Genomic DNA, 72,089 nt, shown 5'->3' with positions numbered 1-72,089 from the left:
GATCCAAAGAGAGTTAAGTCATACAATCAAATCAAGATATGCATATGTGTGGATATATATGGTGGCTAACCTAATTCTACTATGCTCCTTGAAAACATATCTCTCTTGAAATTTAGAAATATTTTTGCAAGAGAACAGGGGCTATCTTTATTCTCATCATTTTTTTCTTCTCTTTTTTAGGCGGGCATCTAAGTACCCATTGTTTTAGATATCTCGGACACTTTTGTGTCTATTTTTTCTCAACTCTTTTTTTTCTCTTATTTTAGATAACTTTTGCATAGCCCATGCTTCTTTTCTGTAACAGAACTTTTGAGAGATAGAAAAAAAACTTGGAGCATTTATTTGGTGGATGGAAAACCTATCAAGCATATTTTTGTGTTCACTCCCAGTGTAGGAGTAAAATATTTTTGGGTGGATCTAAATGGAAGGCATATTTTTACGCCTACACCTAGTGTAGGAGTAGTGCATATGTGGGTAGTGTATACGTGATCTTGATTTTAAGAGCATGACAAACCTATCATACACTACCCTAGGCTAACCGTGACGGTAACCGTCAGGGATACGCCATCAGGGATAGACTGACAGGGAAAGTCAACCTTCCCTGACGGAAAACCGTCATTGATTGATTCCTGACAGTGGGAACCGTCAGGGAAGGTCTTCCACGTCAGTTTTTCGTCTACCATCACGGAAACCTTCCCTGTCGGTTACCATTCGTCAGGGAAAATCTAAATATTTCCTGTCGACTTTAGACCATCAGGAAAAAACTAAATCTTTCCAGTCGGGTACCAACCGTCAGGAGAAACCTAGGACCTTTCCTATCTGTTGCTAACCATCAGGGAATGCCAGTTCTACATATCCATAAAGCATAATTTAACCATTCAAATTAGTGATTCATAGCTCTTTTAATCATGCATCCTAAATGTCACACCAGGTAGTCTTGGCACATATAATCAAATAATCATCATTTAATCATGCATCCACACAAGCGGTAAATGTTACACTGTCTTTGTACATATAATCATACCTTAAAATTGTACATACATCAGATAGTAAATGTTCAGCAAATCAATCTTAAGCTACATTCTAGTTGTCTTGCAAAATAAAGACAGAAGAGCGAAGCTGCAGTGCTACAAATTTAAGAAATAGAAGTCAAGTAACTATTGCTTCTTAACAGGCCGATGGCAATGCAACAGCTACTGCACATGTCCGGTCCCTCTCTACAACCAAAATGATAAATGGAACCATTCATGAGATCATTTTTGTAATAACACATAGCTCAGTGAGGACAAATAAACTGCACATCTGGATACACATCTAGTCGAATATGCCTTTACAACATTAGTTGCTATGAGTAACTGTTCAAGAAGGTGATTGGCACTGTTTTCTGTATGCATAATAGTAAGCTCTTTACTATTCTAACTGTAGTTCAGAAAACTTCAACAAGATAGTGCACTAGAACCTATCTTTAGAACCAAAATGTTCAGATTTAAAAGATTGTCTGTCCAGCACAAAGAATAAGAATATTCAGTCTTGTCACATGGTAGCCTGATCTTACCATGTCATTTCTTCTCCCAAAAAAAAAAACAAAACTGTGCAGAAATCACATACTAAAAATAACTATGCAGAAGTACTTGCTGAATAATGCAAAATGCAGCTGCGCAACACAAGAGGATACCAGTGTGTTTGCTTGCATTATCATCAGTGTACACTTGCAGTTGCAGGAAAGATTATTCAAATAAAATTCAGTGTACTAGCACTCTATAAGGGTAAATTGTGTCAGATGGTGTCATCTCTATTGTGTCAGCTTGTGAGTAATTAGATAATAGAGTTGTCTCCATTTGCATCAGTTGTAGTGAGTCTTGGCACTATCGATTTGAGGGTAGAGACTAGAGACTACAGAATGAATGACCTTATGATTTTATTAATTACTAAGAAGCTCATCTCATTTTGGAATTTTCCCTTGTTTGATTGGCTAGTTTGGAATATGTTGAATATCAGTAGCTACCAAGAAGCTTATCTCATTTTGGAAAATTTCCTATCCAATTGTTGTAACACATAGTTGCATTAGACAAAAATGGCTTCATGTTATTCTGCCTCACCATAATTGCTACAGATCTCTCACAACACAGGACTTGCTCCCACACCTCAACTTGACATCAACTTGACACAAAATCCTAATAAACTTGATAATAGAAAAGGCAGTCACAACATCTCATGTTCGACATTTTCAGGATTTCTCATGTTCGACATTTTCAGGATTTGAGCCACCCTTCAATTTTGATGTGGGCTGAAGGCAAAGTTTAACATAATCATTGAAGTATGTGTGCAGAATTAAAGCATGTAGATGGATTTAGTTGCAAGTTACTGAACCTCAAGAACTATGAACTGACCGAGCGAGATGACATTGTTAAAGCAGGCATGTCCATCTTCATGCTCATTCTTCCAAGTAAACTGACGGCAAAAAATATATAAATAATCAAGAAAGAATGTGCGGTCAATAGCACTAATCTTAGTATGCACAATCATATCTAGTGTTTTATATAGCATGAATCAGTACGTTAACTACAAGCAGCAGGAAACATATAGCATGAATCAACATGATTAACTAGCAATCTAATTCTAAATCTGCATAACTAACAAGATAGCTAGCTAGTAGTGACAAGCAATCAATAAGATATCTTGCTAAAACAGTTATCTCAATACGTCAGGCTATAATATGAACATTAAATATTTATTTAACTGCCAATGATGCCTCGCAAAGTCTGTACAGAATAAAATCCTTCACCATGTTCATTATTGAGCATGAATAGCTGTAGTTCAGAGAAACAAGGTAGTTCCAAGATGCATCTGCAACCTATATACATGCAATAGAATTTGTAGATGTACCATGCCCACAAAATCTCTACCCCTACTTTCATTTCAAATAAATATTTCTGTAGCAGAGTAACAAATCATTCTTACATTGGCAGATTTCATAGCTATTGCCTATTGGTGAGTTTGACAGCAAGTAACTGAATGAAAGCAATGAAAAAAAATAACAATTCAAGAATTGCAATAATCTAAAATTCTAGATTTGCAAAGGCATAATTAAAAAATCTACCAGATCGATTTATAAGGTACCAAGAACAAGTGTCTGCAACGTCTTACCATAGGGAGAGGAGAAGCAGCGTTGATAGCCTGATCTTGCTAGCAACTATGGCAGCGAAGGGTTGTTCACCTGCACCAGACTACTGACACATGGATGCCGCCTGTGCTGTGGCGCCTATGCCGCATCCACGCCACCACCCACTAGGTCCTCCACACCCACCTGCAGGTTCGCGTCGCCCATCCCGCCGCGGAGCCGGCAGCGGCCCGCGCCCTCGTACGCGGCGCCGTCCGTCGCGGAGCCGGAAGCCACGCCCGCGCTTTCCGTCGCGGCGGCGCCTACCACAGTGCCGCTCCACCCGTGCCGCCTAGAGGCCCGAGCCCAGAGCACAGAGGCCCGAGCCACCTCGGAAGGCGAGGACCAAGGAAGAGCCAGATCTGGGGGGAGGACAGGAGAAGAGAAGCTCGGGCGGCGCATGGGACTGGGGGACTGGGGAGATGATAAGGATGGGGAAATTTCCCCTTGCGCGCCTTGTGCGCTTGCCAGCCGCGCGCTTTTCTTTTCGCCTCTGTCTCTGCTGCGTGGGCCGATCCTTTTCCAGAAGCGCGCGAGTTCTATTTTTCGGCCTTGCATGCAGTGCCCCTGACGGTGCCTGGCCCTTTCCCTTCGGTATATGGCGAACGTAGGGGAAGAGTCAGCATTTCTGATGGAAGGTTGGGGACCGAGGGGAGTACTCCGTACCGACGGGAAAGAACTGAGCTGGGGTAGCGATAAGGGTCAACAAAGCTTGACTAAACTCAATGCAAAAGCAAGCAGCATATATGTGAAAGTTTTCTAGCCTAAATAACATGTATGGCTCTAGTAGGAATTCAAGCTTCGTCATATAGGAACTCATCATGTATCATTTTTGTATTTTTTGAAAAGATAAATCTCAAGAACTTTAGTATCACTTGGAACAAGATAAATAGTAGCTCAGATCTTCTCATATCATATCCGTCAATTACTTAGACTTAGATCAATCATATGCTACCCACGAGTTTCAAGTTCAGAGTAAATCCTTATATCAAAACAATGTTATCCAAAACTCGGAAGAATTGAAGACTGAAAACTAGGTACTTGAAAGGAATTATAACAAAGCAACTATTCATCATTTCCATTTTAAGAGATTATCTTCAAAGTTCTTTTTATTTTATTCAGCTCCTAAAAACAAATTAAAGCAAACTAGACATACTCTCTTTATTTTATTTTCATTTTTAGATCACACATTATAATTATATATATTTCTATAAAGATAACTTTTAATTTCATTTTTAGTTATTCATCTTTTTTAATATATATTAAAAAGCAAACTAAGAATAATAAAAAGGAAAATAAATACGTATCTGGATACACGGGGGACGCCTTCTCTCCCAAGCTGATTGTTGTTGTGGTTGCTTAACAAGGTGGCCAGATGTGGAGGTGCTGGAACAGAGCCTCCCAATTTTGATTTTGTTGTTGCTATTGTTGCTGGAGGCTGGCCATCTCTTGTCCCATTCTTACTTGCTATTGTGTATGATTGTGTAACGCATCTTGTATGGTAGCATTTGTCCCTTCAATGATTATGAGTCTATTGTCACAACGTTGGAAGGCCTCCTGAGAGTCATGATACCCTCGGCCAGTGAAGGACATACGTCCTCCCTGATGCCCACTTGAGGTTGTCTCATAATCTTGCCCTTGGTAGTTGTGGAAGTTCATCGATCGAGTACCTCGGTTCGCTCTTGAAGATGAGGATTCTTGATGTGGCACCTCCAGAGTGGCGCTTCCACAGGTGGTGCCACCTTATTTTGACAAACCCGTCGTGGTTTTGAGTTTGATTTAGGTTTGACAAGTTCATCATTTCTTGACTTGTTCCTCCTCCATGTTCAGCGTTTCGAAGTCAACCATCAGTATTAGAAACTGGCGACATCTTGTGTGCATCACTATTGCCGGTTCAGAACTTTCGCTGATAAGAGTCCCGAAGAGACTTTCCTAACAAGATATATCTAAATAAAGGAAAATACTGAGATACAATGGCTTTGCTTGGGTGCACGTCAATCTATTGGATTTTCGTCTCGTCGGCAACTACGTCAACACAAGTCCAAGCAATAAATAACCATATTTGATTTGCCTTCTTTCCTCCTTATGTGAGTAATCAATCGTGAAGCACCTAGACTCTCGGACTTGCTTGGCTTGCTTCATACCTTCTCTGATTAGCAATCAAATGATTTTCTTCAGCCATGGACTCCCCTTTTCAATTGATGAATACGCTAGACTCCTTCCCAGGTTGGCCTGTACAAAACCGATTTATTGCACAACTTAGTGTATCTCAAGTGCATGAAATCAGCAAGTATACGTCATGCTTGAATAATAATAAAATATTTCGGCCTTGATGCTAATCTTGTTGGATAATGAATATTTACGTCATCTTTTTCTTCCAATGCATCACACCGTTCCCAAGCTGGAAACACACGTGGCCGAATATAAATCTCCCCCATCATGACGCGTTCATTTTTAGTGATCTTTTGGCTTTCCTTACTTTTCCCTTGTCTGTACTCGAAGAGGTCTTAAACGTCAGGCTTCTCCCAAAAATAAATTAAATAATATTTTTTGGCCGGCTCCTAAATATCCATTAATTAGGAGACTTTCTTGTTCTTGACATCATCGACCGATCTTTTTTCCTTTCCAGGGTAGATCGACTTACCAAATTTTGGTGTCAACACATGTCCCCTGGTTCGGAGTATGAATTTTTATGCTTCGAACTATTTTGGCCCGATGGTCTTCTTTCATGAATGATGATATCTAACCGCAACACTGAAGACCGCATTGGTTTCATATCAATCATCTTCTTTCTCGGTCTTGTTAATCTCAAAATTGATCCTCCTATGCATCTTGTAATAGGCTTTCACGAGCCGATACTTCTAATGACTTGCTTGGATTCCATCTTCCTGATATCTTGACAGTTTATCTGCTTTAGCCGATTAGAAGCTGGCTCCCTGAATCCATAATTATATAATTGGCTTTCTAGAGGCAATAAACATCGGCCACTTCCTTGCTATTGACCATGCATTAAGTATCTGTATGTGACTAGCCAAAAATGTTATGCTAAATCAATGCACAAATATTCATCGGCTTAGATGCAAGTAATAAAATATTCTAGCCACCATGCTAAATACCATATAATTGGAATTCTTGTCCACCCCTTTTTTAGCATTAGCAATGATATCTCAATTGGTTGTCAGCAGCTTGATGGACTTGTTGTATTGTGGATTCGACATCAGCAGCAGCAATGTTCACTAGAATGATCGGCTCCTTAATTAATAGCCGATGGAGTTTTTCTTGGGGAAGTTACTGACTGATAGACGTTATATCAATGTAATCCAATAACTCTTACCTGATGGTCTTCTTCCAGGGAGCCGAGGAATTTGTTGGCAGCAATAATATCTTATTCCAAGTCTCACTTATAAATGTGAACTTTTATGTGTCTATCACACCATCTTGGGTGGTTGAGGAATGAAATGGATTAGAATTCAGTCATCCTCGCTTCTCCTGTTCAGAAAACTAGGGTTTTTGAAAGATTTTCAAATTAAAACATAGCTTTGCTCCTCAAAGGATTCTCTCAGATCGCTCAATATGTATAGTAGTTCCTTATCAAAGCATTGTTTTGTCTCTCTTTATCCTACTTCTAAAAAGCTTATGTGGAGTTTAGGTAGGGATAAAATATGTAGCATACTTATTTTGCATATAATGTAAAGCAATATCCCGGATCCAAGAAGAGAAGTGTCATACTCTTAGATCAAGATGTGCATGTGTGTGGAATATTTAGGGGCTAACCTAATTCTACTATGTTCTCTGAAACATATTTCTCTCTTGTGGAATATTTTTGCGAGAACATGGGCTATCTTTATTCTCCTTTTTTTCCATTTTTAACTTTGGACCTCTTTTTGTCTTTTTTTTAAATTATACTTTTGCATAACCCATGTCTCTTTCTACAACAAACTTTTGAGAGAAATATTATCATGAACTTAGAACATTCATTTTGATAAACCTAACAAACATATTTTTTTGCCTTCTCCTAGTGTAGGAGCAGAACATTTGGGTACTACCATTGTAGGAGCAGCACATATTTATGGTGTGTACGTGATCTTGATCTTGGGAGCATGATAAATCTCGCAACAAAGGTCAATAAGACTTGACAAAACTCAACACAAAATAAGCAGCTTATGTGGAAGGTTTCTGATGAAAACATATGGCCTTGATAGGAAATTCAACATCATTGAGGAGAAAAACATTTTTTTTAAATTTTTTGTAAAAAAAATCTCTCAAGTACTTTGCCAAAAGAAGTAAGGTTCCTTTCATCATACTGTATCTCATTCATCAACTACTTACATGTTATGCTTTCTCTACGATAGATTGTTCACAAGTGATAGGAAGAGCGAGGGATAAAGAATAATACGTGAACCAAGCATAAAGGAGCACATGCACGTTCCTCCTCTTCGAGCAGACGAGTGCCTCCGCTGTGACTTTCTCCGAATATGCATATATGAGCTGGACTTCGTCGACCGCCGACGGAATGTTCATCTGGCTGCCCTTCTACTGTGATGATGTTGTCCCAGCAACTATAGAAGAGCTGTTGCTGCATGCGTATACACAACGTGTCCTGGTAGCCGTTCGAAGGTGTGCTGGTAAAAGGTAAACTGATCGCTCTGCACGTTCAGTGCCACCGTCTGGTGGTTCTCAGTGCCCGCCGTGCTCTCTACCTAGACGTCCCACATGAAGAAGCCTTTGCCAGTCGCTTCCATGGTGGCCGTGTCCTTAGTGATCAGGTTCATCTCGAAGTTCTTGTTCCCCGTGATGATGGTCTTCTCAGTACCATTGCCGACGAAAGCCACATTCGTCTAGGTTCACCCCACTGAGACGTACTCCTTGTATGTGCCGGCCTTCATGTACTTCACGTATAGCGCTGCTTTCTCGGACACGGCACTTTGTCCAGCACCTCCTTGATTGTATTTATGCTCCCGCCGCTGCCTGCCGTGATGGTGACGTTGGGCCCTGATTGCCTTCTCACAACAGATGACGGCTGATGCTGAGTCCTCTTAGCGTGCTGGAGAACTGGTCCACGATGAACAGGACGTCTTCGATCCGTTAGCTTCTGTGATGTATTAAGCGCGTCCTACATCTTGGCGGAGGCCTCGGTAGTGGTGGTGTTCATAAAGCCGTCGAGGCAGGTCCTCGGCGAGCAGGAGCTTAGAGAACCTCCCTTTCACCAGCTCCTATCTTATCACCAATGGAGCGGCGGTTGATCATGTCGGCGTGGGGCTTTATGTTGAGCCGTTTGAGGGGCGCAGGGGTAGATGTCGAGAATCGGCCAATGAGCCTAGTCATGGTGGCGGCCGGCTCGAACAGCCTGCTGATGTCGACGCTGCTGCACTGCTCCGAGAAGGACGTGGACGCATAGGACATGGAGCGGCTGAGATCGCTCGCCGTGTCAACGAGACTCCGTGTGGACAACAATGAGCAGCACTCGTCGTGCTACAGCCCAAACTCTTCTACGTCCTTTGTTCGTCCATCGGCTATGTCTCATATTGAAAACGAAACTGAAAGCCGATGATCCAAGAGCCGATGAAGAAGTTCAACTCTGTTTATTTCGGGTTCACCGGCCCCATGAGAGAATACAGTCGATGTAAAGGAGAAGGTCCTTAGCTTTGTTCGCCAGCGTTACATTCTTGACATCGTCGTCAGCCACGAGTTCCTTGACCTTGCTCTACTGTAGCTTGTCATGGCTGCCACTAGCCTTACGCCGCTATACGTACATTGCACATTGCAGCCTCCACCCGGTTGGCCATCGTCAATATGTCTCGCAGAATCTGTCTACGGATGCTGCTGATCCTGCCCTTTGATTTTTACCGGGACCGATGGTAATGTTTCCTTGCCGCTTTCGAGGATTTCGCTGTGCTCCTCTGCCCAATATAATAGCTAGCCTGCGGCGTTTCACAGAGTTTCTTTTTGAGCCGATCGACTTGAACTTCTGATGATATCTTGAAATAATGAATGTAATCGGCTGTTGGACAGATACGGAAAATGCCCAAAATAGTTACCATCGGCCTTCAACCCAGATGCCTGATCTCTCCTATAAAAGGGAACTCAGCATAACAGTCTACATCAAGTCCGGCTGCCTAGACGTGCTTTTGAACATATATTATATGAGCCGATTCTTTGATGGCTTGAATTCAATCTTGAATTCGTAACTGTGCATCTACTTTGGCTGATTTTTTTTTTTTCGAAAGCGTGCGTTGCACGTGCTTCGTTAAGGGAAGTTAGAACAGAGGTACACGGCCCGGGGGGCTTGACGGCGAGTTGCCATAGGCCAACAGCAGGTGGAACACTAACAGCAGTCACCGGCTTGAACGGTGGAGCTTAGGCGGTTGTACTAAGTGAGGAACTATCGTGCGACTAAGAATAACCCAACACCGCTAAGCAGCCACCGCGAATAGCGGCGCCAGACTCCGGAAGCCAGCCGCGATCTAGGAGTCATCACGGATTAGGGCAAGCACCTGGGCCGGCGTCTTGTTGTTGCCGTCGAACGTCCTTCTGTTGCGCTCCTTCCAGACTTCCCAGGAGACGAGCAACACAAGGGTGTCGAAGCCGCGCCTGAAGGCATCCGGTACTTGTGCCCGCGTCTGCTGCCACCAATCCACCAGGGAGGAGTCGTCGCTCGGGCATAGGTGCTGGAATCCGATATGCGCGAGTAAACGATGCCAGACCTCACGTGTGAATACACAGGAGGCCAGGAGATAATCGGTGGACTCGACTGCCTGGTCGCACAGAGCACAGTCGTTGTTTTGTTGAAGTCCGTGGCGCATCCGATGCTCCGCCGTCCACAGGCGCCCGTGCAGCGCAAGCCAGAAGAAAAATTTCACCTTCAGCGGGGCCGACGCTCTCCAAACCTCCTTGGCGCCGGGCAACGACGTCATCCCAATGAAGAATGCCCCGTCCGGCAGCCAGGAATGGTCCAGAAGCGTGCCATGGCGCCGTCGCCCACCTGGACGGTGACCGATGCCCGGAACATGTGGTCCACAGCGCGCTCCGGCTTGGATGGTAGGTGCGCCCATGCCGCGTCGGGTTGAGGCCGTCGTAGCCACTCCCAGCGCAGGCGGAGCGCGAAGCCGAGGATCCTGAGGTCAGGCAATCCTAGGCCGCCGAGGTCCCTCGGCGAGCACACGACGGGCCATGCGACCCTGCACTTCCCTCCGGCGACGGAATCAGAGCCCGCCCAAAGGAACGCACGTCTTCTCTTGTCGATTTCCCCGATGGTCCATGAAGATAGAGCGCAGCATATGGCTACGTGAACCGGGATCGCCGATAGGGTTGTCTGCGTCAAGGTTGCTCTTCCCGCTTTCGTCCCTTCCAGGTAGGAATCCGTGCCGCCACCGCGTCGACAAGAGCTTGTTCGTTGGCGCGGCTCAGCCTTGAGAGCGACAGAGGCGCCCCCAGGTATTTTGTGGGAAAATCCTGGAGACGGCAGGGGATGACCTGCTGCAGGGCTGCGATGTCGTCGTTGGAGCAGCGGATCAGGGTGATCGCGCACTTGTCCAGGTTGGTGGCGAGCCCAGACGAGCCTGCGAAGAGCTCGAGGATGTGCCGGATGCAGCTGAAGTCCTGGGCGGATGGCGCGAGGAAGATGACTAGGTCGTCAGCGTAGATCGATGCACGGTATTTGATCACATTCCCAGGTAAGGGGGTTAGCAGCGCCCGGCGATCGGCCTCAGTGATCAACGCGTTCAAGACCTCCATGACGATGACGAACAGGAACGGCGACAGCGGGTCACCCTGTCGTAGGCCGCAAGCATAGCAGATGCGACGTCCGGGCCGTCCGTTGACAAGCACCTTGGTGCTAGCCGTTCCCAACATGGCAGACATCCAATCTCGCCACCGCAGGGGGAAGCCAATGTGGTCAAGCACCTCAAGCAGGAAAGGCCAGGCCACCGTGTCAAAAGCCTTAGCGAGTTCGACCTTGAGAAGCATCATCGTGGGACAGCGACGGGCTTACAGCCATCGGCAGGACAGCTGGACAGTACGGAAGTTCTCATGGATTCTTCGACCACGGATGAAAGTGGATTGGTTGATCTTGACGATCTCTGGCATTCTGGGAGCCAGACGGAGAGCCAAACCCTTGGCGAACAGCTTGCTGACGGAATGTATAAGGCTGATCGGCCTGTAGTCCTTGAGGCCCTCCGGTGCCTGAGTCTTGTGTAAGAGCACCATGATTGCTTCGTTGAGGTGGTAGAAGCTTCTGAAGTCCATATCCCAAAGCGCGTGGAACACCCGCACCACATCGGGGCCGACGACCTCCCAAGCCGCCTTATAGAAGGCGCCACTGAAGCCGTCAGGGCCAGGAGCTCTGTCAGCCGGTGTTTCCCAAACAATCCTCGCCACCTTCTCTGCCGTGAACGGGGTGACCTGATCGCTGAGGTCCAGCCTCGGTAGATCCAGCTGAGCCAGGTCGATGCGGTGTTGCCTGGAGAAGGCCATGCCGAGCAGGTCGTTGTAGTAGGAGAACACGATACCCGCCTTCGCCTCCTCCTCGGTGAAGGTCTGTCCATGGTGAGTGATGGCGAACAGAAAGTTTTTCCGCCGCCGGTGACAGGCCTGAAGGTGGAAGTACTTGGTGCAGGCGTAGCCTTCCCGTAGGTGCCTAGTCCGAGCGCGCTGTCTGGCCATGGTTCTGTCGAGCGACGCAAGCCCGAGGACGTTGGCCTTGAGCTCGCGACGCAGCTCAATCTCGCCCTGTGACAGTGGCCGTTGTAAGTATCATAAATGTGTGTACCTCTCTGTGTGTAACCCATAGATCCGGGGAAGACCTCATCTTTGTCTTCTCCGTAGATGTACCACAGCGGGTAGACGCCGGTGCCGCGGTAGCTCCGGCTCGGTGGAGTCCGTAGTGGTACTGCAGTGTTCCGGTGGTGACCTGCAGGGGGCGACGAAGTCGTCGGTGGGCACATCCCGTCGCTGGCAGCACCTCTTTAGGATCGGATTAGGGTTTTCTATGGGTGAGATGGCGGCTCCAGTGAACCTCATAGGCCGAGCCTTGATCCCCACCTTCCTTTTACGTGTGCTGTGCGACAGGGGTCCACCAACCGTATTAGGGTTGGGCTCCCCCGATCAGGGAGCAGAGACAAGGGCCCAATAGGCCGTTGGGCCTATTCGTGGAGATCAACTAACATTCTTCCCCTTTATCTCATTTCATCTTTCAATTTCATATCATTTACTTTTGTTCATTCCATTACAGATTAGCGCATAGAGCATGTCTCATCGTCACGGTCCATTGCCGATAGACTTAACAGCTACAACACACTACTCTGCTCTGAAATAGATACTTATTTTTTAGCCTTCTTTTATCCAGAAATTTTAGGCTTTCCCTTAAACCCATGCTAGCTACGTGTTCTCCTTTTGTAAGCGGATCCGCGAGCATCTTTTCTGTACTTATATACTCAAGACTTATGACTTGATTCCGGACTTTATCTTTCACAACATAATACTCTATGTCAATGTGTTTGGCAGTACCACTTGATTTATGTTGTGAGCATCCTGTACTGCCAGATTATAATCGCAGTATAACTTTAGTGGTCTATAGATGTCGTCAACCACCTTCAAACCGGGTAAGAACTTCTTTAGTCCGTTCACCTACCCGTTGCCTCATAACATGCTACAAACTATCATACATTGTGGACGTTGTAGTGACAGTTTACTTTGAGCTTTTCTATAAAATAGCTCCCCTTTGCGAGATGATAGAAAATCCACGTCTAGATATATATTCACTCTCGCAAAATCAAAATCTGAATATCCCACTATGTGGAGTCAATCAGATCTTCTATACGTCATCATGAGGTCTTTCATTCCTTGCAAATAACGCAAGACTTTCTTTATCAATTTTAGTATTCTATTCCAGAATTGCTCTAGAATCTGCCAAGTAAAAACCCGATAACTAATGCTAAGTCAGGCCGCGTACATACTTGAGCATGTTGCAAGCTTCCGACAGCTGAAGCATATGGTACCACTTTCATTTGATTGAGCTCATATTGGTTCCTGGGGCATTGAAAATCCCCATATCTGTCGCCCTTGACTATAGGAGCAGGTGAGGGACTACATTTGTGCATACTGAATTTCTTTAAGATTCTTTCTATGTATGCCTTTTGTGACAGTCCAAATACCCATTTTTCTTCTATTTCGATGAATCTTGATCCCTAGAACGAACGAGGCTTCACCAAGATCTTTCATATCAAAATTTTGAGGACAAAACTTCTTTGTCTCCAGTTGTAGACTGACATCACTACTAGCAAGTAAGATATCATCCACATACAGGACATGGAAGATAAACTTCCCATTCTTAAACTTTGTATAGACACAATTGTCCTCTACATTTTCTTTAAAACCCAAAGTGCCTTATTGTCTGATCAAACTTCAAGTACCACTATCTTGAAGCTTGTTTTAATCCATAAATGGATTTCTTTAGGCGGCATCCCATTCGTTCTTTTCCTTCCATGACTAAACCTTTCGGTTGTGCCATGTAAACATTTTCCTCTAAGTCTCTGTTGAGAAATGCCGTCTTTACATCCATATGATGTAATTCTAAATCGTAATGTGCCACTAATACCATTATGATTCTGAAGGAAACTTTACATGAGACTAGAGAAAAGGTCTGATTGTAATCAATTCCTTCTCTTTGCATAAAGCCTTTTACCATAAGTCACGCTTTATATCTCTCTATATTCCCTTGAGAGTCAAGCTTTATTTTGTAGACCCATTTATAGCCTACTGGTTTGGCTCCTTTAGGAATTATTTCCAAGTCCCAAACTCTTTGAGACCTTCTAGGGGACTTCACTTTTGGCACATCTTCTGTTTGAGGCAGTTGTTGCTCCCCCTCATGTGTGGCAATAGGTTCTATAGGATCCTGAAGAACAGGTTCCTCATTTTCATTCATTGTTGCCACAGGTGGAATAACAACAGGTGCTGACACCATAGTATCTTGCACTGTTGGTGCAGCGACAGCATGTAGTGAGAAAATTGGCTCATGAATCATTGGAGTGGGCGCATACACCCGCTTCACTTCAAGGTCAATTTCTCGAGCTACCATGCTCCACCTCATCTTTTCATCCTCTAGGAAAACAGCGTGTCTCGTTTCCATAAACTTTGTGTGTCTCTCTGGACAGTAGAAACGAAAACCTTTTGACTTTTCTATGTAGCCAAACAAATGGCAACTTACTGTTTTGGGATATAACTTCCCAATGCTTGGGTTAAATACTTTAGCCTCAGCAGGGCTCCCCCACACACACGCAATTGGTTTAGTGAGGGTACTCTTTCTGTCCATAACTCATACGGTGTTTTGGGCACCGACTTACTTGGTACTCTTTTGAGAATATGAATATGGTTTTTAACGCCTCCATCCATAGGCTCAACTATAAGGTGGAGTAACTTACCATACTGCCCACCATATCCATCAGGGTACGATTGATTCTTTTAGCTACTATATTCTGCTGAGGTTCGCCCGGTATAGAATACTGGGCTACTTTGTCATTCTCCTGTAAGAACCTTACATAAGGTCTAGGAACTTTGGCCATATGAGGTATGCCGACCGTAGTACTCCCCCACGGTCAGACCTGACTATCTTTATCTTTAAATTGCGTTGGATTTCAACTTTTGCCTTAAATATCTACATTTATCCAATGCTTCTATTCTTTCTTTGATTGGATAAATATAGACATAACGGGAGTAATCATCTGTGAATGTTATGAATGAATCATTACCATCCACACTCTTTACAGGAAACTGACCACAGATGTCTGTGTGAATAATCTATAAAATTCCTACGCTTCGTTTGTCATCTTTCTTAATCTTCTTTACATACTTTTCTTTTATGCATTCTCTGCATTGTTCTAAATCTGAGAGCTCTAATGGAGGAAGAATATCTTCTTAACTTATCTTTCTATTCTCCCCCTCGAAATATGGCCTAAATGACAATGCCATAATTTCGACAACGTATCGTGAGCTCTCTTATGCCACCACTTCCAGATTAACAATCTGTCACCAGCTGCTTCATCAGCTGAGTGGCATATGTCTTTGAAGAGCCAGTGAACTGACTCTTTATATGTCTTTGAAGAGCCAGTGAACTGACTCTTTATTCTATCAAGGTACTCGGTGACCGTGTTATATTCTGGGATTGAGCCTATAATTGCAGGTTTAATCATGTTCTTTATCACAGCCAAACATTTCTTGTTGGCAGCGACCCACTTCCTATGCACAAAAGTCATAGGACTATCTTTTGGGATTCAAAATCCCTCTTTAGTTACCTAAGTGGCATCATTCTCTTTTGTCTCCCTCACTGGTGTCACAAACTCAGTGGAACACGGTGAGGTGACTACCCAGTCCACCTTAGACAAGATGAAAACCAGGTCAAAACTTTTCTTAACATAAAATAACACTATTTGCATGCCTTGATTCCAACGTTGGTCAAAATCAAAACATACAATTATTCTTATACACTAATTCTATATCACCGTTGGGCAAAAATAGAATTAATGCATAAATCTTTAACTTTCAAAACTGTTCTTACACACTAATTCTACATCACCGTTGGGCAAAAGTAGAATTAATGCATAAATCATTAAAATTTACAACTCTTCTTATACACTAATTCTACATCACCGTTGGGCAGAAGTAGAATTAATGCATAAATCATTAAAATTACGATATTGTTATTAACAACGTTGGTCAGAAAATAACAACATCATAATCATGTCAAATCTCTTTTTCTCCAATTAAATACCACATTGGTTCAAAAATAACTGGAGAATCAATATTTTCTTTAGCAGCGGAAAAAATCTCCTTTTCTCCAATTAAATATCACATTGGTTCAAAATAACTGGAGAATCAACAACTTTTCTTTGGCTGTGGAAAAACTCTCTTTTTCTTGAATTTTACCCAGAGGGAAAATTGCTTTTTCTATTTTCTTTTGAGCCATTTTCTATTTTCCAGGGTATAAAACTTTTACTAGAAAAAGAAAAAACAAAATTGACTCAAAAAGCGTACTATTCTTCAGCCCAGCCAGTGAAAACGGCCTGGCCCACTTCCTTTTACCGCGCGCTGCCCGCACCCAGGCCGCAACCTGGGCCTGGGCCGGCGAACCCGCTCGGCCGCGTGCCCCGCCTGGACCGAAACTGGCCTGCTCTATCTCAGTCGTTCATCCAGCATCGGATGATGACCCGCACGTTTCGCTCGGTATAAAAACCGACGCCGCGGTCGGTGCCTGAAAAACCCTAGCTCATTTGCTCCTTTGCTCTCTCTCTCTTCGCTCTCTCTGTCGCCGCTCTCCTTCTTCTTTCTCTCTCAGCCGCAGCGAGGTACCGAGCGATGCAATGAGCGAGAGTGAGCGAAGGCGGTGGAGCGAGGCGGCCATGGCACCATCACCGGCCCCCTCACCGGCGCGCGTGCTCCCCAACGGGTGAGTACGCCACCGTCGAGCGGCCTGGATGCGGCGCCCCCTTGGCCGAGCCCAGCGAAACACTACCCCTGGCTCGGCCCTTCTTCTCCCACGCCGGTGAAGGGCCATCCCGACGCATGGCGAGGTAGGTCCGTCCCCTTTTCTCCCCTTTCTTCTCTGATTTGGATCTCGTTTCTCTTATCCGAACCGGTGATGGGGATTACGGTTTGGACTGTTCTTCTTTCTTTGGTTTTTGTTTCTTTTCTTCTCTGGTTCTCTTTTGGTGCTCGGATTGAACCGATTTTAATCTTCTTTCTTTTCTTTTCTTTTCGGAGTTCATCCGAATGGGGATCTAGGGTTAGGGTTTCATTTTCTTTTGATTTCTTTTTCTTTTCGGAGTTCATCCGAATCGGTTCCCTTCCCCTTCTTCCCCCTTCCCCTTCTTCTTTTGGGATTAACCCGATTTGGGATGGGGTTTAAAATTTGGGTTAGGGTTTCAGGATTTGACTCTTTTCTAGGCCGAAAACCCTCTTCTTTTCTTTTGGATCTTGTTTCTCTTTTCGGTTGAGTCCGATTTGGATTTCTTTTGATTTCTTTTCTTTTCTTTGATTTCTTTTTTGATTTAGGGTTCGGCTCTGTTCATCTTAAGGCCGAAACCTTTTCTTTTGCTCCTTTCTTTAACCCAGTTAGGGTTAGGGTTCAAGTGCCGAGGGCCCTTCTTTTTCTTCTTCCCCGAGCTGTTTGCGCGGGTTAGGGTTAGGTTCTTGAGATCCTTTCCCCTTTCTCTTCTCTGATCCGAACACGGATGTTCTCTTATTTTCTTGCCACGCGCCGATGAGGACGGCGGTGTGGCACTTTTCCCCCTACGCGGTGGCGGTGGTTACCGGTAGACAGTGACGTTCGCCACCCCGGTCTCACTTTCTCTTTGCTTTTACCCGGTTAGGGTTAGGGTTAAACACTGGCAACCTGTCTCTGGTACCATTGTAAGTATCATAAATGTGTGTACCTCTCTGTGTGTAACCCATAGATCCGGGGAAGACCTCATCCTTGTCTTCTCCATAGATGTACCACAGCGGGTAGACACCGGTGCCGCGGTAGCTCCGGCTCGGTGGAGTCCGTAGTGGTACTGCAGTGGTCCGCTGGTGACCTGCAGGGGGCGACGATGTCGTCGGTGGGCACATCCCGTCGCTGGCAGCACCTCTTTAGGATCGGATTAGGGTTTTCTATGGGTGGGATGGCGGCTCCAGTGAACCTCATAGACCGAGCCTTGACCCCCACCTTCCTTTTATGTGTGCTGTGCGACAGGGGCCCACCAACCGTATTAGGGTTGGGCTCCCCCGATAAGGGAGCAGAGACAAGGGCCCAATAGGCTGTTGGGCCTATTGGTGGAGATCAACTAACAGCCGTGTCTCCAGCGCGACGTCGAGTTCGTAGATGACCACCCCGGCCGCAGCGAGTTGCAGCCAAATGTTGCCAACACAGGTGGTGTGCCAGCTCCTCAGCGCTGCTGGCAGTGGCAGCCACACACCTGCCTCCGTGTGGTTGATTTTTTTTGAGGGGAAATTCCGTGCTGGTTGATTTTTGTCCAACGCACGCTGGATAAGGATGGGGAGAGTGAGAGAAAATGAGGAAGGGATGATGGGAAGGGATTGGATTGGGCGGGGGAGAAAGAGGATGCCCCACGGGTGATTTCGTCGTGTGATTTGGTTTCTATAGAAGTAGAAACTAACGGTCATTTTCTAGGTTGTGACTGTTCTAAGAGAGCCCACATCTTGGTTTCTATAGTTCAGGAATTGTGTTCTTCCTTTTTGCTTCAATTACAATGACTCTCTTCGTGCATTTTTAGAGAGACGTTGCTACATGGAGCCTATTGAAAATCAGGGATAAGGTTGTTCAACACCATTCAAAGACTTAACAAACCCAATCAATGGAGGTAAATAATAACATTCTCTCCAGCATGAAATCTACGCGCGATATGGAATAGTATATGAATGATTCATAATGTAATGGAAATGGTGCTAACTAATTATCTCTTTCTACCTATCTACATTGTATTGCGTAATCGCAACAAAAAAAAAATGGCCAAATCCTAAAAAAAAATTAGGTTGCCACAGTGAATCGTAATGACTTACACAAGTCATCGAAAACGGGATCCACGTGTCCATGTCGGATAAGATTTTTATTGTTTTCTTTAAATTTAACAACGTAAGCATAAAAAAACATGTTCCCGTGCTCAACAACTAAGAGAAATCATCAACAACTAACAGGGGTTTAAGGAGAAAGTAGGTAAGATGTGCAAGAGTTTGCTTCTGCTTGTTAGCACAATGTAATTATAGTACGCTGATGTATTTATGGTAGGCTACCCTTGATTGATTGTGTCTGTATTTATGGTAGGCTATCCTTGATTGATTGTGCCTGTAACCTTGCCTGTGTGGTTGGCTGCATGCCACCCCGACTATATGTACACCTGTACAAGATATGAATGACAATGTATTCTAGTCATGTTTACATGGTATAAGGGCCTCAACCCAGTAAACCGGTGGGAGGCTCGCCTGAAACAAAAGAGAATGCAGAATGTTATTGATGGTGCGAATAGAACGTTCGGCTTTTCCATTTTGTTGGGATGTATATGGACACGACATGCAGAGTGCAACACCGTGGGAGAGGAAGAACGGGCGGACCTGAGAATTGTCGAATTCTCGGCCATTGTCGCACTAGGACGCTCTTGATGGTGGTGCCGAACTGCGTGCGAATATGAGCAAAAAAATTAGAAAGAACATAAAAAGTCTCGGATTTAAGGCGAAGAGGAAGGTCCACATGTAGTGTGAGCAGTCATCAAGAATAACAAGGTAATACTTATAGCCTGACACACTAACAATAGGAGATGTCCAGAGATCACAGTGTATGAAATCAAAATTATGAACAGCTCGAGAGCTGGAGGAACTGAAAGGAAGACGCACATGACGACCAAGTTGGCACGCATGACATATGTGGTCTAGATCATGCTTATTACAAGAAATAACACTGGAACTGATAAGCTTTGGACAGTGCTTCACGCCCAAGATGCCCTGAGATGACGATGCCAAAGGGAAGTGGGAGCGGCGAGGAACGTGGTGGCGCTGGTGGAGGTGGGGTAGAACGGGTAGAGGTCGCCATAGCTATTGCACCTGACGATCACGTTCCTGGTGTGCAAGTCCTTCACTAGAAAGGCCACAAGGATCAAATTCGATGGAACATTTATTATCGGTGGTAAAACGACGGATAGAAATCAGATTCTTAATAATGTTGGGAGACACCAAAACATCGCTAAAAACAAGATTGCGACCCGGGAAAGAAAAAGTGTATGATCCTAGTGGCAGTGACAGGAAGTAGTGCACCATTTCCCACAACCATAGATGAAGGAGTAGATGAAAAAGGTGGGGAAATGGTAGAGACTTTACCAGCGTCCGCGGTCATCTGGGAACCAATCCCTGAATCGGCGTACCACTCGGGTGATGGAGCCGACTGAGTGGAGCGTCATGGTGTTGAAGGAGTGCGCCAAGGAGTCCTGATGCCATGAGCCCCCGTGGGTAGGAATTCCAGGGCACCACTAGACTGACCTGGTGGGCCGGTGAGGGCACCTGGAAGGCCAGCAGTGCCGGTGGTGGAGGCGCGGCTCCCTCAGTAGTACGAGTCGGCTGCTCCCGAAGGATGGGCCATACTGAGGAGGCGGAGGGCCGTAGGTACCACCATATGTGCCACCGAAACCACCATACTGAGGAACGGCGGTGAATGCTGGAGGTGCCGGTGGAGGGCACTCAGACCGGTCGTAGGGCCACATCTGTATGGTGCCGGCCCACGTGTGCGCGAAGGATGGGTGCATGCCACCATGCACTGCCTGGGGCCGCACCACCAGGGGTGCTGATGGGCCGCCGCGTCCACCGCGTCCCCGACGGTAGGCCGTTGCGTTGGCCACCAGTGGGTGCACCAAGAGGGCGCGCTAGGGGGAACGTCCCTGGACAGTGGAGGCGCTGGTGCCCTGGGCACCGTCTGGCACAGAGTGGCAGCAACGAGAGCGGATGGTGGTGATGGTGGTCGGGCGTCGATCTCCATCTTCTCCAGCAGGAGGTGTGTCTGGGCCTATGCAAACATCGGGAACGGGCGATGCATCTTGAGGATGGACACCATATGGCGGAACTTGCCACTCAAGCCACGGAGGAGCGTGAGCACCAGCTGTCGCTCGCCGATGGGGTCACCGAACTCGGCGAGAGAGGTGGCCATAGACTCAAGACGGTGATAGTAGTCGGTGATGCTCAGGGCGTCTTGGCGGAAGTTGCGGAACTGTGTTTCGAGGAGGAGCGCGCCGGGCTCCCGCTGGTCGAGGAACTCGTCCTCGAGGTAGCACCAGGCACTGTGAGCGGGTCGTTCGCCAGCATCATCAGGGACTGCTGCAGATCGTTGGAGACAGTGCCATAGATCGACGTCAAGATGACACAATCTGCCTGCACCCATGCCGGTCGCGAGGGGAAGGTCTCATCATCGAGAACGTGGCGAGTCAGGGCATTTTTGCCAAGGACGGTGAGGAACATGCCTCGCCACTTGCTGTAGGTGTTCGTGGCGTGATCGAGGATGACGGGGATGAGGGCCTTGACGTTGATGACAGCAGTGGCCTGTGCCCAAAGGGCCTCATGGGCGCTCTCGTACGCGTCCAGCACGGCGGCGCGGAGACAGGCCTCCTCGGCACGACGTGCTTCTTCAGCGCGGGATTCGGCCTCAGTCGCGAGGCGACGTTCTTCGGCGGCCGCGGCGAGACGGCGATCTTCGGCTTCCTTGGCGGCGGCGGTGGCCGCAGCAGCGTCGGCGTCATCCGCCATCGGGAAACCAGCGGGGCAGGCGACATATCTTGTGAACCGGCTTCCCACTAAAACCCTCGCTTTTTCGACCCCTCACACCTCTCTTTATTCCACTCGGCCCTCTTATGCCCATCTTCGGGTTTTTGGCTGTGCCTGCTATCCCAACACATCATCCACGACACCTCACAAACTCGCCCCCGTTCCTCTTTATGTATTTTCCTTGGATATTCCTCGGAACACAAGGGCTATCGGTGTCTTGAACTCCAATCCAATCGCATTCTCATCTCTCGACATGTCATTTTTTATGAATCTTTTTTTCCTTTCTCTGCCATGTCCACCACGCCCATGGCATCCCCCACCCTGGATTTTTTAGTTGATGAACATGATTTTACCGCTCCCTTCCCTAGAGCCCGTGCTGTGCTTGTAGGTCTTCCACCGTCAGCTGCTGTCGTGCCACATGCTGTGCATGGCCCTGTGCACGTGCGTGGCCCTGTAGCTGCACCTGCAGTTCATCACCATCAGTGCATGGCCCTGTGCACGTGCATGGTCCTGTAGCCGCTCCGGAGCATGCCCCTGTGCCACAGTCACCTAGGCCACTACTGCCAGTTCTATTGTGCTGCCCCAACCGACCAGCGCTGCTGCCCCTGTGCATCCCGCACAGGCTGTTGCCAGCCGCACTGGCGCCTCGTCCTCCATGGCGCCTCCGAGTGCTGCCAGTTTTGCTGCCCCTGACGCTCGTGCGCAGGTTGTTGCCAGCGGCACTGGCCGCACTGCTGCCACCAGACCGATCTCCATCACCCCGACGTGTGGCAAGGTTGGCATTGCACAGCCCGTAGATCGTCTAAACCCCCACGCTGTGCCCATGTCAAAATTGCCGCGCTCTGCTCGGGATACTCTATCAGATCCCAATTGGCGTGCTGCTATGCAAGCTGAGTATGAGGCACTTCTCGCCAATGACACCTGGAGTCTTGTTCCTCGGCCCCTGGTGTCAATCTGGTAACCGGCAAGTGGATTTATCGTCATAAGCTGCTCGTCGATGGTTCTCTTGATCGCTACAAGGCTCGCTAGGTTCTACGGGTTTTACACAGCGCCTCGGTATTGATTATTATGAAACTTTCAGTCCAGTGGTCAAGCCAACGATAGTTCGGGTGATTATGTCCTTGGCCATCTCCCAGCATTGGCCCATTCATCAGCTTGATGTCAAGAATGCGTTTTTACATGGCACTCTGACAGAGACAGTCTACTGTGTCCAACCTTCCGGTTTCATTGACTCGTCCTGTTCGGATTTTGTCTGTCGACTCAACAAATCTCTTTATGGTCTAAAGCAGGCTCCTCGTGCTTGGCATACCAGGTTTGCCACACACCTCCTGTCCCTTGGATTTGTTGAGGTCAAGACAGATACTTCGTTGTTTACATATCATTGGGGCTCCGACACCACCTATCTGCTATTATATGTTGATGACATTGTTCTCACTGGCTCCTCAGTTGGGTTTCTTCAACATATCATTGCCGCCTTACAGCGTGAGTTTGCTATGATAGACATGGGCCAGCTTCATAATTTTCTTGGTGTTTCCATCGCACACTGTGACGATGGTTTATTCCTCTCTTAGCGGCAGTATACTCTGGCTATTTTGGAGCGCACCGGGATGAGTGCTTGCAAGCCTTGCAGCACCCCCGTCGACCTGCAATCCAAATTGTCTACAGATGGTCCTCTAGTTGCTGACTCCACACACTACCGTAGTTTAGCTGGTGCTCTCCAGTATCTGACATTCACTCGTCCAGACATTGCCTATGCCGTCCAGCAGATCTGTCTCTATATGTATGATCCTCGAGAGCCACACCTTACTGCTCTCAAATGGATCTTACGCTACTTACAGGGCACTCTGTCAATTGGCTTGACTCTACGCCCCTTGTCACCTGCTGAGCTTGTTGTCTATACTGATGCTGACTGGGTCGGCTGCCCCGACACTCGCCGATCGACCTCTGGCTATGCAGTGTTCCTCGGGGATAATCTGGTGTCCTAGTCCTCCAAGCGTCAACACATAGTCTCTCGGTTGAGTGCAGAGGCCGAGTATCGCGTTGTGGCAAATGGTGTTGCTGAAGCTTCTTGGCTGCGTCAGTTACTCATGGAGCTTCGCCACCCACCTCGCCGAGCCACGTTGGTCTATTGTGATAACATTAGTGCTGTCTACCTCTCCACCAACCCAGTCCAGCATCAGCGCAGGAAGCATGTTGAGATTGATCTCCATTTTGTTCGGGAGCGAGTCGCCCTTGGCCAAGTTCGGCTTCTTCATGTCCCAACGACATCTCAGTACACCGACGTCTTCACCAAGGGTCTCCCAACCTCTGTATTTCAGGAGTTTCAGCCTGAACGTTCATTGTGCTCCCGTTCTGACTGCGGGGGAGTGTTAGCACAATGTAATTATAGTAGGCTGATGTATTTATAGTAGGCTACCCTTGATTGATCGTGCCTGTAATCTTACCTGTGTGGTTGGCTGCATGCCACCCCGGCTATATGTACACCTATACAAGATATGAATGACAATGTATTCTAATCACGCTTACACTGCTAGTGCTGTTCTGCTAGTGCAAAAGCCAAAGAACAGAACAGAGATATACAGATAAGGGAGATCACTGGGCAGCTTCAGGCCTTGTTGCTCATGGATTTGATATAATCATTTTTTTTTTACTTTCTTGAGTGCCACTACAACATCGCTCATCGATAATCTTTGGTGAGGTGCGTCACTTGTGCAGAGCAAACCCAACTCAAATATTGGTGGAAAGAAGGGCTTCAGATTGCAGTCAGATGAGGAAGGACCTTGCAGGAGCTTCTCATCCACAACATGGACAATCTCTGACAGGAATGCTTGACGAACCCACTCCCTGATGCTTAGACCTCCTATGAACATGGGATCAGTGGGTCTCTTTCCGGTGAAGACTTCAAGAAGCATGATTCCAAAGCTGAACACATCACTCTTGCGGGATGCCTTTCCAAATGATCCATACTCTGCTCAATAATCAGAAAATCAAATATTACAACAGTTGAGTAATCAGAAGGAACTACAACGATCATACACACCACTCACAGGTATAGCTATAGTATAAGCTAGCGATAGTACCTGGTGCCATGTACCCAAGTGTTCCAGGCATACTTGCAGTGACCATGGAGCTGTCGTCACCCAATAGCAATTTTGCGATGCCAAAGTCTGCCACGTGTGCTATCATGTCGCTGTCAAATAGGACTGTTGCTAGGCTTCAAGTCACAATGCAGGACAACCTGGAAATGCTGATGGTGCAGATACTCCATCGCCATTGACATATCTAGCATGATCTCCAACCTCTTCAGGAATCCCAAGTTACTTGATGTACCTTCAGAGTGTAGGAGCTTGTCTAAGCTGCCGTTGGGCATGTACTGTAGCACGAGTGCTCTGAAGTCCAGGTTGGAGCATGTGCTTAGTATTCTTATCAGGTTGCGGTGTCGAGCCATGCGAAGCACATGGCACTCAGGCATCAAAGCTTCTAATGGCCTGTTCTAGTCGCATGTCTAGAACTTTTATTGCAGCAACCAAACCGTTCCTCAGTTGGCATTTGAATACTTTTGCAAGACTTCCAGTTCCCCAGAAGGTTGTTATCACTAAAGTTATCGGTGGCAGAAATGAGCTCATGGTAGGTAACTAATATTTGTCTTCCAGCAATTCCTGGATCAATGACAATAGCTTCATCATCCCCCTTGCTCTTAGCTTTCCTTCTAATGATTAGGTAGACACAAAGAACAATGGAGAAAAATGTAGCAGTGACAACTGGAAGATGGATAATTAGAAGGTCTCTTTTATTGAAACGATGGTACGTCATGTGGCGGACACACATAGTTGCCAAATTCGCGGTTCTGTTGGAAGCTCCCTATAAGATCCAGTCTCCCGATAAGTATGCTTATCGCACATGCATCACAATTCACTACGCAAGCAAAGTGCCGGTCACCGTACCATTCACCAACATGCAAGATGGTTGACTTTCGATAGTTTTTGCACCATGAAGGACAGGAACAGGCTGTTCTTATTTGGATCCTAGCCGCCACTGCATGCATTACAGCGGTGTAGCGTGTGTGGTGCACGTGGGCGGCAGATCACTGCAGTTATATATATCACAATTCACCTAACAGGGCAGACTCGGATGCGATGGCCATTCTAATAGTACTGGCCATCTGCCTCTCTGCTGCCCTCTTGCCGGGTGCGGCCGCCTCTGCTCTAATCACCAGAGCAACAAACGCTAATGGCAGCCACAGCGACCACGATGCACTGCTGGCTTTCAAAGGCGAGCTCGCTGATCCCACCGGCGTCCTTGCCCGGAGCTGGACAACCAACGTGTCCTTCTGTCGATGGCTTGGAGTCTCGTGCAGCCGCCGCCGGCAGCGTGTCACGGCATCTGTCGCTGCTGGATGTTCCCCTGCAAGGGGAGCTCAGCCCACACCTCGGTAATCTTTCCTTCCTCTCCATGCTCAAGCTCACAAACACCAGCCTCGCTGGCTCCGTCCCTCCCGAAATTGGTATGTTGCACCGGCTTAAGGTTCTGTATCTTTCCGAAAATGGCCTCACAGGCCCTATTCCAAGTGCCATAGGAAACCTAACGAGGCTTGAGGAACTTGACCTCAGCTACAATAGCCTGTCTGGGGACATCCCGCCAGGACTACTCCAGAATATGCCTAGCCTTGGGAAATTTTCTCTTGACAAGAATGAGCTAACTGGCCGCATACCTCTGTGCCTATTCAATAATACGCAATCTCTATGGTTCCTCAGCTTGATGAACAACAGCTTATCAGGTCCCGTGCCGCACAATCTAGGTTCCTTGCCCAAGTTGGAACTCTTGTACCTTGCGTACAATAACCTATCCGGTGTAGTGCCCCCAACCATCTACAACATGTCAAGGATGCAGGCGCTTTTTCTCTCCCACAACAATTTTGCAGGTCTCATTCCTAACAATCAAAGTTTTAGCCTTCCTCTACTGCAGCTCTTTGATCTCTCACAGAACAACTTTGTACGGGGTCCGATTCCGTCAGGACTCGCAGCATGCAAATACTTGAAATATCTGTATTTGTCACAAAATCATTTTGTGGACGTCGTTCCAACATGGTTGTCTCAACTACCACGTCTCACCGAACTTTCCTTGGCAAGAAATAACATTGCTGGCTCTATCCCAGCTGTTCTTAGCAATCTCACCCATCTTACTGCACTAGATATGGGAACCAATCAGCTAACAGGTCCGATTCCAAATTTTCTTGGGAATTTTTCGAAATTGTCACAACTTTTTCTGCAGAATAATCAATTCTCGGGCTCAGTACCACCAGCACTTGGGAACATTCCAGCTCTGAACCAGCTTCTTCTTGCATGGAATAATTTAGATGGTAATCTTAACTTCTTGTCTTCCCTTTCTAATTGTAGGAAACTCCAGGAACTTGACCTGGCCTTTAATTCTTTCATAGGGAGGCTCCCAGATCATATCGGGAACCTATCAGCAGAGTTAATTACGTTTACTGCAGATAATAACAAGTTAAATGGTAGGCTTCCACCATCATTGTCAAACCTAAGCCACCTTCAAACATTAGATCTTTCTATAAACCTATTCACAGGGGATATCCCAAATCCTATCGTGGTGATGCAAGAACTCGTCATGCTTGACGTCACTAACAACGACTTGTCTGGCCCTATACCAACAGAAATTGGTATGCTTAGGAGCTTACAACAATTGTATCTTCAAGGAAACAAATTATTTGGCCCTATACCCAACAGCATTGGCAACCTTAGTGTGCTAGAAGAAATAAGCTTATCCAGTAACCAGTTAAATTCATCTATACCAGCAAGCTTCTTCCACCTGGATAAACTTATCGATTTAGATCTTTCTAACAATTTCTTTGTTGGTTCACTACCGAGTGATGTTGGTGGGCTAAAACAAGTGAATTACATTGACCTCTCTTGCAACTTTTTTCGTGGAACCATCCCAGAATCATTTGCACAAATTATGATGCTCAACTTCCTAAATCTATCACATAACTCATTTGATGGACAATTCCCAGATTCTTTTCAAAAGCTTACCAACTTAGAATATTTGGATCTCTCCTTCAATAATATCTCTGGTACCATTCCCTTGTTCCTTGCCAATTTCATTGGCTTGACATCCTTGAACCTCTCTTTCAATAAGCTAGAAGGGAAGATACCAGAGGGAGGTATTTTTTCAAACATCACAGTCAATATCTTTGATTGGAAATGTTGGGCTATGTGGATCTCTCCCATCTTGGATTTTCTCCTTGTCATGAGGACTCTCACTCAAATAAAAGAGACCTTCTAATTATCCTTCTTCCAGTTGTCACTGCTACATTTGTCTCCATTATTCTTTGTGTCTACCTAATCATTAGAAGGAAAGCTAAGAGCAAGGGGGATGATGAAGCTATTGTCATTGATCCAGGCAATGCTGGAAGACAAATATTAGTTACCTACCATGAGCTCATTTCTGCCACCGATAACTTTAGTGATAACAACCTTCCTGGGCACTGGAAGTCTTGCAAAAGTTTTCAAATGCCAACTGAGGAACGGTTTGGTTGCTGCAATAAAAGTTCTAGACATGCGACTAGAACAGGCCATTAGAAGCTTTGATGCCGAGTGCCATGTGCTTCGCATGGCTCGACACCGCAACCTGATAAGAATACTAAGCACATGCTCCAACCTGGACTTCAGAGCACTCGTGCTACAGTACATGCCCAACTGGCAGCTTAGACAAGCTCCTACACTCTGAAGGTACATCAAGTAACTTGGGATTCCTGAAGAGGTTGGAGATCATGCTAGATGTGTCAATGGCGATGGAGTATCTGCACCATCAGCATTTCCAGGTTGTCCTGCATTGTGACTTGAAGCCTAGCAACGTCCTATTTGACAGCGACATGATAGCACACGTGGCAGACTTTGGCATCGCAAAATTGCTATTGGGTGACGACAGCTCCATGGTCACTGCAAGTATGCCTGGAACACTTGGGTACATGGCACCAGGTACTATCGCTAGCTTATACTATAGCTATACCTGTGAGTGGTGTGTATGATCGTTGTAGTTCCTTCTGATTACTCAACTGTTGTAATATTTGATTTTCTGATTATTGAGCAGAGTATGGATCATTTGGAAGGCATCCCGCAAGAGTGATGTGTTCAGCTTTGGAATCATGCTTCTTGAAGTCTTCACCGGAAAGAGACCCACTGATCCCATGTTCATAGGAGGTCTAAGCATCAGGGAGTGGGTTCGTCAAGCATTCCTGTCAGAGATTGTCCATGTTGTGGATGAGAAGCTCCTGCAAGGTCCTTCCTCATCTGACTGCGACCTGAAGCCCTTCTTTCCACCAATATTTGAGTTGGGTTTGCTCTGCTCAAGTGACGCACCTCACCAAAGATTAGTCGATGAGCGATGTTGTAGTGGCACTCAAGAAAGTAAAAAAAATGATTAGTATCAAATCCATGAGCAACAAGGCCTGAAGCTGCCCAGTGATCTACCTTATCTGTATATCTCTGTTCTGTTCTTTCGCTTTTGCACTAGCAGAACAGCACCAGCAGAAGCAAACTCTTGCACATCTTACCTACTTTCTCCTTAAACCCCTGTTAGTTGTTGATGCTTTCTCTTAGTTGTTGAGCACGGGAACATTTTTTTTTACGCTTACGTTGTTAAATTTAAAGAAAACAATAAAAATCTTATCCGAAGGACACGTGGATCCGGTTTTCGATGACTTGTGTAAGTCATTACGATTCACTATGGCAACCATTTTTTTTTGAGGATTTGGTAACTTTTTTTTTGTTGCGATTACGTAGTACCACTACCGGATACATGGAGCTTTTGCCGAGTGTCCAGGGGCACTCGGCGAAGCGCCAAAAACACTCGGCAAAGGGTTTGCCGAGTGTTACACTCGGCAAACGACAATCGGCAAACCCTTTTACGACAAACGCTACTTTGCCGAGTGTTTTTTGTCGGGCACTCAGCAAAGACGTTGCCGAGTGCCCAAAAACACTTGGCAAACTTTTTTTTAAAAAAAATAAAAAAAGGCACGCCGACACCATGCCGCACCACCAGCACCGCCGCCGCCACCACCATCCACGCCGCCGCCACCATCCACGCCTCGAGTTAATGCAAGTACCCAATCAGACCAAGTATGTAGGGGCACCAACCGAGGAGGTGACGATTTTACACCGTGGGACAGCGCGAGCCCCGGCCGCCCTCCTGCTCCCCGCCGACGCCGTGCTCAGCCCCAGCCCGAGCCGGCCGTGGGGCGTCGTGGAAGCGGCAGCGAAGGAGAGGGACGTCGTCGGCCGCAGCGCGTAGGAGGGCCGATGAGTGGACCCGGCGAGGGGCGGCGCCGTCCTCGCGAGCGTGGCCGTGGACTCCATCCCTTTCCACGAGTCCGTGCGAGGCGAGCAGAAGGGAGGGGCCGGATCCGGGGGCGGCGGGCCAGGAGAGTGGGGAGGGGTCGGCGCCGTCGGGAGAGAGGGAGGGGCGCCGGATCTGGGAGAGGATGGGAGGGGGCGCCGGGAGCGAGGGAGGGGGCGCCGACGAGGGGAGGGGGCCCGGGAGAGGAGGGGACGCCGGCGAGGGGAGGGGAGCCGGAGAGGAGGGGAGGGACGCCGGCGAGGGGAGGGGACGTCGGAGAGGAGGGGAGGAGCGTCGGCCGGGATTTGAGGGGAGGGGGCGCCGGCGAGGCGAGGGAGGGGAGGGGAGGGAGGAGGTGCGCGGTGTGCAGGGGAGGGAGGGGCGGTGTGCGCGGCAGTGCGGGAAAGGAGGAGGGAGGCGGGGTTTTATTTCCAGGAAAAAAAATTTCTTTGCCGAGTGTTGTAGATCTAGCACTCGGCAATTTTTTTTATATTTTTTCTTAAAATCTTTTTTCTAAAAAAAAGATTTTATTTCTTTGCCAAGTGTTCTAGACCTGAGCACTCGGCAAAGTTTTTTTTTCATTTTTTTTCTTCTCCTTCTTTTCCAGAAAATAGATTTTATTTCTTTGCCGAGTGTTTTTTTGACACTCGGCAAACCCTCTCTTGCCGAGTGTTTTTAGCATAGCACTCAGCAAAGAACTTAGTCGTCAAGTGCCCGAGGAAATACACTCGGCAAACATAAAAACACTCGGCAAATTTGAGGATTCCGGTAGTGTACAACGCAGATAGGCAGAAAGAGATAATTAGTTAGCACCATTTCCATTACATTGCGAATCATTCATATACTATTCCATATCGCGCGTAGATTTCACGTAGGAGAGAATGTTATTATTTACCTTCATTGATTGGGTTTGTTAAGTCTTTGAATGGTGTTGAACAACCTTATCCCTGATTTTCAATAGGCTCCATGTAGCAACGTATCTCTAAAAATACACGAAGAGAGTCATTATAATTGAAGCAAAAAAGGAAGAACACAATTCCTGAACTATAGAAACCAAGATGTGGGCTGTCTTGGCCCTAGCGCCGCCCTCACCTCGGCGTTGTTCATGAACTCGGCAGCACCGGCGAGCAGGGCCTCCAGCGACTCGTCCGCCACCGCGACGTCGAACAGCGACGCGAGCCCCGTGGCGGTGCGCAGCCACTACAGCACGCGGTACCACGCGTCCGTCGCCTCGCCCCACCGCTCCGCGACGGCCAGCGCCTCTGCCTCCGCCTGCATGACCGCGGCCTCGCGCCACTGCTTCGCGCCGATGAGGCCCGTGAAGTAGAAGACGTCGACGTGCGTGGTCACCTGCGCCACGGGGTGCACGAAGCCGTTGCCGATGACCACGCCGCGCAGGTGGATCCGCTGCTGCTCGGGAAGCGTCGGGTTGGTGGCCAGGATGAGCGCGCCGGCCGTGGGGATGGTCTTGACAGCGTAGCTCTCGCCGGTGAGGAAGAGCGGGCGGGCGTGGAAGGTGCTGCCATCCGGCTAGGCGGAGAGGAAGGACTGGAGGCTGGAGCGCGGCGAGGATGTGCTCCGCGACGACGGGCTGGGTCGTGGGGATGGCAGAGGGGGACGGCGCCGCGCTGTAGCCCGTGCCGAGCGGGCTCTCGAGGAAGAGGAGCCCGAAGCGGCGGTTCCACGCGTAGAGGTTGGGCGACAAGGGGAACGCGGAGGAGGAGGTGTTGGAGTCGCCGGACAGGGAGAAGACGTAGGGGCCGATCTGGAAGAAGTTGCTAGCGAAGGAGGATAAGCCGGGGCCGCCCTCGAGCCAGACGAGGAGCGGCGTGGAGGCCGGCGGGGTCACCGGGTCGCTGGCCTCGTAGAAGGCGTAGTAGAGAGATGCGTTGGCTACGGGGATCGGGAGGTAGCCGGACTTGGTCGGCAGGGCTTCTCTGGGGAATATGGTGGCCGCCGTGCCTGCAGACGCGGCAGTGGCGGTGAGGACGATGAGGAGGAGGGAAACCAGGAGACGAGGTGCCATTGGCATTGCCTGAATGCTTTGCACCATCAGAGAGAGAACTGGATATGTAGGTTGTGAGGTTGGCAGAAAAATCCTTGACAAAGGTGTTTTAGCCCCTACTAACAACCAGATTTTTTCCATGCTACTCCTCCTTCGTCAGCAACTTCTTCCAGATCGGCCCCTACGTCTTCCCCATCGCCACCGGCAGCGCCAGCAGCTCCAACGACATCCTCCTCCGCTTCCGCGTTCCCCTTGTCGCCCAACCCCTACGCGTGGAACCGCCGCTTCGGGTTCCTCTTCCTCGAGAGCCCGCTCGGCACGCGCTACAGCCCAGCGTCGTCACCCTCCGCCATCCCCACGTCCCAGCCCGTCGTCGCGGAGCACGTCCTCGCGGCGCTCCGGTCCTTCCTCTCGTCCCAGTCGCCGTCCTTCCGCGCCCGCCCGCTCTTCCTCACCGGCGAGAGCTACGCCGGCAAGACCATCCCCACGGTCGGCGCGCTCATCCTGGCCACCAACCCGGCTCTCCCCCAACGACAGAGGATCAACCTGCGCGGCGTGGCCATCGGCAACGGCTTCGTGCACCCCGTGGCGCAGGTGACGACGCACGTCAACGTCCTCTACTCCGCGGGCCTCATCGGCGCGAAGCAGCGGCGTGAAGCCGAGGCGCTGCAGGCGGAGGCGGTGGCGCTGGCCGTCGCGGAGCGGTGGCGCGAGGCGGCGGACGCGCGCGAGCGCGTGCTGTCGTGGCTGAGAAACGCCACGGGGCTATCCTCTCTGTTCGACGTGGCGGTGGACACGCCCCGGGAGGTGCGGGCGGAGCTCGGCGCCCGGGGCGACGCGCCGTGGGTGCTCAGCAGCCCGGATGTGGAGGCGGCGCTGCACGACGACGAGATGAGGAGCGCCAAGCCGGACGTGGAGGCGCTGCTGCGGGGGCCGGCGCCGTCCACGCGCGTGCTGCTGTACGAGGGCATCCGCGACGCGCAGGACGGGGTGGTGTCCGTGGAGGCGTGGCTGCGGGAGCTGGACTCGGACGGGCTCGCCAGGATGCCCCCCCGCGCCGTGTGGCGGAGGAGAACCGGCAGCGGCGGCGGGCTAGGACAGAAGCTCGCCGGGTACGTGCAGAAGCATGGCGCGCTCGTGCACGTCGTCATGTACGAGGCGGGGCACTTGGTGCCGGCGGCGCAGCCACGGGCGGCACAGGAGATGATCGAGGACTGGGTGTTCGACAAAGGCCTGTTCGGCACGGCGAGCACATAGACCATCTGATTTGTTGCGAGAGAAAAACACCGTTCTCACTGAAAAAACAAGCCGAAAAGTACAGATTATAAGAGAAGTGAACGGAGCTATATAAAAAATAATTATCACTCAATGGAGCTACATAAACACAAAAAATGTTATGTATAATATGCCCAAATTTTTGATAGATCTTTTTTTGTGAACCTGCTCATTCGCACGTGTTTCATTGTGAGGTACGGAGTTGCAAAATACAACTGACAGCCACAAGACGAACACATGAAAAGCATGCCACATAAGGTCCGCGAGTAATAACAAAAGTCAATTTTAAGCCGATTGTCTGGGCCACAATCCATACACGAGGAAGAGTATATTGTTCTCCCTTCATATGACATTTCATATCTTTGGATAGCATGGTATGAAACATACAATGGAAATGTTGTTTTTTGTAAACTCTATCTTATTATCGTTATTTCAGTGCCATCTTCAGCTCATTCCGCCACCTACTGCCATGGATGGTACCTGGAGGCTCTCATGCCTGTAGCATCCGGTTTTAAGAACAAAATCAGATACGCATCATATGTGAGCCTAGGACGTCAAATCTCACGTATAGCTATAAATAAGGGTAATATCAATAGACAATGCTCAATATATAACGTACTTAGTATAAAGAATATAACCTTAGACAGCAAACAGCGGAAAGACAACTACGATCTTTGGGTGAAGACTCCGATCCACAGGGACAACTGACTGGTTGATCACAAGCCTAACTCATTCAGACTAGCAATATGGTACCCATCCAAGATTTTTATTCAAATAATTGAAAAATAAAGCAAGCGTAAGTATATGTCGTACTCAACAAATATAACATGGGGTTCATGAGACTCAAAAGGCTGACACTGGTTTAACTGCGATTAGCTTTTAATAAGTCATCTTTTAGCAATTGAGTGGCAACAAGTTTATTCACAAGCCCACATAAACACATGATCATGTAAACATGAATAGTGAACAACATAAACAGTAATCATTAGTGTGCATCTTCATCATCAGTATCATCATCTTTAACCATTAGTGATCATCTATTCCGTAAATGTTCCAAGGCCGCTCGTGACCATGAGCACGGCTGATATACTAGTTTTACACTTTGCAGAGGTTGTACACTTTCACTGTGAGTCGTGGTTTATCCTTTCGCCTGAGGTAGCTAATCTCTTGACCCACTTTCAAAGAAGGTCGACAGGGTTCACTATGAAGCTTTTCAAAGGTTCGTCTAACAAGTTAGAGTCATTAGATTCACTCGGCAAACAGATGTAGAGCCCTTCTTCCCAATGGCACAATGACGTGCATCCTATGCACAAGGGGACAGAGGCCGCACTATACTCGATTCGGCAAGCCATTCTTACGCCAATAAAGGTAACCTCTAACAAGCTAGAAAATATCCTCATACTGAGCTAAAGCCAGAGCCATGTAGCCCTCACAGCTGTACTGTAAGTTCTGGATGATCACTTATAGATAAGTCCTTAGGGAGAGGAATCTAAAGCACCATAAAAACAGCCCAATGCTCTAGCCCCGTTGTTTCATGTTGCTAAAAAGCATCTTTCAATGTTTATTGTATATTTCAATAGTCAAGTTACAAGATCATGGTTGTAGTTGAGCACTAGCATCAACCTACCCAATGCAATACCCCATAGGTATCAAGGTACAAAGTAACAAAGTACTAGAAAATCCTTAGTGATAATCAAGGTAGACACATGCAGCATGAATTAAATGATTAAAGGTGTATAGAACAACAAGGAAGATCCCATGCTATACTTGCCTTAAACTCTGATCCTTCTTTAAGTCCAAAACTTCAATGAATTGCTTCTGGATTCACCGCGTATAGCTCATCGACTGGATATGATCATAAAGCACCACACAAACATCCATGCAATCATACACGAAGCAAACAATAGATCTAAATTAGAACAGTATACCAAACATAAAATCAAGATGAAAAGTTTGTAAAACGAATCTACGTCTCACTACGAACACACAGGCGTGAAAAGCACGCTAATCGGAGCTACGGTGAAAAAGATACATCTACCGATAGATTTGCTTAATACGTGGAAAAGAAAACTACATGCTTTATTTATTTTAACTATATAAATTCATATGTATAAGATATTTTATAAATAATATAAATTGAATTAAGTCAAATTTAGATTTGAATTATAAAACTAAGGTAAAACAAATCATATTTTCTTTATAAAATCTAGATGCATAATTATTATTCAAATTAGAGTTTAACCCATGAAATTCTAGAAATAGTGACATGATAAACATTGTTACTAACGCGTAGATCTCGTTGCAATGAATCTAGCACAACTTAAACAGGTCAAATCAGAGCTAAAACATAGAAGATATGAATTAAACAAGATTTTCTTTAATAAAATAATAGATTAAATCTAACCTCGAATTTTAAAAATTGAAAACATATCTAACAGTAGTAGTATGAACATGTAGATTATGGAATTACGAACCTAACGCAAGTTGAACGGATCAAATCGGAGTTAAAACAAAGAAAATATGGCCTAATGAAGATAGTGGTAATTTTATAAATATTTTAAAATCAATTTTGTGTTAAAAATAATTAAAAGCCGAGTTAAAGCAGTCCTATGGACCTGGCGTCATTTTTGGAAAAGCACATGGGCTGAAACAGAAAAATCTAAGGGCATATGTTGAATTGTTTTCAACGGAGGGTGGACTGCGGGTTGATTAGAGGAAACTGAAGGGTCTCTTTTGTAAAACGTCCGGAGCTGGCAGGGTTGACTCGGTTGTTGTCCACGTGGATGACGCGTGGCAGAAGGGGACTAGGGCACGCTGGTAGGCTAGCGGTGGACTGGCTGAGGTGTCACCGTGGGCAGGGTTCATGGGTCTACGGTGCACAGATTATGAATCGAAGGGGTATGCTCTAATAGAGATCGTCCAATCGAGATCAGACGGATGGGCCAGCTTAGGGATGAGTCCGGCGCCTGAACAGGGAGCGCGCGGTGGCTGCCATTGCCGGCATCGAGACTCTCGCCGGTGTTCACAGAAAAACGCCTACGAGCCATGCTACAGCACGGGGAAGGCACCGAGAGAGAGAGAGAGAGAGCGGAGCACGGCGAACTCACCTAGGAAGTTATCATCGACAGTGAGGCACGGAAGGGCACGGGTCACGGCAGAACAGATGGCGACGGGGCGCTAGGGTTCCACGGTGGTGGTGTGGCTTGAGGCGAGGCAGCGCGAGCTAGGGTTCGGTAGGGAGGCAGCGGAGTGCGGGGGCTCGGTATTTAAGAAGGCAGTCACGTAGGGCGGACGCTACCGAGAGATGTCGTGGCCGGGGCGGACTTGGATACCACAGAGTCCGCGTCGAACACGAACTGGAGGATAGGGACAGAGCTGACAGGCGGGCCCGGGTGGTCGGCGACAGAGGAAGATGACGATGTGCTCGCAATCTTTTTAAATTTTTATCATGGCACCCACATGCGATATCTTGACTTGTCGACAAGTTTCATGAATTTCAGACTCCGTTTTCATTTAATAGAATTTAAAAACTATTTGCTCACAAGTTCGTGGTCATGTCTCGACGTGAAGATGTGTGAAATTTTTGGTCTGTTTCTAGATACGGCCTCAACTAACACTTACTAACATGAATATCATTTTTGCATTCATGAATTGCCATTATTCGACACACTTGTAGTTCAAATTTGCATTTGTCGAAAAAATTCAAAGAAATTAAATAAACTAAAGAAATATAGCAAAATTTCATAAAATTATGCCAACTTTCAACATGTAGTCTCATTTTATGTAGGGAGGCTCGATAAAAAGTTTGAAGACCAAAATTGAAAAAAAATAAATAAGTTTGCCTAGTGTGCCAGCTAGACACTAGGCAAACTGGCCTCTTTGCCTAGTGTCTCATGGAAGACACTAGGCAAACTTATTTTTTATAGTGTTTACCTAGTGTTGGGTTATCGACACTCGGCAAAGTTAATTTTCAGTTTATATTGTTTGAGTGTTTTTTTATTTTAAAAAAAAAATCATAGTTCAAAAACATTCATATTTGCCCAGTGTCAGATCTAGGACATTAGGCAAATCAGTAGAAGACCGGTATTACCGGTAGGTCAGTTTTGAGCAAAAACACTGGGTACGAACTACCGGATGTCAGCCGGTACTACCGGTCATACCGGTACTACCGGTCAAACAGCGGTAGTACCGCTAGGTCATTTTTCCACTGTTTTGTGAAGATCGGAAGTACTGGTACTTACAACTGGTACTACCGGAGACACTTCGAAGAAACCCAGCAGTGAGGTGTGCCAGGTATTTACTCTATTTTTATAAATAAATTTTGCAGTTGAATTTTTTTTTGCCTAGTGTTAGATCCTGGACACTAGACAAAGCAGGATATTCAACACTTAACTTATCCTTTCACCCGAACCCGAACCCCAGGCCCAGAGCGCGCGAGCTCTTTCAGCGAAAAAACTTTTGTTTTGGTTTTGGAAGCTAACGCAAACATGAAACCGTACGCCTGGATAGCTGCTGCTATTCACACCAGGTGACTCGGTCACATGACCCGTTGGCCCAATCCATCCAACACAGGCGCATAGCCCCACCAGGCATCACATGTCTTCCACCCGCAACCCCATCCCACGATCCCATTGCCAAATCCCGCACCAAGCACTGCAAGCGGCGAGCGCTAACCCTAGCGTTGCGAGGAGAAATCCGTCTATGGCGGCGTCGCCGAGAGCGGACGTCGCGGCGGCTGCGGCACGAGGGCTTCGCGACAGCGGCGTCGCCGAGAGCGGACGTCGCGGCGCTGCGGCACGAGGGCTTCACGACGGCGGCAGCGGCTTCGCAATTGCCTCGCGCGGAGGCAGTGCAGGTAGGGGCGCGGGCCTTCCGCAGCGATGGTGCGAAGCACGGGGCCGCCCCCTCACTCTCGCGCCCCAGCACCCTGGTGTCCGGATCTGCAACGGTGAGCACTCAAGCCCACGGCGGCATCTCAGGTCTGCCATTCACGTACACCCAGCGCCAGGTACTAGTCCCAATCCGAGTACCCCGTCCCATCTCCATCCCCAGATGGATTTGATTTGTCTCTTGTCACCCTAGATAGCTGCATTGTAGTTCACAAACACTAGTATTACTATGAGTTACAGGTGTTGTATCTGAATGTTAACTTCAATTCGTAGTAAGCAAATTCAATTGGTAGAGCAAACTTGAAGAAGCCACAAATATGCTTAACTCCAGTATGCGATGCTGGATTTTCGGATTTTTCTTTCCTTATTTGTTTAGCATTTCAGGACGTATATTATATGCTTAACTCCTGCAAATTTAGCTATTCTCATTCTATGCCATTGCCTGTCCAAAGCTCCATGGCATCTTGTTAATAAAAAAAGGAACCTGGAATTTGCATGTGTAGCACCTGATCAATTCTTTGGTCATTGTAGCTCTGGTTCAACAGTAATACTTGTCTTTGTCAAGTCATTCCAGGTAGTGGATGCAGTATGCTTGATACAAACTACTTATGTTTCTTGACGCAAAAAGCAATAGGTTGATTTTATTTGGGGCTGCTCATAGTTAGTCTGACATTATTTTTGCCTCTACATCAGGTGAACCTGGTAGTAGTTGCGATGGTTCAGATTATACATAATTACACCTATATTATTTACAGGCTGCAGGTATTATTTACAGCCTACAAATTATTGGTCTACAACACAGAAATTTAAGATAGGAATTGTAATCTGGAGACTACAACAGAGAAAAATTAAGAATACACATTCCATGCAAACTTCTGTACAAAAGAAGGAACTCTGTGTTACTTGCTTGCTGCCAGTAGTTTGGATACGTGTATATACTAATTCGATAATGGTAACTGAAGATGTGTTGCTCTTCTGCCGGATTGGCAGCAAGATATCGTGATTCAGTCCGAGCAATTACTGTGTTATGATCTGGACCATAAGGAGGACCTCGTCGCCTACCTCGTTCCCGATGCAAGCCCAAGGAAAACTGGAGGTCAGAAGATTCCATATGCTCCTTTTTAAAAAAAAAAATTGGTTCCTCTCCTATTAGTACCCGTAGTGGAATGTTTGATGTGGAAGCGTAATTCTTTTGGTTGTTTGATACATGTGATTCGTTTTTATAGCCAACAACGCCTATCTAGTTCTAAAATTGAAGTTACTTTCAAGTGCTCGTGTGAGTGGCTAACATTTGAGATGGATTAGCGCTTTGTAATGATGAGCTGTGAGCAGGCTCAGTGTGTATGTACTAGATGATTTCATTAGTATGTTCACTTGGTCACCATTTTATCTTCTTAGAGTGTTCAAGTTATTTGAGCATCGATATTATTTCTTTAACCTTGTAAACTTAATAACTTATAATGGTTGAACTTGTATTTTTTCTGGACTAGTTAATTTGAGCTAAGATAAAGCTTTTGCCATTATTTCTTATGTTACCAATCGTTTTTTGGTTAAAGTTGTAGGTGCTGATATATTTTCTACAATTTCAGTTAAAGTTAGTGAAGTTTTCCTTAGAGATGGAGCCAGAGTATTATCTTTTGGGTGGACCTGCTAGTTATTTAAAAGATGGACTTGTTTCAGCTTGTGGTCTACTGTTCTGTAGTCCAGGAACATACTCTATGATTTTCCATTGTCAACTGAACTGACTTGGTTGCTCATTCAGAACAAACACTTATTCTTAATGGTTGTATGTTGCTCATTTGACTGCAATTAATATTGTACTTATGAAAGGATTAATGCACTGTCTTGATTCACAGCTAGACACAAGGCTAACCCATTTGTCTAGTAATGTCACTAGGAAGTAGGAACCTGTGATCTGTACATAAAACTTTGCTTCATGTACTAGACAGGCATGATCACAATTTGCCAGTGCCGGTTGGTTGTTCTATACTGCAACATCATTGATCTATTAATTGATGATACTTTATCGAACTAGAAGAACTATAACTGGCTTCTCTGTTTTTTACTTATGATATCTGACCAATTAGCATATTGGCTTCTCTTTTTTTCATGTCAGCACATATTGGCTTCTTTTTTTTTAATATAATGTGCCATTATATTAAAGTAAGATACCAATTTGCCTGTGCTTTCTGTTCACCGAGCAGTTAGTTTGGGTGGTTAGACCAAGGCTCTTTGTAAGCTTATTATGTCTTGTGCATATCTCCTATCTACGTCCATGGAAGAACAAGGCATCAGAGTTTTAGCTAGAATGGACATGCCTTGTGCAAATTAGCTAGAATGGACATGCCTGGTGTGTTAGCTGTTACTCTGCATTGTTTGAACGAGTTGTTTCGGACTCCTAAAACTAGTGCCTGGTGTGTTAGCTAGAATGGACTTGCATTCGTGGACATATCCATATAGCTGTTTTCAGTATATGCTTATTATGAAGACTAATTTGGCCATATATCTTCTAGTTTCTTTCTTGCTTTTTTCTCATATAGCTGTTTTCTCTGCATTTATGCAGGTCACAGCTCTGTATAGAACGAACTGATTTCTCAGTAAGACGGGAGCTATCAGCGAGGCAGATTTCTCTGTATAGATCTTGCCTGTTCCTATTCGCATTTGTTAATGTCAACGAACTCCAGGTAATTTCTGTTTTATTCGTTGCTTATTGATTTTTACATACCTTTGCCTTACTTTAACATTGGGGGTCAAATGTTGTAGGCCCAACTGCTAGAAGAAAGGAGGCTTCGCGAGGAGATGGAAGCGAGGGCGGTGGAAGAGCGGGAGGCCCAACGACAGAGGATAGAGGAGCTGGTGGGGTTCGTGTCCACTCTTGGCGCCGCTATGGGGCGGACCATGCCAGCTAGCCTAGTCTTGCCACTTCCTCAAGCAGCTACTCCTGTGAGTACCACTATATTACTTATTATGTTCCAACTTGACATAGGGCACACTAGAAAAAATATGCAATCTCAAACATACAATATGGTGTTGGTGGTGACGGCGGTTGTTGTTGTGGTGTGGTGGTGGCAGTTGTGGTGTTCGGGTGGTGGTGGTGTTGGTGGCGGTGTATTGATATGTATGTTCTTGACGGTCATCGTGCCGTTTGTTTTCTTGCAGTGGTTGGAAACCTCTCCGTGCAGGGGAGGTTCTATCGAAATTTTTTATTGACGGTATCCTTTTCATTTTTTTCAGCATCAATCGGGCGTGGCATCGAATCAAATTGGAGGGTCGCCGGCTTCACAGATTGGAGCGTCGCCGGCACCACAGCTTGAGCCGAATCAAGTGGAAGGGTCGCCGGCTTCACAGATTGGAGCGTCGCCGGCACCACAGCTTGAGCCGAATCAAGTGGAAGGGTCGCCTGGAGCATCAAACCACGGGCCTCTTCACCCTTGACAATCGTCGTGATCAGCTTGTTGTGAACTTTGTTAAGAAATTTGGTTGTGCACTTATGAACTTGTGAACTTGTGGCACATTTGGACTTTTGGTATGAACATGTGATATATGTGAACATGTGGTTCTTATTTATGATTCATGTGATATATTTGTGGTGTTTGAATATGATTTATATTTGTGTCGCAAATGGAATAATCAAAAAAAAATTCAGCTTCTGGTTACTTTGCCTAGTGTCAGGGGTCTGACACTAGGCAAAGGGGCCACACGTGGCACACCTGGGATCAGGCTTTGCCTAGTGTTAGGAAACTGACACTAGGCAAAGTAGGCAGTTTGCCTAAGGCTTTGCCTAGTGTTAGGAAACTGACACTAGGCAAAGTAGGCAGTTTGCCTAGTGCCGGTGGCATGACACTAGGCAAAGCTTGGCATATTTGTCTAGTGTAGGCGGCCTGACACTAGGCAAAGCTTGACATATTTGCCTAGTGTCGGACGCCTGGCACTAGGCAAACTTTGTATACTTTGCCGAGTGTCAGACCTCCGACACTAGGCAAAACGTCCGTTATGATTTCCATCGTTAGTGGAATACTTTTGCCGAGTGGTGTCCTTGACACTAGGCAAACACTTTGCCGAGTGTCCGAGGTTTGACACTCGGCAAAGTGCTCTTTGCCTAGTCCACCTCTGCCGACCTTGTTTGCCTAGTGTGACACTAGGCAAACTGTTTGCCTAGTGTTTTTGGGCCTTTGCCTAGTGCCTGCGGCACTAGGCAAATCGCGTGATTCCTGTAGTGCAATGTTTGATTTGGTGGGATTTCTCTCTCGAAAAGTTAAATTAGGATATTGAGTGATGAAAAATTAAAATATTAACGTTAAAATGATGTGAAAACAAATTTCCTGTCCAAAACCAATAGTTTTAATAATTTTAATTAAATACTACATTTTTGCATTAACGAAATAATAAATATTAGTTACATTATGTTTTATAATTATAACAAAAAATAAAAAAAGTTAGGTTATAGATTTTTCCTATGTGCAATAAAGAAAAAGAAAATCCATATTTTTAACAAAATAATTTTATGCCTTTTATTTAATTTACTTTGTATTTAACAAGAAAATCCATATTTCTATTAAAAAATTTGCTCAAAATAGGCGGGAAACGAAACTGCAGCCCACCTTTACTCCCGGGTGGGAAGCCCACCCTTGAGTAAAGGTTGGCTGCAGTTTCGTGGCCCACAAAAAAAAACCTTTGCTCCCGGTGCGTGTTACCAACCGGGAGTAAAGGTATATACCTTTACTCCCGGTTGGTAACACGCACAGGGAGTAAAGGGACCTTTACTTCCGGTTGGTAACACGCACCGGGAGTAAAGGACCTTTACTCCCGGCTGGTGGCTGGCACCGGGAGTAAATCTCCCTGGTATATAAGCGCCAGTGCCTGGCACAGATCGATCCCCTCCTCTTCTTCCTCGTCGAACAGCCGCCCTTTCTCTCTTCTTCCTCGCGCCGCAGCCGATTCGTCTTCGCCTGCGCATCAGCCCGCCGCCGTGACACCGGAGCCCGCGCCTCGCCTCGTGCGGCCCTCCACCACGCGCGCCCGTGCGGCCCTCCACCGCCGATGACCTCGCGCCGACGACCTCGTTCGGCCCTCCACCGCGCACGCCCGTGCGGCCCTCCACCGCACCCGCCCGAGGTGAGTTCTCTTGGCTTTCTCTCTCCTAGTGCCTAGGGTTTCGCCATTCAGCGGCCAGTCGCAGTATGGGCATGGCGGGGTCGCATGGCCGGCCATGGCGAGGATGATGGCGCGGTGCCGTGGCTTGCTTGTGGCTATGGAGTTTCGCAATTTTTTTTTATTTTTTTGCCGGTTTGCAATGCTATATATTGACGTTTGTACTGTGTTTTGCAAAAAGAAAAAAAACATGTGGACATGCATGCATGATATATAATATACTCCTTTTGATCAGAGCCTCGGCCCGACACGCGGGCCACACCCTCTAGCGCATTGACCGCAGCCCCGGCCTAGGCCGTTCCGCGCCGACGACGCCCTCCACCGCACCGACACCGCCCCGGCCCACCTCACGTCGTCGTCGTCAACACGCCGGCCCGCCTCACGTCGTTGTCATCAGCACACCGGCCACCGCGCCGACACATATATATACGTCATTTGTATTCATATGCATATATATACGTCGCGGAGCACCACCGCCCTTGTTCGCCCATGCGTTTCTATGTATACGGCGGAGCACCGCCGCCCTCGTTCACCCATGTGTACAAACATATATACGGCGGAGTGGAGCACCGCCACTTGTCACACCGCCCTCTCTCACGGCCTAGTCGATCAACATTCATATTATCGTTATCGTTAACGCTAAACAATCACACTAGGGCGAATTGCATCGGTGACTAGGGCAAACCGCGTTGTTGATGTCACCAACATGGTTCGCCCTAGTCACCGACGCAATTCACCCTCGGCCGTTTATGTATAGCCCTAATTCGCCCTAATACGGACGCAGTTCGCCCTAGTGTGGCGAATTGCGTCCGTGATCGAGGGGCAAGATTTAATAATGCATATTATTCGTAGATTTTAGCATGTAAGCAAAGATTTGACGTACTATATATTGGTTTTGTTTTTTGAAGCTAGATGGCCGACCCGAGAAACATGGATGAGGAGGAGTTGATGATGAATTTGATCAACACTGGCACTCAAGTTGCCGGCAATGATGGTGCTAAAAATAACGTGCAAGAGGATGCAGATGACGGGAGTCAGTACTTAGCTCTTGAACAAAATGAGCAACAACATATTGGCCAAGTATATATTTTTTATTATTAGCTATTTATATTATCATATGTCTTATGTGTGCTCATGACATTAAAAATAATGTTTATGTTTTGTAGCCCTCTGGATCGACATCAACAACTACAACGAAGAGTAAAAATGTTCGAGGTCCCAAAAAGCCATTGGAGGGCCGCTTCATCATCTCGGAGTTCAATGTGGATACAGGCGAACCGGGGGGGGGGGGGCAAATAAAACGAAATTCGTGCACCACTGTGGTTAACTTGTACGGGACCGGCTCCCGATCAGTACCCGCGAATGGAAGAAGAAGACCAATGCTCCTCATATCAGTTTTGTCTCCGATCGTGACAAGACGTTAATTTGGAATGATGTCTTGGAACATTTCACGCTCCAAACAGATGGTTATGATGATATAATAGATGGTGATGAATTGAAGGAGCAAGTTAGGGATTGGGCAATGAAGAAGATGGCCACCCAGTTTTAGACTTGGAAGAAACACCTAACACGACGTATGTCAAGAAGAACATAGCACCAGATTTCACTGTCCTAGGTCTGATCTCAAAGCAGAGGCCCTATTGGGATGAGTTTGTACAGTACAAGACGTTGGAAGAGGGTGTGAGTCGGGTGATAAAGAACCAACGTAATGCCCAACAGAAAACATACCACCATAACTTGGGATCAGGTGGCTACCCGACTGCCATTAAGAAGTGGAACAAAATGGAAGCAGACCTTCTTACCAAGGGTATCACACCAGAATCACTCGAGTGGGGAGAGCGTGCAAAGAATTGGTTTTTCGCTCATGGGGGAACACTGGACCAGGAGATAGGGAAGTGCGTTTATGGCGCAAGACTGCAAGAAGCAGCAGAAAGATTGTTTTATGCTTAGAGAGCTACTGCTAGTGGTGCGTTCAGGCCCAACAGAGAGAAGGATGAACTGACATACGCCATTGGGACTATTGAACATGGTGGCCGAACTAGAGGCAAAGGAAGTGTCTCGTGGGAGCATGGATTCCCTTAGGACAGACCTTCCTACAGAAGCCACCAGAGAAAGAAGGAAGAAGAGGCACAATGGCTCCAGAGGTTGGAGGAAGCGGTGCGTGAAGCACATGAGCGGGAAAAAACCTTGAAGCGAGAATGCAGGAGGAAATCAGAAGGCAAGTGCAAATAGCAGTGAGTGCAAGCAAGCAGGCATCAGTGCTAGGAATCAACATTAGCCAATCTGTTCAGTTGAAAAGCAGCTACGCTTCCATGGAGATACCAAATCAAGGGGACACAGGACTGCGCTTCCCTATGGATGACGTCACTGAACCTTGTACATCATGTGAGCTACACATTCTGAAGGGGAATTCCACAATCAAGGTGGCTATTGGTCTTGTTAATCCTATCAACCGAACCAAGACACCAAGGATTCATGGGAATATAATCCAAGAAGGATATGCTACCATCTCGGTAGATAAAGCTGAAAAAGGTTTTAGTGATTTGCCTCTTGACATTCCTAGAGGTGATGGCGAGAAGACTCTAGGAGAAGCAGAGAAGACATTCATTCTATGGCGCAAGCGCTACATCATCATTCCCGGGATGTCGCCTCCACCTCCTCCTGAACTACCTCACCATAGGTGCGGATGAAAACACTACATCATTAATTTATATTGGCTTAAATAATTAATAATCTGCTCATAATAATATGTCATTCCTTTTTTTTTGTAGCAGATCCTCCCCAACCTAAATCCAATTGTTCAATCGCCAGATCATCATAGTGCTCTGTACGATGACAATGTGTTGGAAGGCGAGGTTGCATCCACACCATCTCCAAGGAGGTCTCCAACGCCGCAGCCGCCACCTCCAAGGAGGTCTCCAACGCCGCTGCCACCACCTCCAAGAAGGTCTCCAACGCCTCCCCCACCCTCGCCTACCAAGAAGCCAAGTACTAGCAAGAGGCCAGCCCCGCAAACGAAGAACCATTCCCCGCCGGCAAAGAAAGCCACCATGAAACCAAGGGCTATTCCCAAAATAATATCTGAAGAGAAGGAAGAAGTAACTGATGCATATAAAAAAGATATGTCCAGATTCTATGACAAACTTAAAAAGGATCAAGAAGCAAGGAGAAACCCAGAGAAATCGTACTTCTTCGTAGCTCTAGATATTCTAAGAAAAAAGGTGGCTTCTTACCAGCAACAACAGCGGGAATCTCGTAAGCCGTCCAAATCAACGTTAACGGACTATGACCGCACTCTCACCAAGTCAATTGAGGCGGCATAGAAAAAGAAGCAGGTAGGGAAAGGAGTTGCACAACTCGGACAACAATCGCTCCAATCAGTCCCCCCGCTAGTTGTTGGTAATGAATATGGTTCGAATTTAGGATTAATGCATCAGGCAAACATACCTCCGGATATCGATTTGGATCACCTTGGTGAATTTATTGAAAAGACTGGTCTCGACCTTTACCAGATGTTTGGTGATGGAAACATTGAGAGTGCGGCGGAGGTTGATATTTGGAAGAAAAAATTTGTACTAGGCCAGAGTCTATACAACCCTCAAGCCTTAGGTGATCTGGGGACGCAAATGTACCTGCTAAACAAGTGGTACATGTAGGCGTCTACCGGTGGAGACTTCTGCGTTGGTGTCAGAATTAGAGACGAACATTGGTTCCGTGGCGATGATGTTATGTATGTTGACTTTGCAGAATTTCATCAACTATGACACCTGACCTCTCTGGACAAAGTTATCATTAGCTGCTATTGCATGTAAGTAATAATTCTTTCGATCTATTATTAAACTCATCATATGTGTGTATATGCATATAAATTATCCTAACAAGTACTATATATATGCAGATTTACAATGACAGAGCGCAGAAAGGAAGGCTGCAATGAAATTGGTTTTGTTGATCCCCATATAGTATTCAAAGACCCAGTTACTCCAAAGCCTAATTGGAAGTCTGAGTTAGAGAGTAACCTCATGAACTTCTTAGTGAACCAAATGCTATAAGAAGGATATACTCTTTCCCTACAACTTTAAGTGAGTGTTAATAATGTCGATCATCCTTAATGGCTCACACTAGTAGAGAACAGACCTTTGATCCTCGGTCAAAATGGGCTCTAGTCCCGGGATTTTTTGCGCCCGGGACTAGAGATACCTTTAGTCCCGGTTGGTGGATCCAACCGGGACTAAAGGTCCCTGCCCAACGGCTACTGCGCCAGACAGAGGTGGCAGGGACCTTTAGTCCCGGTTGGAGCCACCAACCGGGACTAAAGGTATACTTTTACTCCCGGTTGGTGGCTCCAACCGGGAGTAAAGGTCTACTCCCGGGCCGTGGCTGCGCCCGGGGTTGGAAAGTTACCTTTAGTCCCGGTTGGATCCATCAACCGGGACTAAATGTTCTCCCTTTATAAATCGGCCGTCTCCTCCTTCCTCCCCGAGCCCGAGCTCAGCACATTTTGAAGCTCACTGCAGTAGTGTTCTTGCTTCCTCCCTCCCTCCATTGTTCCTCCATCCATTCTTCGATTCCTCCGTCGATTTCTTCGATTCCTCCGTCGATTCTTCAGTTGTAAAGGTTACCAATCTCATACTCTCATTTTTTACCATTTTCTTATGCCATTTTGTTCACTATATATATTTATGGTTCTTTATTGTGGTTTTTTTCATTTGTAAGCAATTTGAGCTCAAAATCACTTCAAGCTTGCATATTTACATGAAAGAAGGTTAAAGTATATATAAATATAAAGTTAGAAAATAGTTAGAAAATTATAGTAAATCCTTACTAGTTGAACTTGCGAACCGTGTTCAGGTCGGCGAGGATGTTCTCTGCCGAGCGGTAACGGACGTCAAGGAGGAGCTTTGATTCTACGAGGGAGAGCGACAACGGTCGTGGAAGACCGTGATCCCTTCCTCGTAGAATCGGAGCTCTTCCTTGACCAAGTACGGTGCCGTCCGGTGGAGAAATGCTCACCGAGCTGATCACGTAAGCAAGGTCAACTAGTACGGATGGTTATTTATTCACATGTCCCGATATTGTCCCAGTAGTCTGTCAATCACCGTACCTAAACGTAGTATATATAAATATAAAGTTAGAAAATAGTTAGAAAATTATAGCAAATCCTTACTAGTTGAACTTGCGGACCGTGTTCAGGTCGGCGAGGATGTTCTCTGCCGAGCGGTAACGGACGTCAAGGAGGAGCTTTGATTCTACGAGGGAGAGCGACAACGGTCGTGGAAGACCGTGTTCCCTTCCTCGTAGAATCGGAGCTCTTCCTTGACCAAGTACGGTGCCGTCCGGTGGAGACATGCTCGCCGAGCTGATCACGTAAGCAAGGTCAACTAGTACGGATGGTTATTTATTCACATGTCCCGATATCGTCGCAGTAGTCTGTCAATCACCGTACCTAAACGTAGTATATATAAATAAAAACTTAGAAAATAGTTAGAAAATTATAGAAAATCCGTACTAGTTGAACTTGCGGACCGTGTTCAGCTCGGCAAGCATGTTCTCTGTCGAGCGGTAACGGACATCAAGGAGGAGCTTTGATTCTATGAGGGAGAGCGACAACGGTCGTGGGAGACCGTGTTCCCTTCCTCGTAGAATCGGAGCTCTTCCTTGACCAAGTACGGTGCCGTCCGGTGGAGAAATGCTCGCCGAGATGATCACGTAAGCAAGTTCAACTAGTACGGATGGTTATTTATTCACATGTCCCGATATCGTCGCAGTAGTCTGTCAATTACCGTACTTTTTATTTTAACTTTTTATGAAATGAAAAACTTAGAAAATAGTTAGAAAATTATAGAAAATCCGTACTAGTTGAACTAGTGGACCGTGTTCATTTCGGCGAGCATGTTCTTTGCCGAGCGGTAACGGACGTCAAGGAGGAGCTTTGATTCTACGAGGGAGAGCGGCAACGGTCGTGGAAGACCGTTTTCCCTTCCTCGTAGAATTGGAGCTCTTCCGAGGCCAAGTACGGTGCCGTCCGGTGGAGAAATGCTCGCCGAGATGATCACGTAAGCAAGGTCAACTAGTACGGATGATTATTTGTTCACACGTCCCGATATCGTCGTAGTAGTCTGTTATGTGTGTACATTCCCATTCTTCTGTTAATTTGCGGAAATATCATATGAATTACTTACCTGCCGCAGTAAAAGACGAGAACACAATGACCATTAAAAATATCATTGTTTAGAGATCTAGATAATTTTATAGTTTGTTAATTTTATTTGTTTATAAAAGGAGAAATTTATAGTGTATTAAAAAATGAGTATAGAGAGTAGATGGCAACTGCTTCCGGGTCCTCGGCCTCTCATGGGTTTCCAAAGCGACTTAGGCCGGGCCTTCCTCTCATTCCATGCGGCAAGTGTCGTGATGAGACGAAGATTGTGATGGAGTACCGAGTGAAGAAGGAGGGTCCCAACAAGGATCGTATCTTCTACAAGTGTCCGGATCGCAATGTGAGTTATTTTATCATATTTAATGATTATGGTTAGTTTATACCTATTTTCATGATGGTTGTGATTAAAGTTCTAATTTTTTGTTTTAATTTCAGTGGGATGGCAGTGGACGATGTTCAGGCTTCTACTGGGAGGAAGAGTATGTTGAACTCGTGCAAAAATATCTTGCACAACAGGCAGATACGGCGGCTAATGAGGCAGTGATCCAGCCGAAGAAGCCCAAAGATGTTGCACAATCGGGGGATCTGTCTGTTTTAGTTGAGATTGGTCGCGAAATCCTTGTGCTCCTGAAATGTATTTTAGCTTTAGTTCTTTTAGTGGTAGTTGGGATTGTCTACATTGTAGCGATGCTTTCATAAATTTGTATCTTTTGTGGTGGCACGCATGTTGTATAAATAATTAATTATGATCTAGGTTTTAATATGATATTTATGTCATGTAATGCAGATGAGCCGTTATTGGATGTATAATGCTGATCGCCGCTCCCAAGAGTTCATTGATGGCGTGCATTCTTTGTTACGTGCGGCCAAGGCAAACAAACGCGACGGTTTCATGTGCTGCCCATGTGCCATATGTAAGAATACGGTGGAATATCCTTGCTCAAGGACTCTTCATTCACACTTGTTCAAGTCGGGTTTCATGCCAAACTATATTTGTTGGACAAAGCACGGAGAAACCGGTGTTGTAATGGAAGAAGGTGAAGAAGAACAATGGGACGACAATGATATTATTCCTGATGGTGCGTGCTTCAATGATACTGCAATGGGAGAAGCTGAAGAAGAGGTAGCCGCAGAAGATGAGCCGGCTGATGATCTTTGTCAGGTCATTCGTGATGCACAAAGAAAATGTGAAAGTGAAAAGGAGAAGATCAAGTTCGAGCGGATGCTAGAAGATCACAAGAAATTGTTGTACCCAACTTGTGATGCAGGGCAGAAAAAGTTGGGAACCACACTAGAATTGCTGCAATGGAAGGCAAAGAATGGTGTATCTGACAAGGGATTTGGAGAGTTACTAAAAATCCAAAAGAAGATGCTTCCGAAGCACAATGAATTGCCCGCCACTACCTACGAAGCAAAACAAGTTGTCTGTCCTATGGGGCTAGAAATAGAGAAGATACATGCATGTCCTAATGACTGCATCCTATACCGTGGCAAAGAGTACGAGAAATTGGATGCATGCCCGGTATGCCATGCGTCGCGGTATAAGATCAGGCGAGATGACCCTGGTGATGTTGAGGGCGAACGTCCGCGTAAGAAAATCCCTACCAAGGTTATGTGGTATGCTCCTATAATACCACGCTTGAAACGTCTGTTCAGAAACAAAGAACATGCAAAATTGTTACGATGGCACAAAGAAGACCGTAAGGTAGACAATATGTTGAGACACCCTGCTGATGGGTCCCAGTGGAGAGCAATTGACAGAGAATTCCCGGAGTTTGCAAATGACGCAAGAAACTTAAGGTTTGCTTTAAGTACAGATGGTATCAATCCTTTTGGAGAGCAGAACAGTAGTCATAGCACTTGGCCTGTTACTCTAAGTATCTACAACATTCCTCCTTGGTTATGCATGAAGCAGAAGTTCATTATGATGCCTGTGCTCATCCAAGGCCCGAAGCAACCTGGCAATGACATCGATGTGTACCTGAGACCACTTATTGACGAACTTCTCATTTTGTGGAATAAAGAAGGTGTACGTGTGTGGGATGAGTACAAACAGGAACACTTTGATCTGCGAGCATTGTTGTTCGTAACAATCAATGATTGGCCTGCTCTAAGTAATCTTTCAGGACAGTCAAACAAGGGATATAATGCATGCACACACTGCTTCGGTGATATTAGAGGTGTATTCTTGAAAAAATGTCGAAAGGTCGTGTACCTTGGCCATCGTCGATTTCTTCCTGCAAATCACCCCGTAAGAAAGAAAGGCAAGCATTTTAAAGGAAAGGCAGACCACCTGACCAAGCCTCGCAACCGAACCAGTGAGGATGTACTCGATATGGTCAATGATGTGAAAGTCGTCTTTGGAAAAGGACATGGAAGCCAACCTATTCCGAAAGACGCTAATGGTCACGCACCCATGTGGAAGAAAAAGTCCATATTTTGGGACCTACCCTATTGGCAAGTCCTGGAGGTCCGTAGCTCGATCGACGTGATGCACCTGACGAAGAATCTTTGTGTGAACCTGCTAGGCTTTATGGGTGTGTATGGAAAGCCTAAGGACACATTTGAAGCACGACAGGACCTACGTTGTTTGAGAGAAAGAGACAACCTGCATCCAGAGAAGACAGATGATGGACGCCATTACTTATGTCCTGCTAGCTACACTCTAAGCAAAGAGGAGAAGGAAATCATGTTTGAATGCTTAAACAACATCAAGGTACCATCTGGATTCTCCTCGAATATAAAGGGTATTATAAATGTGCCAGAGAAGAAATTCTGTAACTTAAAGTCCCATGACTGTCACGTTCTCATGACGCAATTACTTCCAGTTGCATTAAGAGGAATTCTACCTCCAAATGTACGTCTAGCCACCGTGAAGCTGTGTGCATTCCTCAATGCAATTTCTCAGAAGGCAATTGATCCAACTGATCTAGCTAAACTACAGAATGATGTGGTTCAATGTCTCGTCAGCTTTGAGTTAGTGTTCCCTCCTTCCTTCTTTGATATTATGACACACCTCCTAGTTCACCTAGTCAAGGAGATTTTCACTCTCGGTCCTGTGTTCCTACACAACATGTTCCCCTTAGAGAGATTCATGGGAGTCCTAAAGAAATATGTTCACAACTGTGCTCGCCCAGAAGGAAGCATCGCCAAGGGCTATGGAATAGAAGAGGTCATTGAGTTCTGTGTTGACTTTATTCCCGACCTTGACTCGATTGGTGTTCCTGAATCGAGACATGAGGGGAGACTAAGCGGAAAGGGGACACTAGGGAGGAAAACATATATTGGTACGGATGATGATTATTTCAATAAAGCGCACTACACAGTTCTACAGAACTCCTCTTTGGTAGATCCGTATATTGAGACACACAAGGATCTCTTACGATCCGAGTTTCCAGAGAAGACTGAAGCTTGGATTACGCATAAGCACATGGAAACTTTCGGCGGTTGGTTGCGAAAAAAATGTCAAGGTGATGAGAGCATCCATGAGCAACTGTATTTATTGGCTATGCAACCATCATGGCATATCGTCACATACAAAGGGTACGAGATAAATGGGAACATATTCTACACAGTAGCCCAAGATAAAAGGAGTACCAACCAAAACAGTGGTGTCCGCATAGATGCCACAGACCCGAATGGGAATAAGCAGACATATTATGGACGCATAGATGAAATATGGGAACTAGAATATGCACCTACTTTGAAGATCCCATTGTTCAAGTGCCAATGGGTCAAGGTGACCGGAGGCGGGGTAATAGTAGACAACGAGTATGGAATGACAACAGTAGACCTTAGTAATATTGGGTACAAAGACGAACCATTCGTCCTTGCCAAGGATGTGAATCAGGTGTTCTATGTCAATGATATGTCTACCAAACCAAAAAGAGGGAAAAACGATAATGACTCAACCAAAGAGCCAAAGCGCCACATAGTTCTTTCAGGGAAAAGAGTCATCGTGGGAATTGAGGACAAGTCGGACATGTTAGAAGAATATGAAAAGGATGACCGAATTCCGCCCTTCAAAGTGAACAAAGACCCTAGCATCTTGGTAAATGATGAGGACACTCCATGGTTACGAAGCGATCATAACCAAGGGACATACGTAAAGAAGAAGTTCACTGCTGTGCCCACTTGATGATATAGTGATTTAATATAGTGTGTGTTTGAGATATTATGTAATAATTGTGAATTCAGATGTTTATTATGTCATGTTTCAAATTAAATCAATGTTTGATTTGGTGGGATTTCTCTCTCAAAAAGGTAAATTAGGATACTGAGTGATGAAAAATTAAAATATTAATGTTAAAATGATGTGAAAACAAATTTCCTGTCCAAAACCAATAGTTTTAATAATTTTAATTAAACACTACATTTTTGCATTAACGAAATAATAAATATTAGTTACATTATGTTTTATAATTCTAACAAAAAATAAAAAAAGTTAGGTTATCGATTTTTCCTATGTGCAATAAACAAAAAGAAAATTCATATTTTTAACAAAATAATTTTATGCATTTTATTTAATTTACTATGTATTTAACAAAAACTATTGCATTTCTATTGTATTTAACAAGACTATTGCTTAAAACAGGTGGGAAACGAAACTGCAGGCCACCTTTACTCCCGGGTGGGAAGCCCACCCGGGAGTAAAGGTGGGCTGCAGTTTCGTGGCCCGCCAAAAAAAACCCTTTACTCCCGGTGCGTGTTACCAACCGGGAGTAATGGTATACCTTTACTCCCGGTTGGTAACACGCACCGGGAGTAAAGGGTTTTTACTCCCGGTTGGTGGCTGGCACCGGGAGTAATTCTCTCTGATATATAACCTCCAGCGCCTGGCGCAGATCGATCCGCTCGTCTTCTTCCTCGTCGAACACCGCCGCCCTCTTCTTCCTCGTGCCGCGTCTGTTCGCCTTCCGTGACACCGGCGCCGCCGTCTTCTTCCTCGTGCGGCCTCCACCGCGCGCGCCCGTGCCCCTCCTCCGTGCGCGCCCGTGGCCCTCCACCGCGCCCTCCTCCGCGCCCGAGGCCCGGCCTCCACCTCGCGTTGCCCCACCGCGCGCCCGAGGCCCTCCACACTGCCGAGCTTGATCGAGGTGATATATTCGTCGATCTCTTTGTACATTCATCCGAGCCCTCCACTGCCGAGTTATAGATCACGTCGAAAACTACAACTTTGGTGTAAGCCATGTCAACGCTCGAGGTCGATTGAAAATTCCAAATTTTGAATCACAAAATCTAGGAACTAAAAATGAATATTTGGAACTCTAAATGATTTTAAATAAAAACATATCTTAAGGCAAGTTTTGAATATTTGGATATTATATGGATAAATTAGCAAGTTTAATTAGAGTGTCAAAAACTGCATTTTATGGTACAAAAATACATTTTAAGATCACTGGGACCTGAACTCATGACAAGTATAATTAAGGACCACCAATGAAATTACTTTAGAAATTAATTAGATCGATGTAAATCCATGGCTTGTATAATAAACACGCTATATATTATTTGGAAACAACGCTACGAACCATCCGCTAATGAACTTTCGTTACAAACTCCTCAGGATGGCAACCATTGTCGTTGTCACTAAAGCTGAAAATGATCCAGCCCATCAACCGCCATATATTCATCACTATATGATATGCCATTATTCCAAGATGTAGTTTCAATAGAAGAATTTTTTCTATCTTCATAGATCAATGTTTGTTAACGAAATTTTATCCAAATATATTCATGTAGGGTATTTTTTTGAAGGATTTGTTGTAGGATATATAATGGTCAAATAGGAAAACTTCATATCACATGTGATGATGTTAGCAGTTTTGGTTGGACTTGCATGCATGGCTACAGACAAATGAAGGAAAACTTTAATGTTTCTTCATTTGTGAACTTTGAATATACAGATATAATATATTAATGTTGCTAAAGTAATATGAGCATTACATATTTTTTTTCGGGAAGACTATCTTCAAACTTTATATCATAGCATCAGAGATCGCCTGTAGAAGAAGAAAATAAATTCTTATCATTTCGGAAATAGTAATGGTTATATGAGCAATAAGACACATATACTTACATTTCATAATGACTTATACTTACATTATTAACATAGAATTTTCTCATATGATGAATGACTACATGGTTCACATGGTACATAGGATCACAACATCACGCACCGACACCTCCCCGGCCCGCCTCACGTCGTCGTCGTCGTCAGCACGCCGGCCCGCCTCACGTCATCGTCGTCAGCACACCGGCCACCGCGCCGACACGTATATATACGTCATTTGTATTCATATGCATTTCGTCCATGCGTTTCTATGTATACGGCGGAGCACCGCCGCCCTCGTTCACCCATGTGTACAGACATATATACGGCGGAGTGGAGCACCGCCACTCTTGTCACACCGCCCTTTCTCGTGCCCTAATTCGTCCTAGTACCGACGTAGTTCGTCTTAGTGTGGCGAATTGCGTCCGTGACCGAGGGGCAAGATTTAATAATGCATATTGTTTGTAGATTTTACGCATGTAATAAGCAAAGATTTGACGTACTATATATTGGTTTTGTTTTTTGAAGCTAGATGGCCGACCCGAGAAATATGGATGAGGAGGAGTTGATGATGAATTTGATCAACACTGGCACTCAAGTTGCCGGCGATGATGGTGCTAAAAATAACGTGCAAGAGGATGCAGATGACGGGAGTCAGTACTTAGCTCTTGAACAAAATGACCAACAACATATTGGCCAAGTATATATTTTTTATTATTAGCTATATATATTATCATATGTCTTATGTGTGCTCATGACATTAAAAATAATGTTTATGTTTTGTAGCCCTCTGGATCGACATCAACAACTACAACGAAGAGTAAAAATGTTCGAGGTCCCAAAAAGCCATTGGAGGGTCGCTTCATCATCTCGGAGTTCAATGTGGATACAGGAGAACCGGGGGGGCCGAATAAAATGAAATTTGTGCACCACTGTGGTTACCTTGTACGGGACCGGCTCCCGATTAGTATCCGTGAATGGAAGAAGAAGACCAATGCTCCTCATATCAGTTTTGTCTCCGATCGTGACAAGGCGTTAATTTGGAATGATGTCTTGGTACATTTCACGCTCCAAACAGATGGTTATGATGATATAATAGATGGTGATGAATTGAAGGAGCGAGTTAGGGATTGGGCAATGAAGAAGATGGCCACCCAGTTTCAGACTTGGAAGAAACACCTATACACGACGTATGTCAAGAAGAACATAGCACCAGATTTTACTGTCCCAGGCCCGATCTCAAAGCAGAGGCCCTATTGGGATGAGTTTGTATAGTACAAGACTTCGGAAGAGGGTGTGAGTCGGGTGATAAAGAACCAACGTAATACCCAACAGAAGACATACCACCATACCTTGGGATCAGGTGGCTACCCGACTGCCATTAAGAAGTGGAACAAAATGGAAGCAGACCTTCTTGCCAAGGGTATCAGACCAGAATCACTCGAGTGGGGAGAACGTGCAAAGAATTGGTTTTTCGGTCATGGGGGAACACTAGACCAGGAGACAGGGAAGTGCGTTTATGGCGCAAGACTACAAGAAGCAGCAGAAAGATTATTTTATGCTCAGAGAGCTACTGCTAGTGGTGCGTTCAGGCCCAACAGAGAGAAGGATGAGCTGACATACGCCATCGGGACTATTGAACATGGTGGCCGAACTAGAGGCAAAGGAAGTGTCTCGTGGGAGCATGGATTCCCTCAGGACAGACCTTCCTACAGAAGTCGCCAGAGAAAGAAGGAAGAAGAGGCACAGCGGCTCCAGAGGTTGGAGGAAGCGGTGCGTGAAGCACAGGAGCAGGAAAAAAACCTTGAAGCAAGAATGCAGGAGGAAATCAAAAGGCAAGTGCAAATAGCAGTGAGTGCAAGCAAGCAGGCATCAGAGCCAGGAATCAACATTAGCCAATCTGTTCAGTTGAAAAGCAGCTGCGCTTCCACGGAGATACCAAATCAAGGGGACACAGGACTGCGCTTCCCTGTGGATGACGTCACTAAACCTTGTACAACGTGTGAGCTACACATTCCGAAGGAGAATTCCACAATCAAGGTGGCTATCGGTCTTGTTAATCCTATCGACCGAACCAAGACACCAAGGATTCATGGGAATATAATCCAAGAAGGATATGCTACCATCTCGGTAGATAAAGCTGAAAAAGGTTTTAGTGATTTGCCTCTTGACATTCCTGGAGGTGATGGCGAGAAGACTCTAGGAGAAGTGGAGAAGACATTTATTCTATGGCGCAAGCGCTACATCATCATTCTAGGGATGTCGGCTCCACCTCCTGCTGAACTACCTCACCATAGGTACGTGCGGATGAAAACACTACATCATTAATTTGTATTGGCTTAAATAATTAACAATCTGCTCATAATAATATGTCATTCCTTTTTTTGTAGCAGATCCTCCCCCAACCTAAATCCAATTGTTCAATCGCCAGATCATCATAGTGCTCTGTATGATGACATTTTGTTGGAAGACGAGGCTGCATCCACACCATCTCCAAGGAGGTCTCCAACGCCGCAGCCGCCACCTCCAAGGAGGTCTCCAACGCCGCTGCCAACACCTCCAAGGAGGTCTCCAATGCCTCCCCCGCCCCCGCCTACCAAGAAGCCTAGCAAGAGGCCAGCCCCTCAAACGAAGAACCAGTCCCCGCCTGCAAAGAAAGCCACCGTGAAACCAAGGGTTATTCTCAAAATAATATCTGAAGAGAAGGAAGAAGGAACTGATGCATATAAAAAAGACATGTCTAGATTCTATGACAAACTTAAAATGAATCAAGAAGCAAGGAGAAACCCGGAGAAACCGTACTTCTTCGTAGCTCCGGATATTCTAAGAAAAAAGGTGACTTCTTACCAGCAACAACAGCGGGAATCTCGTAAGCCGTCCAAATCAACGTTATCAGATTATGACCGCACTCTCACCAAGTCAATTGAGGCAGCACAGAAAAAGAAGCGGGCAGGGAAAGGAGTTGCCCAACTCGGACAACAAGCGCACCAATCAATCCCCCCGCTAGTTGTTGGTAATGAATATGGTTCGAATTTAGGATTAATGCATCAGGCAAACATACCTCCGGATGTCGATTTGGATCACCTTGGTGAATTTCTTGATGAGACTGGTCTCGACCTTTACCAGATGTTTGGTGATGGAAACATTGAGAGTGCGGTGGAGGTTGATATTTGGAAGAAAAAATTTGTACTAGGCCAGAGTCTATACAACCCTCAAGCCTTATCTGATCTGGGGACGCAAATGTACCTGCTAAACAAGTGGTACATGCAGGCGTCTACCAGTGGAGACTTCTGCGTTGGTGTCAGAATTAGAGACGAACATTGGTTCCGTGGCGATGATGTTATGTATGTTGACTTTGCAGAATTTCATCAACTATGCCACCTGACCTCTCTGGACAAAGTTATCATTAGTTGCTATTGCCTGTAAGTAATAATTCTTTCGATCTATTATTAAACTCATCATATGTGTGTATATGCATATAAATTATCCTAACAAGTACTATATATATGTAGATTTACAATGACAGAGCTCAGAAAGGAAGGCTGCAATGAAATTGGTTTTGTTGATCCCCATATAGTATTCAAAGACCCAATTACTCCAATGACTAATTGGAAGTCTGAGTCAGAGAGTAACCTCATGAACTTCTTAGTGAACCAACGCCACAAGAAGGATATACTCTTTCCCTATAACTTCAAGTGAGTGTTAATCATGTCGATCATAGCCTTAATGGCTCATATGTTGATTCTAGTTAATTAATGAGTGTTATGCGTTATATCCTATAAACACATGCAGCAATCACTGGATATTGATGGACATCGATCTGGTGAAAAGTCACTTGATAATCTATGACTCGATGAGAAAACCACAACAAGACTACCAAGATATGATAGATATTATCCAGAGGTAATTTCGGGATCTCTAGCAACTATATATACACACAAACATGATGATTAACTATATCTGATGACGTGGCAAATTTTTTATTGGGCAGTGTTTGGAAAACCTTTATTGAGAAGCAACACATGGAAAAATGCAAAGCGCCACTGAATGTAATCCCTTTGAAAGTAAGTCCCCTGAATCGCATCATCTTTATTAATTAAACATATAGCTTTCACCGGATCACCAGATTGGATGACAAATCTTTTTCTCGTAAAGTGGTGTCTGAGGCAGGAACAGGGGAACAACTACTATGGTTACTATGTTTGCAAGTTTATCAAGGTGCTCTCCCAAAGAACTCCTACAGAGAGACTCAAAGTACGTTAAAAATACACTATATATTCATTTAATTATTATTATTGATTGTGTTACTATGTCTTTATATATATATGTACATATATTAATTTATTTTCCTTTAATTCAAACCTGTAGACTCGATGGTTGGAGGAAAAGGTCATACGGCAAGACCAAATCAAAGCAATTCAAGAGTCTATAGCCGGATTTTTTAATGAGCAGGTCATCGATTCCAAGGGCGAGTTCTACTTCAACCCAACTATGCCATTGAAGCCAAGCTAGAGGATGAGAGGAAACTTGTTATGTCACAACAACTATAATGCAATCTTTTGTAATATATGCACATGAAATAATATAATGTAAAATACACATATGCATGCATGCATGTAAATATATATATGATGCATGCATGCATATATATATATTTCTATGCTTGAATTGTGTGATTTAATACGTTCATTGTGCTTGAACCGAAACATACTATATGCGCGTATAAATGTATAATTAGCAGCGTACAATACAACTTCGAAAACCTATTTTGAAAAGAAAACAAAAAAAATGAAAAGAAAAGAAAAAAGAAAAAAACCTTTAGTCCCGGTTCGTATTACCAACCGGGACTAAAGGTGCCGGCCATCGTGGCATGTCAGGAGGCACCTTTAGTCCCGGTTGGTGTTACCCACCGGGACTAAAGGTCCTCCTTTAGTCCCGGTTCCTGACCCGGGACTAAAGCACCCCCCCCCCCCTTTAGTCCCGGATGCTTGCTCCCGGGTGGGGAACCGGGACTAGAGGGGGTTCCCCACCGGGAGTAAAGCTCGGTTCTCTACCAGTGTCATATGTTGATTCTAGTTAATTAATGAGTGTTATGCGTTATATCCTATAAACACATGCAGCAATCACTGGATATTGATGGACATCGATCTGGTGAAAAGTCACTTGATAATCTATGACTCGATGAGAAAACCACAACAAGACTATCAAGATATGATAGATATTATCCAGAGGTAATTTCGGTATCTCTAGCAACTATATATACACACAAACATGATGATTAACTATATCTGATGACGTGGCAAATTTTTTATTGGGCAGTGTTTGGAAAACCTTTATTGAGAAGCAACACATGGGAAAATGCAAAGCGCCACTGAATGTAATCCCTTTGAAAGTAAGTCCACTAAATTGCATCATCTTTATTAATTAAACATATAGCTTTCACCGGATCAACAGATTGGATGACACATCTTTTTCTCGTAAAGTGGTGTCTGAGGCAGGAACAGGGGAACAACTACTGTGGTTACTATGTTTGCAAGTTTATCAAGGAGGTCTCCCAAAGAACTCCTACAGAGAGACTCAAAGTACATTAAAATACACTATATATTCATTTAATTATTATTATTGATTGTGTTACTATGTCTTTATATATATATATATATATATATATATACATATATTAATTTATTTTCCTTTAATTCAAACCTGTAGGCTCGATGGTTGGAGGAAAAGGTCATACGACAAGACCAAATCAAAGCAATTCAAGAGTCTATAGCCGGATTTTTTAATGACCAGGTCATCGATTCCAAGGGCGAGTTCTACTTCGACCCAACACTGCCATGGAAGCCAAGCTAGAGGATGAGAGGAAACTTGTTATATCACAACAACTGTAATGCAATCTTTTGTAATATATGCACATAAAATAATATAATGTAAAATACACATATGCATGCATGCATGTAAATATATATATATATATATATATATATATATATATATATATATATATATATATATATATATATATATATATATATATATATATATATATTTCTATTTCTATGTTTGAATTGTGTGATTTAATACGTTCATTGTGCTTGAACCGAAACATACTATACGCGCGTATAAATGTATTATTAGCAGCGTACAATACGACTTCGAAAACCTATTTTGAAAAGAAAACAAAAAAATAAAAAGAAAAGAAAAAAGAAAAAAAACCTTTAGTCCCGGTTCGTATTACCAACCGGGACTAAAGGGTGCCGACCTCGTGGCATGTCAGGAGGCACCTTTAGTCTCGGTTGATGTTATCCACCTAGACTAAAGGTCCCCTTTAGTCCTGGTTCCTGACCCGGGACTAAAGGACCCCCTTTAGTCCCAGATGCTTGCTCCCGGGTGGGGAACCGGGACTAGAGGGAATCCCCCACCGGGAGTAAAGGCCGTCTCTGTACCAGTGTATCATGCCCAATCCATTTTCACCAATAGCAGCAAAGTACAGCCCGTTCTCCTATCTTCCTATAAAAGTCCGTACATCGTCAATCTTGCACTCGGCAAGTTCTTTCGGCGATTTGATCACTCTGTACTTATCATCCAGCAAGGAAAACCTGCAAAAATGACACACATCCATACATACATACACATTGATAAAAAAAATTATTGTATGGATCGATGTTTGGAAGAGTGGATTAAGCAATGGATCGGAGGTTGGACAGTGATTTACTTTATATTAGTTTATTTACCTTGATACATATACACCATGGCAGTGTATGCAGCATAGCGGCATCGGGGCTCAACATGATGGGAGCCCCATTCGATGGTCAGCAAAGTCCCCAGCCGTCCCAGCTGCCAGGCCTTCTCGGACGAACACCTTCTCCGCCCACCTCCCGGTGCTCGACGAGAACTCGTGCCACGTCGCCCATGCTGACGGCGGCCACTCCATCCGGCGGCACGCGTCGTCGTTCTCCATCTGCTTCCTCCCTGGCTCCGCGGGGCAAAACAGCACCTTGTACTCCGGCGACACACACTACAACAAAAAAAAAACATTTATAGGGGCGGCTGGTAACCCTTTGTAGGGGCGGTTTGCCCAGCCGCCCCTACGCAAGAGTCTCTATAAATCATACATTTGTAGGGGCGGTTCCCAGACTGTTGTAGGGGCGACTGGTGTCTACAGCCGCCCCTACAAACAGGTATTTGTATCCCGCAAAAAAAATTCAAATTTGCAATTCAAAATCGCGTTGCCGAACGTCCCACGACCAACGTTATGAACCGCGTTCGCGTTGCCGAACGCCCCGCAACCAACGTTCGCGTTGCCGAACGCCCCGCGACCGCGACTACAAGCACAAGAGTGTTCTATAAACTACAATTACAAGTCCAATTCATAAGAATATATACAATCCATCATTAAATATATAAATTCCATACACATTGTTATCAACGTCCTAGAGCTAGCCTTTCAGTGTCACGAAGGTGTTGGTACTGAGGATTTGTACCTAACTCAGACTCTCGGTCATGGTAGGCGCCTTTGACGTATACAATCTGGTCCAATATGAAGTTGTAAAGGTCGCCGACGAGCTCTAAGAGTTGGTCATCTTTGTATGGGTCTCTTTTCATTCCTTTCTCTTCTCTCCACTACAAGAGAACAAGTTTCGGTTTAGTATTTCATACCATTTACGAAGTTTTTATACTACGGGTGAAGAGGTTCAAACTTACCCTTAAGGGGTGTCTCCTGTAGGCACCGGTGTTACTCACTATAGAACATATATAGTATCCACAATATACACTCCCAGGCTTCTGCTTGGGGCACTGTGTGTTTTGCATATGAAAATATTAAGTAATGCTTTTGACAGCCATGTAATGGAGTACTGAAGAAGTAAGTTACACTTACTGTACATAGTGTTTTTATAGCCAGCTTTTTCTTCCTTGCTGGATCATGCCTTCTATGATGATTAGTGACATAGAACCTAAATGCCCTGTTCGAATTATTTTAGCAAATACAACTTGTTAGTATCCAAAAGTGAACATTACAAGTATGTATATAAACATATAAGCTAATGAGGATTGTCGATATGTATACGTCTTGAGAATCGATATGAAGTCTTTGTATGTCACCGTGTCCTTATCTAATGAATCAAAGACCCATGCCATGCTCCTCCCAACATCGACGGCTATACAAATCCAGTGGTTGTTGCATGGATTTAATCATAGAACTAGATAAGCTCTTTTGCATCGAATAAAATATATCGAACAAAGCTTTAAGTATAGAGTTGAGCTTACTCGAAGTTGTATGGTAGCCATATAGTAGAGTGTTGTTGGAGATTTTTAAAAGCTAGGGCAATGTATGCCGCAACCTTAAGGGACTCTTCCTTTAGTTTCGTCGTACGGATGTGCTCTTTCTCCCGAAGAGTCTTTACAGCAGCCAGCACTTTGGCATCAAGTGTCCACCGTTTAGGGTAATTGAAATTTGTTTGGGCTATAGCTTGAGGATCCACATACCCGGCTTTCACACTTGGCATTTGTTTGACAATGTGCACTTGCATTCTACAAATCATGGCGTGGGTTAGTTACAACAAAATTCAAAGATTGCATTCATATCATATCGGGAGGACAAAGACTTATAGGCACCACGTGCGAATTAGATTCATCTTCATTTCTCCTAGGTGAAAGCATATTTGCATGTCATTGAAGTCAAAGACAATTTTCCCGGCTGGGCTTCCAAATGTGCCGGTGGGAAAGCATGCTTGTATGATATTTATGCTCGTTGGGAGAACACGCAAGTACCAATCATGGAACCTTCTCATTCCAAGTGGTAGGCGCTGGATGTCCCGATTTGGTAGGAAGGGCTTGCCTCTTTCATATGTTTTCGGGCAATCCTTTGACCATTTGATGGCATCAACATTTGGATACTGCTTTGCAATTTGGTGGAGTTTGCTAGTGACGGCCTCCTCAAAACCATATGATGGGACTTTTTTTAACTTGGTTCTCAGGCTTGAACTAGTCATGGGAATACCACTTAGACACCAACGAGACATCTTTCATCGGAACATAAATTGGCCTTATGGTGATTGGATGCTTCTTTCGAAGTTCCCATAGAGGCATGTCCTCATCTTCTTGTGCTACAGCTTCTTCAGGAGGCACTCGTTGTTCATGTATCGGTTGTGCTTGTTGAGAAGACTGTGGTATCTCATGATGCACTTGCTCGGTACGAGCTGGAGAAGGTTGTGGCATCTCATCAGGCACATGCTCGCTAGGAGGCGGGGAAGAATATGGCATCTCAGGAATGTGGGGGTCACGAGACAGTGAAAATATCTCCCTGACCTCAACAACTCGCTCCAAATTTAGGAGAGGGGGAGGCGGCGAAGAAGCAGTCAATATAATGTCCCGTTTGTGCCAGAGGATGAACTGCCCCATAACGTCTCCGAGTAACACCAGCCCCTCGGGAGTTGCATAGTCTATCCTCCACTGCATAAATTCGGGCTTCACTGTATGCACCTCGACCCTAGTGTAGTTCGGAGGTATCTTATTATTGTGGTGTAAGCCACCGGGAGGATGTGCCACACCCGTTGCCACCTCCATCACAGTGTTCTGCCGGCCGTTGAGAAACACCAAGGTGCAACTAGTTGGTTCCCGTATGCGATGGACTGGGGTTGTGGCTGCAGTGGAACCTTGGCTGCTAGGAACTTTCGGAGGGCTACCAACTAATGCCAGTTCTCCCGGCGGCGTCTCTAATATCGGTGGCTCCGTAGACAGTCCTTACTCCTCCAGCGCCTTCGCAACTAGAGCCTTCACTTGGAGCTCAAGACTAGTCTCCCAGTCTCGGCCATGTTTCTTGTACATGTGCCTATCCTCTTCGAATCCTTGCTTCTAGGTCGTTCTTTTCCCTAGCCCCCTGGTGCGGCCTGTGTGCTCCTTGCTTCCCAAGCCAAGGCTAAGCTCGTCCCTCTCTCTGAAAGGATTGAATGAGCCCTTCTCATTGTCTTCAGCATATTTCAGTATCCTTGATACCGCCTCTTGGGTCTCTGGCTTATCAAACTTAAGATTACTGCCGGATGATTCTGTACTCCTCGTATATATCCAGTTCCTTGAGCGTACCTTCAAATTCATCACATCGATATTCCCAGCAGTTGCGGCCTCTTCGTCTATCTTCCTAAACTGCTCTTCCTTGGCATAGTAGCCACCGGGGCCTAGATGATGGTGGTGTTTGTTCCTCTTCGCCAGCTCGGTGTTATGGGCACAGAGCTCCAATGCCTCCGGTGAAGTCTTCTAAGCCACGAGCTCCTCCCATTGACTAGGAGTTATTTTGCCGAACTCGTTGAAGGGAGTTAACCCCTTTTGGATATACTTCGTGTTGAGCTCCGACCTCCAACATCACAATGACTCTCCCATCATCCTGATAGCATTTTTTTACCAATTTGTGCTTACCCTCCGGAAATCTAAAATTGACCTTCAGCTGCCTATCCCATACTGCATTCTTTGTGTTCCCAGGTACCTCTTTCCAGTTATGGTTGCTGGGTTCAATTTATCTCTTACTAGGGCCCCGATCGCATTATGGAATTTTCCTCTTAATTCCTTCGGCTCAAGGATCTCCCCTGCTAGCCTGACCTCCGTTATCACATAGCATGCCTTATCTGGATATAGATTTCCTTTTCTATCCCCTCGTTTCCTCTTAGGCTTGGTAGTCGTGGTTGTGTCTTGAGTTTGTGGAGCAGAGGCATCGTGATCCGTCTCTGTGGCTATTGCCTCTGCTCTCCTTTCCTCTACTCCGTCTTGTCCTGCGAGATGTCACGGACGTCGACGTCGTCTTTTCCAATTTTCAGGAGGGACCTGTATATACGACAGGTCAAAGTGTTAGCAGAGGTAACACAGCCAAAGCTTTAGCAAAATTTACAGGCTAGGGCTTTTTCCCTACCTCCTCGTTTAGGTCAAAATCCTTGTCCAAATCTTCCTCTATTGGCCTCCTTCATATCCCTCTTCTGAGTCATCATCATCCTCTTCTTCTTCGCCTTCAGCAGCCTCTCCTGCTCTTCCTTCTGCTCCCCCTTCCTCCTCGTCACACTGCTCCTGAGTAAGCATCACTTCTAGATCCTTTTCTAACTCGTTATCGAACTGCTCCTGTGTTAGATGGTCCTCTAGTACTTGCTCCTCATTGGTTGGGTGCTCATCATGCTCGGGGCATCGGGCTGCACTGTCTGGTGTCCGTGACATTATTTCACGCTTTGTTCTAATAGATGCAAGAAAGTGTGCTTTAGGTACGCGAGAAGGTATAAGAAATCAAAAAGGGCTATAAACCAAAGTAGTCCTATAAAACAACAATATATTAAAAAAAGAGTAGTAGCAGTGGTAGAGGCCTCAGAAACCTGTCAATCATCATCTGATCTTGAACTTGGAGCATCAAGGCATCATAATAGAGAAGAGAGGAGAAGGTAATGTAGGGGAGGCTGCTAATGATGCCAAGTTCCTCACAAGTTCTTGATCATCAGCTCATATTCCATATAATGTATGGACTAGGACAATTTCATCATCGGCAAAACAAAGGAGAGGAGAGGAGATTGGAGATTTGGCAAGAAAAACCAACAGCTGCTTAGCAAACAAAGTGCAGCAGCTGATGGCAAAAGACAGGACAACAAGTCCTAGGCGAGTCCTGGGAGATTTGGCAAAAAAAAGCAACAACAGCCAACAGTTAGTAGCTAGAAGTAGCCACTTAGGAGTAGTAAGTAGAAAGTAGTTGAGTAGAGTAAGTGTAGCAGTAGAGTGGTAGTAGTAGAGTAAGAGCAGCAGCCACTTAGGAGTAGTAGTAGGAGCATCACTGAAAGAAGAGCAGCAGTAGGAGTAGCAAGTACAGGGAGGAGTAATAGGAGTAGTAAGAGGAGGAGTAGTAGGAGTAGTAAGAGGAGGACTAGTAGGAGTAGTAGTAGTAGTAGGAGGAGGAGGAGGAGGAGGAGGAGGAGTGGTAGTAGTAGTAGTAATAGTAGTAGCAGCAGCAGCAACATCCACTACACACCAGCAGTATATAAGCAAAAAAACAGAGAAGGAGTAGTAGTAGGAGCAGGAGGAGTACTAGTAGGAGTAGTGGTAGGAGTAGGAGTAGTAGTAGTAGTAGCAACAGCCACTACACACCAGCAATATATAAGCAAAAAAACAGAGAAGGAGTGGTAGTAGTAGAGTAAGAGCAGCAGCCACTTAGCAGTAGAGTGGTAGTAGTAGGTGCTATAATGATAGATTATATATAAAAAAAGAGTAGTAGCAGTGGTAGAGGCCTCAGAAACCTGTCAATCATCATCTGATCTTGAACTTGGAGCATCAAGGCATCATAACAGAGAAGAGAGGAGAAGGTAATGTAGGGGCGGCTGCTAATGATGCCAAGTTCCTCACAAGTTCTTGATCATCAGCTCATATTCCATATAATGTATGGACTTGGACAATTTAATCATCGGCAAAATAAAGGAGAGGAGAGGAGATTGAAGATTTGGCAAGAAAAACCAACAGCTGCTTAGCAAACAAAGTGCAGCAGCTGATGGCAAAAGACAGGACAACAAGTCCTGGGCGAGTCCTAGGAGATTTGGCAAAAAAAGCAACAGCAGCCAATAGTTAGTAGCTAGAAGTAGCCACTTAGGAGTAGTAAGTAGAAAGTAGTTGAGTAGAGTAAGTGTAGCAGTAGAGTGGTAGTAGTAGAGTAAGAGCAGCAGCCACTTAGGAGTAGTAGTAGGAGCATCACTGAAAGAAGAGCAGCAGTAGGAGTAGCAAGTACAGGGAGGAGTAATAGGAGTAGTAAGAGGAGGAGTAGTAGGAGTAGTAAGAGGAGTAGTAGTAGGAGGAGTAGTAGTAGTAGTAGTAGGAGTGGTAGGAGTAGTAGTAGTAGTAGCAGCAGCAGCAACAGCCACTACACACCAGCAGTATAAAAGCAAAAAAAACAGAGAAGGAGTAGTAGTAGGAGCAGGAGGAGTACTAGCAGGAGTAGTGGTAGGAGTAGGTTTAGTAGAATAGCTGTGGTTCTTGCACATATTTTTCCCATGGATACTATTTAATTTTTTGTATATCTGAAGTCTCTTTTTTCATATGCATCACAATAATTATAAAACCTGAGCTAGCATTGACATTTTATACATCGTGTCAAGATAGCAGGGAAACAAGGGCAAAGCTTATACACCAACCAATTCGGTTTGCATAAACTATAAGCTTTTAATTCAAAATTGAGATCATAATAAGATACAAAACATGGCTTGTATTCTGATAAAATGGCAGTGAAACTTTGCCAGAAACCTCTAAATGAGGCAGATATATATACTATGTGCATACCACCAACCAATTACACCTAAAATCCTAAGCCATGTGGGAAAAGTGGGCAGTGCATTTATACTTATCAGATGCACAAGATAAGATCTACTATTTATTCGAATGGTTAAAACTTGGGTCTAATTTGCTTCATAAGTAGCTCAAGCACCATAGAAGAGAGAGAAAAACAAAACTCTAATTACTCACTAACCAACCATTAAAACTTCAAAAAAAGTGTGGAATAGCATTTTCTTACCTTCTACAACCTCTCCACCAAAGGATTTGGGACCAAAACCTTCACCCCTTAGTAGAGCAATTTTTTGGAGGTGCCCAAGGCCTCCCCACCTTTCTTTCATGGGTTGGAGTGAGTGACCCGAGGAGGAAGAAGTGTTGCAGCTGTTTTATATGTGGGGCATTTGTAGGGGCGGCTGGTGATTGAGCCACCCCTATAAATCAGACCCCATTTGTAGAGGCGGCTCGTATCACCAGCCGCCCCTGCTGTTCTATTTGTAGGAGCGGCTGGTGTCTGGGCACCCGAGCATGCCACTGTAGGAGCGGCTCCATTACCAGCCGCCCCTACAAAAAATTCGACCCGTTGCTAAATCTGATATCACATGCAGAGATGTCTTGGTTTGTAAGCATCGTACGTGACAACGTGTATGCACATGTAGAGATGTCCTGGTTTATAAGCATCGTATGTGACAACGTGTACGAAATCTTCTGAAATTTTTATCATAGCCTCCACATATGATATCACAACATCTCAACAAGTTTCATGATTTCTGGACTTCGTTTGCTTTTTATATAATTTAAAAACACTTCGCACGCAAGTTTGCGGTCATGTTTCTTGAACAAGATGTTCGAAATTTCGGGTACGTTCCTGGATACGGCCTCACACTACACTCAGTAATATGACTATCATTTTTTGAATCATTAAATTCCATTATTCGTACCACGTATATTTTTCAAAAAAATTCAAGTAAATGAAATAAAGTAACTAAATATATCAAAAAGCCATAAAAAATCCCCAAATTCTAACTAGGAGTTCCTGGTGCTTTTAAAGGGCTACACAAAAAATTTGTAGGCCAAAAACAAAAAAAACTTTGTCGAGTGCCGGGGCATGGCACTCGGCAAAGGGGGTCTTTGCCGAGTGCCACGGATAAGGCACTCGGCAAAGAGGGTTTGGATTTTTTTTAAATTCCATTATTCACAGGGCACTCGGCAAAGGCATTTTAAAAAAAATAAATCTTTGCCGAGTGCCGGGCCAGGGGCACTCGGCAAAGTATTTTTTTTTCCAAAAAAAAAAGCAGACATTTTTTTAAAAAAAATCTTTGCCGAGTGCCGTGCCAGGGGTACTCGGCAAAGTATTAAAAAAAATTTGCCGAGTGCCAGATCTGGGACACTCGGCAAAGAAATTTAAAAAAAAATTAAATCTTTGCCGAGTGCTAGATCTGGGACCCTCGGCAAAGAATTTTTTTTTAAAAAAATAAATCTTTGCCGAGTGCCTCCCTGATCCGGCACTCGGTAAAGAGCCGTTCTGGACTTCAGCGAATTCGGCCGGTCGGCAAGTCAGACAGACAGCCAGAAAGCCAGCCCCCGCGCCACACCCGTGCCGCCCCTGCCCTCGCGCCGCACGCCGTGCCCACGTCACCAGCGCCCGCGCGCCGCCCGACCGCCCGTGCTGCCCGCGCCCTGTCCCCGGCCGTCCCCTGCTCCTGGCCGCCACAGGCTGGCCTGCCCGCGCGCCCATGCTGCTCGCGCCGCCCGGCCACCCGCCCTGCCCGCGCCCTGTCCCCGGCCGCCCCAGGCCGGCCCTACCCCCCGGCCGGCCTTGCCCCCGTCCGCGCGGCCCTGCCCCCGGCCGCGCCCGTGCCCGACCCCGTTCCCGACTTCGACGACCCTGACTCCGACCCCGATGCTGCCCAACCCCAACGCCGCCCGCCCCTACCCCCGGTGTCCGTCAGGTATGCCTTCTCTCTTTTTGTTGTCGTGGTAGTGATAGTTGTAGTAGTATTTGTTGTACTAGTAGTGCTAGTGGTAGTAGTAGTATTAGAAGTAGTGGTAGTAGTAGTACAACTAGTGGTAGTAGTAGTAGAATTAGTGGTTGTAGTAGTATAAGTAGTGGTAGTAGTTGTAGCAATAGTGGTGGTAGTAGTAGTAGAACTAGTGGTAGTAGTAGTAGCAATAGTGGAAGTAGTAGTAGAAGTAGTGGCACTACTTGGATATATTCTTCTGCATGGATTGATATCCAAATTACATGGCTTCTCTTGAGACATATGTGCTTGTCGGCCATCGTGCCGCTGTTTTTTGCAGGTTTTGGAAACCTCACCGTGCAGGGGAGGTTCTGCCAAATTTTTTTAAAATGACAGTATTTTATTCCAATTTTGTAGAAAAGAGCCCGTTGGAGCCAAGTCGGAGTTCCCGTCGCCGTGCCGGTTTGCCTGCACCGCGCCGCCTTGCCACTGCACCGACCCGCCACGGCCCCGCTAGCCTGACTCCACCGCCACCCTAGGTATAACCCCTCTTTCCGTATCATGGTCGTAGATCACGTAACCTAGTTAGGCGTCTCCCGTTCGAAAGAGATACGGTTGGAGGTATGCAGATCTTTGCATATCTATGACCGTATCTGTTTTGGATTGTCCATGTTTTTTGGACAGCCCGTGGATGCGTAGATGGGTTAGTTTCCATGGTCTGCTCCAGTCCGAGATAGAGTTTCGGCCTCACCTCCCTGTTGTTCTCCGGATACGTACTCTTCTTTGGCAAGACGTGTATCTGGAGAACGGCGAAGATGTGCTACCGAAATTCTATCTCGGATAGGAGTAGAGCATGGAAACTAACCTCATCTACGCATCCGTAGGTGGGATTAGGACCTATCCTCACCTATTAGATAGTAGGAACACCATGTAGATGCAATTGATGGTTACATTACTCACTGATACATATGTTAGAGGATGGATGACCGTCAGTGGATGTACACGGGCTGGAGAAGTCAGAGTGATTACACCACGGAATGGATGAACAAGACCGATGCTTTCTTGAACAGTGCATTTGGCAAGGCTGCTAAAGGACATTGCCTAGTTTTGTGTCCCTGCAACAAATGTGGAAACAGGAGGAGGGTAAACTAGGTGGGAATGGGTAAACATCTGGTGAAGAATGGATTTACGCCAGACTACACCTGGTGAGTCCACCATGGTGAAGCCCATCGTATGAGAGAGGAGGTGGTGAGACCATGGGTGGAGGCTTTTGATGCTGATGCCGGGGTACCAGACATGTTAGATGACTTTCACCAAGGACAGTTCGATGAGGGACGTGAGAAGGAGGAGATGAAGGTAGCCGCACAGGCGTTCTACGACATGATGGACTCGGCACAGAAACCCCTTCACGATCGGTCAATGGTGTCTCAACTGGATGCCACTGGATGCTTAATGGGGTTGAAGTCCGAGTTAAACTTGAGTCGACCTGGCTTCGATAAGATGTTGGCCGTGATTGGCACC

General features: G+C 45.8%; 2 protein-coding genes, 1 long non-coding RNA gene and 3 pseudogenes across 4 annotated transcripts; 3 read left to right on the top strand and 3 right to left on the bottom strand.

The window, feature by feature from the left end:
• Positions 1 to 9,624: 9,624 nt before the first annotated feature.
• Positions 9,625 to 10,074, bottom strand: LOC136489522 (uncharacterized). The gene has a single exon (XM_066486131.1). The coding sequence runs from the start codon at positions 10,072 to 10,074 to the stop codon at positions 9,625 to 9,627; it is 450 nt and encodes a 149-aa protein (XP_066342228.1).
• Positions 10,075 to 22,203: 12,129 nt separating this feature from the next.
• On the bottom strand, positions 22,204 to 24,951 carry LOC136489521 (probable LRR receptor-like serine/threonine-protein kinase At3g47570; annotated as a pseudogene).
• A 633-nt stretch (positions 24,952 to 25,584) lies between these two features.
• Positions 25,585 to 28,930, top strand: LOC136485610 (putative receptor-like protein kinase At3g47110; annotated as a pseudogene).
• A 1,914-nt stretch (positions 28,931 to 30,844) lies between these two features.
• Positions 30,845 to 31,832, bottom strand: LOC136489520 (serine carboxypeptidase-like 50; annotated as a pseudogene).
• Positions 31,833 to 31,839: 7 nt separating this feature from the next.
• On the top strand, positions 31,840 to 33,062 carry LOC136489519 (serine carboxypeptidase-like 50). The gene is made up of 3 exons (XM_066486129.1): positions 31,840 to 31,872; positions 31,919 to 32,019; positions 32,057 to 33,062. Exons 1-3 carry the CDS (start codon positions 31,840 to 31,842, stop codon positions 33,060 to 33,062), a joined length of 1,140 nt encoding a protein of 379 aa, XP_066342226.1.
• A 7,575-nt stretch (positions 33,063 to 40,637) lies between these two features.
• On the top strand, positions 40,638 to 41,536 carry LOC136485609 (uncharacterized). Of its 2 annotated transcripts, XR_010766502.1 has the most exons (3): positions 40,638 to 40,653; positions 40,733 to 40,912; positions 41,204 to 41,536. It is a non-coding gene; the product is annotated as an uncharacterized lncRNA (long non-coding RNA). The 2 variants fall into 2 exon arrangements; XR_010766501.1 differs by lacking the exon at positions 40,638 to 40,653 and having other exon boundaries at positions 40,671 to 40,912.
• Positions 41,537 to 72,089: the final 30,553 nt, after the last annotated feature.

The sequence above is a fragment of the Miscanthus floridulus genome, chromosome 10 (genome assembly GCF_019320115.1).
Source record: "Miscanthus floridulus cultivar M001 chromosome 10, ASM1932011v1, whole genome shotgun sequence".
NCBI lineage: Eukaryota > Viridiplantae > Streptophyta > Magnoliopsida > Poales > Poaceae > Miscanthus > Miscanthus floridulus.
This window is presented reverse-complemented; position numbering and strand designations above follow the sequence as displayed.

Coding starts and splice junctions, on each gene's coding strand:
- LOC136489522 (XM_066486131.1), bottom strand. CDS start 10,074: ATGACGTCGTTGCCCGGCGCCAAGGAGGTTTGGAGAGCGTCGGCCCCG.
- LOC136489519 (XM_066486129.1), top strand. CDS start 31,840: ATGCTTTGCACCATCAGAGAGAGAACTGGATAT. Junction 31,873..31,918: donor TCAGAGAGAGAACTGGATAT/GTAGGTTGTGAG, acceptor AAGGTGTTTTAG/CCCCTACTAACAACCAGATT. Junction 32,020..32,056: donor ATCGCCACCGGCAGCGCCAG/CAGCTCCAACGA, acceptor TTCCGCGTTCCC/CTTGTCGCCCAACCCCTACG.